General features: G+C 48.1%; 1 protein-coding gene across 1 annotated transcript; it reads left to right on the top strand.

Moving 5' to 3' along the window:
• Positions 1 to 32,811: 32,811 nt before the first annotated feature.
• On the top strand, positions 32,812 to 59,877 carry DUSP10 (dual specificity phosphatase 10). The gene is made up of 4 exons (XM_055725875.1): positions 32,812 to 32,965; positions 34,510 to 35,349; positions 54,127 to 54,504; positions 57,630 to 59,877. Exons 2-4 carry the CDS (start codon positions 34,554 to 34,556, stop codon positions 57,893 to 57,895), a joined length of 1,440 nt encoding a protein of 479 aa, XP_055581850.1. The 5' UTR covers positions 32,812 to 32,965; positions 34,510 to 34,553; the 3' UTR covers positions 57,896 to 59,877.
• Positions 59,878 to 70,595: the final 10,718 nt, after the last annotated feature.

Below are 70,595 nucleotides of genomic sequence, written 5' to 3'. Positions count from 1 at the left end.
TTTCTTCCCTATCTGCTGCAAAAGCAAGAAAAAAAGCTCTGATGGATGCATATGACTATGGGGAAAGACAAAGGAGAAATATCCAGCCTGGTTAAGTGCAAACAAGAAATATCAAACCAGACAGCTAGCTAAGCAGACAGGCAGATCAGAAGGATAGGGATGACCACAGACAGACACTGAGAATTATACTTGTCCCTCCTGAGGATACCTGGATGTGTAAGAAGTGGCATGAGATAATGGATAGAAAGGTACACCTGCGCTCTGTCACCTGTTTTACTTTCCTAGTGAAAATTCAGGGTATAAAGATAACCTTAAAATAAATACTTCTGAGTTTCTTTGTAACAGCAATAAATGGAAGTAATAACAAGTGCCAGAAGAGGAAATGTTGGTTCTTTAAATGGTCAAGCCAGACTCTGGCTGTGATCAGAAGGGACCAGCCAGAAGGGTTGTGAGCGACACTGAATGCTTCCTTTTCCCCACAGACCAGTTACTACAGAGCTGTGCCGTTAGCCCAGGGCAAATAACTCGCCTGCAACCCACCCTGAACCCATGCACAGCCGCACACTGAAACTTGGCGTAGTATGTTGGCACAGACTGAGAAACAACTTGTGAGCCTCCTCAAGTGAAAGCATATTATCCTGTGACACAATTCGTTCTGCTTGAATGAAAAAGACAAAATTCCAGCATTCATCATTTCCACCATTGTAAACTCCAACAAGGCTAGAGATGTTTCAAATTTACATTAATGTAAAAGAGGGAAAGATTCAGACCACGAACCTCACATTTTTGGCTCACAGACTCTAAGTTTGTTAAGAAGGCGCAGATGTAATGACTGATAAAACCAAAACCTACGCTTTCTTGCTTTGCTATGCAGGAGAGGAAGCGGTTTTTCATCTAAAATGCGATACCACAAAGAACTAACTTTTTCCATGTCTGAGTTATACAATGTTCTTTGTAGCTAGATTCTTGGCACTCATCAAAATATGACTAATAAAAAGACTGCGCTTGAAGAGATATGTACAGGATCCAGCTACTAAAATGAAGTCACCTTGATCTTAGTGTGGGCAATCCTTATCAGAGCGCTTCTGGGTTTCTTGATATGAAGTGTTATTCATCCTCTGTACCTGGCTTTTACTGCTGATGGGGTGCAGTAGCAAGATACTGCTACGTAAGGCAGCTGTCAGTACCTTCAGCTGCAATGAGGACCTGAATCCGTGGGGTACCTACCTGCTGCTGTAGGTGTTCATACTTCATTACACCTGTTCACTCCAGCGGAAGGGTTGGTTGTAACTGCTGGTCTGTCTTTTCACGAGCAATCGGGAAGTCTTGAGGGGTTAAGCTCTTGCATTTAAGCAGAAAGTGGATGCTGTACCAGATATTTCTGCTACGATCCTGTACCTGAAGATAGTAGCATACAGAGGAAAGTTTCCCAGGCAGGATGGACTCTGAGATGTGGGGCCAAGGCCTTCTTTCTGCCCTTTGGCTTCAGGAAAGGGTTGGGGGTGCATATGATTTGGGGAAGGAACCACAGAGCAGGGACTGCTCAGGGCTGTCTCCCAGCACCCAGAACTACTGTGTTTCACCTTGACTGCTTTTAGCAAGCCCCAGCTGCTGTGTATTCTTGCTTCTGATCCTCCTTGAGTGATGTCTTCTTGCCATGTACTGTGATAGACTGGAGGAATTGTGCTCTTTCAGCTTCTGGTCTGGCACAACCACTTCGAGGGACTGCAGCTAAGCCATGGGGCAGAGATGCTCTGCAGGTGGCCCATGAACCTAGCTGGAGCATGCTGAAGCTGCTTCTGGCCTACGTGACCGATTTTCTTTCACATACAAACTAGGCTGTTGAGAAAGGGAAGGAGAGAACGTCCTATACACCTGGGCCCCTTCTAGCGTGGAGGTGGGCCATGCATGGTCCTGCCAGCCCCCAGGTCCCACAGTTTAGGTGAGGCCGAAGGGTAGCTAATATTTAAGTCTTTCATTTAGTTTTATTCAGTTACTGAAAACCTGTTAGGCCTAGTTTTAATTGGAGTGAGGCCACGTTGCACTGATCTGAAGGGGTAAAGGTACCTCTTAATGGTATAAATTAGTTTCAATTTTAAAGCACTGCTTTAATTCGTTCTTCAGTGTGAAGAGTGAAGAATAATTGCATTGGCTTCTTGTTATCACTGCTTGATGTATTCAGACCATCTGTGTGCACGCTGGCGTATCTTGGCAATGGCCGGAGAGCATTAATGCATGGGGCAGAGCTGGGGAGCCAACCTGAGGTTTACGGAGGGTACCAGAATTAGGGTTTTGTTTCTGAACATTGTCTAAATTATGTTTTAATTGATGTTTCAAAAGAGAAAGTTTTGAAATACATGAATGGAAACTTCCTAAAAGCAGAAGTTCCTTGTTTCTCAGGTAGTTTCTTGCTCTTACACCAGCCTGCTGAAACAGGGCATTGTAAGAGCTCCCTCCCAGTTTCCCTTGACTATCCCAGCTCTTACAGGGGTCTGGTGATGTTTGGTATTTCAGTGCGCTTTAAGATCCCTCATGAAAGGTGCTGTATAAATGCACCTTTTTACACAGAAATAATACCATCTGCTAGGGTTGTGTGTGTGTATATATATAGAAATCTATCTTATTTCCATGCCCTGGCTGCCCATCTAGGATGTAAAAAGATATTATTTTGCCTCTGTGTCCCTGGGCAAGGCTGGGAGAGTGGGTAGAGTCAAATTGCCACAACTACTTGTATGATGCAAAGAAGAAAAACCCTCTTTACAAACAGCACACAAACGCCCCCCCCTCTTCCAGGTGCAGGTTTTGCGCAAATAGGGACTTCTCATGCTAGCATCAGGTGAAAATGATGGATTGCTGGTGGCTGGATTGAAGCAGTCTGGTACCTGAGCTATTCCTTAACGATGTGCTGCGGTCTCCTTCAGCTTTTTCTTAATGCTGGGGTGACTTTCCACCTTGAGTGGTGTCTCTCTGTGTCACCAGCTGGCACTGTAGCTGGTCTGCCATGTTATCAGGGGGCTCTTCCAGCTGTGCGGAATAAATATGTGGAAGTGCACATCTTCAAGACATACTGATGTACAAGATGTAGCTGAAAACAACTCAATGGAGCAACCGCTGCTGGCCACAGCCTGAGTGTGTGCATTAGCATTGGGCCTTCATGTGTCAGAGAATGGTCTTGAGGTGATGGGGAAAGGCAAAGCAGCAGGGGACAGGTTAATTGTTTGGGTGCCTTTTTCAGGCCTGAGTTTCTACAATCAAGAGACCTAAGGGTTCCTAAATGTCTGCTGGTACTTGGCTCTGAGGAAGTCGGGGTAGTGGGATGCAGAAACCGAGGGCTAGGTTTCTTCCCATTGCTCTAGGGTGAGTGTGACCAGAGCGCCATGGAAAATGCATGCTCCGAGGGCATAAAGGGTGTAAAACACAGCTATTTACATGCAGGAGGTTTCCCATCAGACTGTTCTCTCTGTCCCCCAGATTTCTGCTGACTATGTAGTAGATACGAGTGTAGGAAAGAAGCCATCAGATCTGGGTTATCTTCTTGCAGGGAAAGAGTGAGCACAGATTTAGGAGGCAGACTACACCCTGCACTACGATTAACCACATCAACGAGCAAAAAGTCCACTTGCTTATATTAACAGCTTAGCATCCTACTTGATAAAGCATGTTTCACTAACCATGTTTTCTGTTTCAGTCTTTACAAAGGATGCAGGGCCTTGAACGTGTTGCTAGAGAAGTCCCATCCTGCTGCTGCTGTAGTCCTTTGGCCCTTTCAAACTGGGATGGGAAGCATGGCATGGGTCTGAGTCTCCCAGGAGTGGGTCAGCTGCTGGATCACGGCTTCTCCAAAGTCCCTTGGCTTTGGGTGCTCTGATGATTTTGCTGTTTGCTAATTTTTGTGTCCTCGATCCTAAACCTAACAGCCTTTATAACATCTGGCATGTGTAATGTGCTGTACATAGAATGCAGGAATCATTTGCTTTTCTGCACTGGCAAGCAGCCTTCCCTTAGGATGAAGGGACTGTTATTTAACAGCCCATAGAAATACATACAGCAGCTGGAAAAGGAGTAAATAAGGAAACAGGAAGCAAAGCTTTTTCAAGAAGTGAAGAGGCAGGACTATTATTTAACACTGAGGGATGTTCTCTGTCCTTCAGGATGCTCCCATGGGGTCTTCTGAAACTGGGCTAGCTTTTCTGTTCATTTTAACAAAGGCTGGATGGGCTCCGGTGCAGTAAGTCCCCGAGAGAGCTGACAAAGGCTACCCAGGCTTGTCAAGGAGGACATTGCAAAATGGCATTTTTAGCTGTAGCTCCTGATTTCTTTCAAGCTGGCACCACACCTGTACGATGGAAAGAGAATCAGCCAGCAGCTAAACTTGTACTTCCTTCTGATATATCAATACATTTTGTTAGAAACAATCAGTCATTTATAATCCTTATACGACAGCTGCAGTTTCTCCTCTCAGACTCACATACTGTGCCATTATAAATAGATTGTCATATTCCTTGCAGCACTAAATTGCTTTCTGCATTCCCAGTCCCTGGGCGGACTGATTGACTTGGGAAACCTGCCATTTTGGTAGCCCTCCAGAAAAAGTGATTACTTATTTTTGCATCTGTTGCCAAACCTGTGTAAGTGTGTTACCATTAAAAAGTCAGTATTTAACCACAATTACCATAAAGGGGTATTTGATATGACAGTTCTTTCCTGCTGTGTTATGTTTCTCTGTACACAAAGAGCAAACGGATGGTTTTAATTAGAGAAGGAGGGCCTTCCTAGCAATATCTGCACTGCTTCGAACACACAATGCATTCTTGTTTATTTAACCAATACAGTGATTAAGGATTTAAAAGAGTAGCCCGCAAGAAAGAAAAAAAACCCCAAAAAACAGGGAAGTATACCTGTTGTAGGGAGCCCACAAACACAGAGAAATATCAGGGTGTGTGGAATGACACCTCCTGCAAGTAAATGTTAAGCACCTAAGGGTGATGCTGGAAGAGGAGCAGCCGTGTGGCTGAGGGATACTTCACTGGAAGAATAACAATATTCATAGCATTCACCTGTCCTGTGGCCCAGTACAGTAATGTATGCATGGCAGTGTGCTGGGCACTCCAGAATCGGGGATCTGTCTCTGCACAGAACAGTATCGATTGCCACTATGACCTGATATAACCTTGGTGACTCAGTGGAAAACTCCCCATTGAGTGAATGGCTTTGGATCATACTGTAACCCTTTCAGAACCTTCCAAGACAAGACAAGGTGCCGCAAGCCTAGCCCTGAAACCCAGGGCACTTTGTGCCGTGGGGTTCTTAAGGAGGCAGTATCTGTTGCATGTTAATAGCATCCTCTTAGGCACTGGCCCAGATCAGAGCTCCTTCAGTGGCTTTTTATGCACTTAACACTGAGTGCTTGTCGATTAAAACCCAGTCACAACTTCTGAAGCAGGGACCAGTCCATCCTGACCAGGTCCCAGACTGATGTCCCCTCCACGCTCGTTCTCTCCCTCTTTCTGTCTAATCCCACAAACAATGCATTTTTTACTGCGTGGTGACAGAGCTCCAAGGGGAGAGGTGAAGAACTGCTCTCGTCCCTGTTCCCTTCTTCACCAGCTTTCTTCCTAATCTGGACTGCATACAGCAGTTAAATGCCCCATGAGAAGGTAGGAGAGGGGCTGAAAAAGGGTCTGAACCTCCCCTTCCCAGGCAGCTGCTGTAAAAATGCAGGTAATATACGAAGGCTCAGGGAGGAATTGACATCCCTAAAGTTTTGTTTGTGAGAGATGATGACCATAGAAGAAGGCCTGCTGGCTTCATGCCTTAAGGAGAGCAGAAGATGGAGGAAACATCTAGTTTATAGCTGAGGCTTAGGGTGGATATTATCAGGCACCCCTCGGGCAGCTGTCATCATGCAGACACTTTCTGAGGAACCTGATAAACTTGCAGTTCAACAGGGATCTCACGAACATATATATGTTCCTCCAGGTCTTGGTGGCAGGTAGAGACTCTTTCGGGGGCCATGGCTTTAAACTTGGATGCTTCTCCTCTGCTGAAATGCTTTATTAAAACGAAATCTAAACCCAGAGACCTCAAAGTGCTTTTTGGAAGGGGTAAATATAATTATTTCACAGCTTTGGATGAGGGCAGGATTTCTAAAGATAGCCATATGTCTAGCGTCAGGAAAGGAAGCCTGTGATATTCCCCCCCACCCCTGCTCCCAGTAATTAAATGGGTAGGTGCTTGAGGGTTTCAGTGGAGATTAGCCTGAATCCCATTGAGTATTTATCTGTACCTTGAGGTATCCAAGTAATCTGAAAATACAGCTTTGGGGATTTGCCCAGAGCACAACAGAAGGCAGGTTTTGGATCTGATAACAGAATATGGCTTTCCTGATGTGCTGCTTGCTCCACAAGCACAGACGGGCTTCTGCTCTGCTGCTTCTCTTGTCCGCGCTTTCACGAGGGGTCCTGTTTGACATGTATTTTAGTATTGGATTATAAGCAACAGGCTTATACTTTGGGACTGAAGGTAGAGGAATAAGGGACAGAAATCATTCATAGTAGATACAAAAAGGTGTAGATATACAAAATTCTATTGCTTTGATATAAATAAGAACCTAAAGTTCCTTAATGGGCTGTCTAAGTACCATTTTACACCCGGCCTGTGTAGTGTTCTAGCAGACTCAGTCTATTTAGACTGAGCAGAGACTTACTGCATACTAATCAGAATACTTACTGATTTAGCACATTTAATGTTTTTCATCTAGCTAATAGGAATCTCTTTAGTTGTTCTTTTCCTCCAGAAATACTTTTCCTAACGTCCAGTGCTCTTTTTTAATATGCAGGTCCTCTCTCCTGCATCTGAAGAGCAAGATTAAATAGGATGCTTATGATACTGTGTATAAATAAATAGCTGTACACTATTAAAAGCAGCTGGCTAGTAAGTACTGTAAAATCAGCATCTTTTTGTACTTTCAACCTGAGCATAAATGAGCTTCATGGCTTGGCGTACCATCAAATCCAGGTCTTGGATAATGTAAGTGCACTGATCCTAGAGTTTGCTCCAAACCCAAGGAAAATAAGAGATCACAAACCGTTACATATCTGCTGTATTTTTCCTGCACTACCTTACTGCTGAGCTGCAGTGCCTTATGAGCACTTCCTTCTGTCATTCCCTGTTGCCAGACACCTACAAAATGTCTGCAAAGCCTTCAACATGAAGTAGGAAATACGATGCCTGTCTCCAAGTTCTGAAGATTGTTTACAATCCAAATATTTGAAGATGTTGCTAGTTATATGGTAACTAGAACCTGTGTAACTCAGTGCTTTAATTAAAGGTTTCTGTTGACTGAAGCGTAGATGATAGCTGATTTGAAAGCTATTGCTGCAGCTCGGTTTTATCTATCTCTTAAAGCCAACACCAGAAAACATGTAATTCAGAGTAAATATAAATTTAAAAAAGCTAGTTGCTGGCTGGTTGCTGTGCAAATGCCATCAGCTATTGGTAGACTGGCATGACAGGAGGAATATCTCTGATGGAGAAAACTGCGCCCTCCAAGAAAACGCGCTTCTTGCATTTTCTTACGTTTTCTTTTATTTTGTGACTCTCGATGGTTTTCCCAGGACTCTCTGTCCACGAAAAATGCCATCTGACCAACTTTCTGTGGACTCTTCACAGCTTCTGACCTCCTCTGTGGTTTGGCCAACATTGTTGCTAGTGGCATTGGATTTGGAGACTTGATTATTTATGTTAGTGAGAATCAATGTGGGCAAGCAGGTAATGTAGGACTTGGGTTGGCAGTGCGAGGGAATGAGCTTGAGCCTTGCCGTCTTTCTTGCTCCAAATAAATGTGAGCAGAAATATTCTTTGAGGGGGATTTTACAAAGGCATCAGCTGCTCTGGAGATAATATCCAAACCTCTGGACCTTTTGAGGTTTGCCCATCACTTCTTACAATCAGGAAAGAAATGCATGACTCTGTGAGGAAGGTATTTTAAGCTTATTTTCTTTAATCTTCTGGGTTCTGTGGTTGTGACTCCCCTGAGGTCATACAGATATTTTTAAATGAATTCTCACTGCTTGAATAACAGGGAAATAATGTCTTGGTTTTCAACTTCTGTATTCTTCAGCTTCATAACTTTGGGCACTCCCCAAGTGAAGCTGAAGTCACTGGGCTGTTTCAAGAGTCCTTTTGTATTTACATTAATAACAAACCTTCCCCCTTGAAGAACATTTGCCATACTTCAAATGTTTATTGTTCAGCTGGGCTAGCTAACAGCTGTATTGAGCAAAGCCCCATGTGACAACCAGTGCATTCCTAGGTGATTATAGTATACTGCCAACGACTGTTTAATATGTACGTTGTGGTAGCATCTGCACGGTCTGGAGCACAGCTAAGGGGAAAAAAAAGCGCCCTTGCAATCCGAGTATGAAATTGTCACATAGGGATATAAAAAGCAAGGAAGAGGTTGTTGCACCCCCGGTTAAATGTTTTCTGTCTCTCCTTGCACTGAATTTGTACCTGTTTTCTGACAGGCCAGTGCTCAGCCTGTGCTTGTGTGTACCTTGGCAAGGAGGCTTTGGAGCTGTTTTCCGCAAGAGATAGCTCAGAACTTTTCTCCGAACCACAGTTGCATCAGAAAATGGAGTTTGTCAAAATCGAAACATGTTATGGGAGCACACCAGCACTCAGGGGGGCGGCAGGAGGGGACACGTGGTCACTTTGACATCCTCGTTTTTTTCCAGTCGGTGCCAGACTGCGTTGGTTTGATGAGAGGGAAGCATTTTGTTTCAACCTGCAGCGATCCTATTACTTTTCACTTGGTGTGTTTACATTGAGGGGAATGTTAATATTAAAACTCATCAAAGGCAGCAGCGCTTTATATTGTCATATCGTTGTAGAAAATGGATCCAATTTATAGCCCTTTGTAGAATTTTTGTTGTAAGCCACACAGTGGAGCCCCCACAGAGGGTGCCGGGGCCTGCAAGAAGGAGGGGAGCATTTCCCCAGTACGGCAGAGCAGGAGCCTTCCACAGCCATCCTCATGCCCTGGGTGCTGCTGGCACCCCTGAGCAGCACTGCACAACCACCTGCAGCTGGGGTCTCACTTTGGGCTTTTTAAAAAAATGCTTAGGTTTCTCCATATTTCTGCGTGCCCATTTCCCCTTCTTGCTCTCCCCCAGCGTGCAAGCAGAGGGGTGCAACGGCTGCATCTGAGCCCTGGGGAGGTACAGCCATACCTGGGTGCTTTTTGGACAGGACTGCTCCCACGGCAGGGCAAAGCTGGACAAGCCTAGGGGCTCAGCTGCGATCCCATAGCAGGCAGCAGAGGAGCATCAGCTGGGGTGGAGGAAAGTATGGTTTGTCTCCTCATTTCTTCCTCATTTGCCGCCTCTATCATGAAGATGAAGGCATCGAAGCAGACCAGGGTTTGGCTTTCCTAATAACGGAAATTCTTAAAATCATCCATAGTGGGATGGGATGGCAAGCACTGCCATGAGCGGGGTCTCACTAATGTCATCCTACAGGCAGACAGGGAAGAATGTATAACTGTGACTTGTTAATAAAAATAGTTTTTAGTGCTTGGAATTGTTTCAAACATGTTCCATTTGGATGGATTTTTGTGCTAAGAACAATGCTTCTTCCTTACCCCCAAAATCTTCCAAAATAAAAGAAAGGGCTGCGTAGCTATTGATTGTCTGTTAGCAGTTCCTGAATAAAGAAGGAAATTATATTCAGGCAGGCCTTTTAAATTGATGTGGAAATCTCATCTGGACTTGTCTTGCGTGAGAGCCCTCCGCTTTGCTAGCCCTCTGTGGCACACAAGCTGGCTGTTCTCTTCAGGTAGACAAATAATAATCTCAAACGTGAATTAAACTGACAGTCAGCTGCTTAAAAAAAAAAAAGCTTTTCTAAATCGCTGTGTAAGAATGAACATTTCCAGCAAGTCCGCAGAATGTTACAGGAAAATTGGATGAAATTAGCTCCTTCTGACTAACTTTCATGCAGCGGGCTATCACAGTGCCACCTAGATTCTTCCTGTTAATATGGTTTATTTAAGGGGGAGAATAATGATAGTCTTGCAAAATGCCTGCTTTTGCAAGATTTTCAGTGTAATTTTGATGACTCAGAATGATCAGATACGATTCTTTTTGAATTAAGCATGGTCAGTAACTGCTACCGTATCTTTGAAGGATATTAAAGATTTTAAACATTTTCATGGTAATGTTTTTGTTAGGAAATGGGAAATAAGACTTTTCAGGCTATCACACTGTGCAGAAGTTTGGTGCAGGTTTTGGTTTCCTTTTTCTCTGATGCTGCAAAACCAGAATACTCCTTAAAATAATGTTTTATTCATTTAACATTTTAAAAAGTTTCCATTTGGAGAGAATGATCTCTCCAAGGCCTAGATTACACCCTTCCTCATCAACTCAAAGAACTGTTTTTGTTTGGGGGCAGTTACCTCGGTAGGTTCTTTGGGACTTGTTTTCATGAGATGGAAAAAAATGGGAACCGAGCTCTTAACCACAATGCAGCCCAGCTCCCTGAACCCCAGGGGAAGAAAATAAATTCACTTTTTGTGTACAGTTCTTGGTCTCTGTCTGCTAGTACCTTGCTAAGAAAGGTCTCTGGATTTCTGGTTGCTACCTTGATGTAAGTGGAGGTCTGTTTGATGCCTCTCTACTTTTCTTCTTTACCTGTGGTGACTTTGGAGGACATCTTCTCTGGGACAGCGGAGAATGAGACAGTTTTCTCCTGAATTGCTTTCCTTTTCTGTTACTATCTAGGCTTAATTAGCCCAGCAGGATCAAAGGGAAGGCCATTTGTGTTTCCCAGTCGGGCAGGATGCAGCCCTTAATGGCAGGGACGTGGTTGCTGGTCTCACTGTGTTTCTGATGCAGGGCAGGGAGACAAGAGATGGAAACGGCCGTAAGCTGAAAATTAATGTATGAGCCCATTGAAAGCTTGGAAGAAAGACTTCAGGCCCTTTGCCGGCTGTGGGATGGTTTAGGTATAAGCAAATCCATCAGGCCTTTGGCTGAGTGAGAAAGTGCTGTTATTTGGAGAAAACACTCCATTGCAATGGACCCACGAGACTGTCGACCCTGGGGAAGGGAGCAGGGAGGCCTCTGCGAGTGCCTGATGCCCGCCGGGATGCCCCAGGCATCCTCCCGGAGGCTGCTGCAGGGGAGGCACAGCTGCGGCCAAGTCTCAGCTCGGTGCTGGACCTTGCCCCGCGGCTGCTGCAGCCTGTGTGTATTTTCTGTCTGTAATATTTAGGGGAAAGCGTGCATGCTGATGGAAGTGGCTAAAAATGAGCTGGCTAAATCTGCTTGGACCTGCAGTGTATTTCAACTCTGATCTTTGATAGCTCTTGCTGCCGCTATCTTGTGTCTTCCTTTATCAGAGACTTCCAGTCTCATGTCAATTTTAAGACGTGGGCTGTGGGCCTTGGGCAAATGTTCACTGGAGATTAGGAGGAGACTTTAATGAATGCAGCACAGCAGAAGCACTCGCACAACAGTGGCTTTTCAAAAACCTTTCCCAGGGCAGTTGCAGCAAATCTGGGGCACACCCTGATTTTGTTCACTTGAGATGCCAGCTGCAAGGCATGTTGTTCCATGTGAATTTTCTTTTGCATTTCTACCCGCTCAAAGTGTCTGCTCGGTGGCTGCTGGGGGCTTGAAATGAATTTGGGAAGGCATCCAAAAAATGGTGGGTGGGTGTGTTCTGTGGGTGAAGGCTAGTGGATGGAAATCCTTGTCAAATGAGGGGATACGAAGAAAAGATGATCCCAGAGCATACCCCGCAGGGCAGGGGGAGGGAGGGAGGATTTGTTTCCACGGGGTGCTTCAAGATGCTGACCCAGATTGATGCTGCGGTGGTGGGTGTTACACAGTGCCAACTGTGCATGCAGCAGCTCGGCAGAAAACAGCTTGTTCAGCACGAACGTTTCATCACATCCCTCTCAGGGTGGTGAACAGACTACCTGGAAGTCCCTGCAGCTTGACGGCTGGATTGGGAATTGCTTCCCACCTCTCACCCCTCTGTAATTACTAAAACTCTGTAGAAAAGCTGAGCAGGGGGGTCTGGCTCCAAGGTCAGCTGCATCTTTGAGGCAAGCCCTGCTGTGAGTGGGTGGCTGCACTGGGTAACCCCCAGAGATCCCACCTGAATCACTGAAATCAGGGGGGGTGCAGCGGTGTGAGGGTGGTGTCCGTGTCAGACCCCTGGGGACACACACATTAGTGCAGAGCTGGCTGCAGGTGTCTCCAACTGCCCATAAACTGCCTCCTTCAGAGTTTATCCCTTTTACCTGCATCCTAATCAGTTGCTAAACGACCCATAAATGATCTTAGTGTTTCCCCACCATCAGTCATGTAAAACTATTGATATTATTTCATGCCTGGTACGGTCCTTTAATGGAAATGATGCTGTTCAAGGACCCAGGTGATGCAGAATTTGGTCTGATCAAGAGCTTATTTAATAAAAGATTTGTCTGTCAAGCATTAGCTTCCTCTTTATGCTCAAGTTACAGGACCACAATGTCCTTTCAGTTTCGCATACCTTCAGAGATCCAAGCTCAGACCTGTGGGAAGCGCTGGAGAAAAGAGGAAGGCTGGACTTGGCTGCTAGGGCAAGCCTAAGGGCTAACTCAAGCCTGCTGAGACCCATTTCCACTGTCGTGGGCTTATGTTTCCCAGTTTTGTCCCCTTTTCTCTCTCTAGAAAGTGGGAACAATTGTACTGGCCTATCTTATCAAAGTATTAAATAGCTCAAGGATTTGAGGCTTAGAAGGAGCTTGGAGAGTGGCAAAGTACAAACTGTGACAGCATCCTGTAGTCCTCAAGGAGATTGCATTTGCTGTGTCACACAGCAAGGTCACCGGGAAGGTCACAGCAGTTTGGGTTTTTGCTCAGCTCTCCTCCCCAGGATTTGGGGGGAGACTCCCCGCCTGACCTCAGCAGTCTGCAAGCCCTTGGGTCTGTGGATGTAACTGCATGTGGCCATGAGGCTGCAATTCTTCAGCTATTTCAAGTTTTTTTAGGTTCTATTTCTGATGAGGTAGCACCAGAAGAGCCAGCGGTGTGGCTTCTTGCAGTGGACTGCAGAAGCATCACTGCTCCTCCAGTTTTGGCAAACGAGTCATGACAGATGTTGTCCTAAGTGAAAATTGCTTCTCCTTATGCCCCATTAGGAGCTGTGATGGAAAGCTTCCTGCGGATCCACTTCTGTGGCGACTTGGCCAAGGAGGAGTTGGGTCCCTTATGTGGGACAACTTCAGGCTGGCAGCAGTGACCAGGTTTTTGGCCCCATGCTGCCCCCCCCCCCCCTCCATGCATGAGATCACATCACTTTAACCCTTTGTGAGGGGAGGGGGCAGCTCTCCTCGCTGCTGAAAGCCAACACATTAGTGCTGCGTAATGCCAGCCACGTGGCTGCCCTCAAACAGGCTCGTGGTGGCTGCCAGCATTGATTTCATTGAAGGGAAGCCCTCAGTTTATTGGGCCAAGCTCTTTTTTCTGCCAAGATCTGCTTGGCACAGGGGAGAGGGGCATTTGTCAGGGACTACAGCTATCTCTGAGGTTTGCTGGTAGTTTTTAAAGCTGCCACGGTCTGTGAATGGCCATGGCATTCACTTGGTGGTTGCAGCTACCAGGTCACCCAGGAGGGACTTGGTCACCCCAGGCCCTGGAGGGCAGCTGGGCTGCTCCTTCCAGCCAGCCCAGTGGGACGAGGGCATGATTCTGCCAGCACTGTGTAAGAGAGGCTGCCTCTCCACAGCGGGCACTTAGCGTGGTCCCCGTGGTCAGGATATATCCCCTTTGCCTGGCTCAGGCTGCAGAAGGGCTGGGAGCATGGAGAAGAGCTGCGTCTGATACATCATGCTTGCTGCCTCTTCAGTATGATCTTTCCCCTGCCCCTGGTAGGACAATAAATGCCGACCGAGGCATGTCTAATTCTTCCCTATCTTCATCACCCTGTACTTCTTTCCTTATCTGAGTGACCAGAAATAACCTCTGCCTCCCGTCCTTTCCAAACAGTGTTCATGCAAGACTGGCCTCGCGCTACCCACATAGAGTAAAGCGCACAGCTTGGATTTTGTCCATGGACAAAAGGGATTGAACTGCAGTGAGTGGGGGATTTCCAGAGGCAGGGTTCATCCGCAGCTACTGGGGATTTTCCAAGAAGGATGATCCAAAGCGGAAGCCTTGTGTAGACCTCATGGCATCTATTTGGGTAGGTTGCATTGCATGGCCCATGTATCACAAGGCGTTACAGGAAAAAGTTGGTGTTTTGGATTCAAGAGGGGTTTTTTTTCTTTTTTCTCTTCTTCAGTCGATTTCTTCCTTGTATTGCCTTCTTGTTTTGATGTGCTTCCTCATGTTTGCTAGATGCTGGCATGAAGAGGGTGACTGAAGCAATGGTGTAGAAATGCCCTGTGTGAAAACAGAGACCTTGATATGGATAAATAGAAAGGGGACAGATCCTCACTGGAAGATAAATGGGTGCAGAGCTTCTGCCTACAGATGCAGCCATCCCTGTTTATGGTGCTCTGAAGACCTGACTTGGAGAGAGTCAGCTGAGCTAGGGAGCTAACGTTCTTGCTAGGGAAAAGTGTGATGAGACATGCATTCGCATGTGCCTGCCACCTCCTACTTGCTTTCTTGACTAACTGGGCTGTTCTCCAGGGTGGAGGACATCTGATGGACTCAGACGTTGTTCCCCTCCATAGGTGAACCTTCCCTGAGGTGACTGTTCAGGCCAGGGCGGCTCAGGCACGGGGTGTCCCATGACCATGAGCACATCAGGGAGGTGTTGCAGGAGTGGCAGGGGTTTTACACCAGCCAGGGCTCTGGAATAGAAGGGAGGTGATGTGACAAGAGCCTGTGTGATGCAAGCTCCACAGATCTCCTGCACATCTGGTGTGTGAGGTATGAGGAAGCATGGGGAAAATTCTTGAGCTTTGTAGACAGCTTTATTCATATCTTCCAGATAAGGGTGGACTGTGGTGGTGGTTGCAGGTAAATCTCACTCCTCCAGGTGACTGGGAGTCCTTGTCACACCTTCTGATTCGCATTAGCTGTAGCTGAAAGCTTAGGTGGGACAGAGGTGCCACTTGGACCTTGCACTGGGTCTCTGCACAACAGGGAGTCTGATAAGTCTGCGTTGGCGTGCTGCGTGCAGGAGGTGGGGGGAGAATGTGAAATGAGTATTTGTCCAATTTGAGCTTTAAGCACTCAAGGAAACTTTGCAATTAAAAAAAGAACTAAAGCCTCAGCCCTCCACCCTGTCAGTTTCTGTGCATCCGTATATTTATTGTATATAGAGATCTATTTTAGAAGGCGGTTCAGTCACCTCCCGTCCTCTATCTCATCCATTCAGTTGGGGGGTGCTTCTCCGGGCATACCGGTAAGTGGGAGAATGGTAATGCAGGCCACAGCGTAGGGCTAACAAAAGCGTCACTTGAAAGTCAGGGTTATAGCCAGGCTTTTGACACAGTGATCTCCCAGCATGACACTTAGTAAAATTTTCTTTTTGCCTTGCTCCTGCATGATGTTCAGTTCTTCCATTCAGCTGGAGACCGGTGGAAAATCTGTGGTATCTTCACTAGGGCCAGCATGTTTATTTCACTGCCAGACCTGGAATACAGATTCTTGAATGCTGTGCACCACTAATGCACCATTGAATAATCCTTGTAATTATTTCCCAGGTCGTTTCTTCTCAGGATACACATAACCTGAACGTATATTAATGGCGCACGTAAGCTGGAGGCAATGGTTCTGTAATCAACTTCAGCAGGCAAGCCTGGATCAGCAGCTGGATAGACTGGTGCTGTTGTGCACATCACTGCTGGCTGCAGATCTGCCCCATCCGTGGCAGCTGGAGAGGGGGAAACTCTTCCCTAGGATCAGGGTCACCCGGCAAGCATCAGCACCTTGAGGGTAACAGGAGAGCTGAGCAATATTAGAGCTGGTCACTTGCTTCCCTGAGGCAACAAAATGTTAAATGTTTGGTCCATCAGAATGCTTGAGGCATGTGCTTATGTGGAGCAAAGCCTTCCATCGGTAGGTTGTTACTGCTGGCTCTGGTAGTAATGGCAACATACCTGCCCTTCTTTCGGATTAGTAAAGGGATTTCTTGAAGCTTCCACTATTTCTTTGTAATTAAGGGCATGACCCTCAAGTGGCATAAAAAGGCAAAACTCCGTTGGTGTCATTGGAGTTGTTCTGGCCAACGTGACAGGGACACTGGCCTCATTGTTACCGTTGGCCTCGGTTACTCAGTTTTTCAGGTTTCCACTCAGAATTACTCAGAGCAGTTTTTCAAATGGGATATGTGTGGTGACTAAGCTGGGTTAGATGAGTCTAACATAGTTCATTATATCTTATGCTAACATGAGTTGTTATTTTTAATGTACTGATTTATGAAAAATATATATAGGGGGAGGGTGAGTATTTCACTGTATATGGATATCTCTCCTTGTAATAGCACATCAACTTTCAGGCAACTGATGCTTACTATTTTGCATGCAGTTACATAGAATTTGATTTAGTGCTCTGCAGGGGTATGCAAAATGATGTGCCAAGGGAACTGGGAGGCAAAAAGGCTTTTTAATGCCCTGTAATATTTAGCTCCCAATGTCTGTGCAAAAAGGAGCAGTCTGAGATGTTTGGAAACACTTGCCCCCAGCCGTCCCAAGAAATACCGTCCCTGATCTTCCTCCTGTACGGTGGGTGTGCAGTACTGCATTACTGATGGGTTATTGCGCTCTGACTCTGCAGGACCTGGAATGCCAGTGCCTGGCTTTACACCCTTGGTGTAACTGCTCTCTGGTATCCATTCAATTCTGAGAGCCTGCAAACCTGGAAAAAAAAGTCCATTGGCATTAAAAAAAAGTGTACAAATCCTCTGTTTTTCTGCCAACAAAGAGGTATCTTCAGAGGAAAACAAAAATAAACCGGCTGATATGGTCTCAGATCTGAGCTGAAAAGTTGAGAGACCCGTATCCTGCCAGTGCTTTTATGTTTATGCATAGTGTGCGCTCAGATCCCTTCTCTAAGCAGTGGGCTCAAGGGGTACTGCACTGCACCAGGAAGGTGTTTGGCAGCCCAAGGAGTCTTGTCCTTTTAATGTCGCAAGTCCCAGGGGGGCCGCAGCGTCTGTATGCTATGGCCATGTCCTATAGCACATCCACCTGACTGCTGTTAAACTGTGGTACTGTGAAACCCTTGGGTACACGTTATATCCTCTCTTGGTGGCGGCATTTCAGCAAAACCTCTCTTCTCCCACCCAGCAAGGGTTACGTCCAATTCTCTTGGAAAAGAAAATCCTCCCTCTGCAGCCTGGCAGCGTGTGAGCAGCGTGCAGGTTGGACAGTAGTCACTGAAAGTATTCCCTTCTTTTTTAATATGCTGCACCACCTTTCCAGTGAATTGCCACCCCTGTGGCAGTTTTGATTTCTAAATGGTTAAAGCTCGTGAATCACCTTTTGTTTCCCTTTTCCATAGCTTGATAATGAATGTTTTTCCCTTAAAGTGTTTCCTGTACTGCAAATGTCTGACCGTGACTGATCAGCTCCAGTCATCACCACCCTGAATGACTGCAAATTGTGCAATATAGTCCCTTGATGAAGAAGACGAGTGAGGTCATCGTTTGGACCTCAATGTGACTGTTCTCACAGGCATTTTTTTCATTAGCAAGGGAAATAAAGTCATGGAGGAGTAGGAAGGCTCCAGTACTGGAAAGATCAAACCAAAAGACCAGGGAATGGCTCGCTGAAACCACCTGAGTTTATCACTTTTTCAGTCAGCTAGCTAGCACGTGAACTGGGGAAGTTAGGTCGCCAAATGCTTGTGCTTCTTGCAGTGTGGGAGTGTCCCAGAAAAATTAGGAGACACCAAATGTGTGAGGAGTAATAACACTCTGGTTTATACAAGGCATAATTAACACATGGAAATTCCTTTCAGAGAGAGTCTCAAGGTCAAGAGGTAAACGGGATTAAGAGTGAATGGAACACTTAGAGGGCTAATGAGACTGCTCCTCACAATTCTGTTAGAAGGAATCAAAAGCACTAACGTGTCTTGCCTTCAGGATTTGCCAAGCCTTGGATACTGTAGCTGTTCCTTGGCTGTCCACTGAGGGGTTCATTCAATCTTTTGCTGAATCTTTTTGCTCTGAGAGGTTCAGTTTCAGAGTAGGTGGGTCACTGGCATTGCCTGCAATGCCAATTTGTATAGCACAGAGGGAATCACCAAAAGCATTTTGTGTCTGTGTCTGTGTGTGTAAATATACCTACACACGCTATGTAAATTGCAACTATTTAATATGCATTGTTGTTCAGACCTCACTAATTTTTATGACTGGAAAGTCTGTAGGCATGACATTGTCAAGGAGAAAACCTTCATTTTTCACCTTTTTGCTTGCAGTTTTATATACTGACCTCAGCAAAGGTAGCAAGGAAGACAGCAATATCAAGGAAAAAAATCAAAACAAAGCCTCCCAGCTGCTTACATATGCATGTTCCCAAATCCTGTACTGAGCTAACTTTGAATTTTGCAGAACCTTTTCTTTATAATGGGCTGAACAAGCAATCAGGGTAAAAACCCCTCCTTCTCCCTCCCTCTCCCTGCTCCCTCCCCAAATCTGCACTGTGTAAGATCCTCACACCAAAGTTTGCAGTTTAAACTAAAATTTCTGAGCTCTTCCTGATATCCATGATTCTTTGGAATACCTCAGTGGAATGTGCATGTCCCAGTCCTCTGAGTAGTGGCTCAAGGTCCCTGCCCTGGTGGGCAAGGCTGCAGGACGTTGATTCAGCCCAGATGACAGAATGCTTGGAAGCCCCCGTCACGCTCCTGAGCCCAAGCTGAAGTTCTATTTATGCAGAGTTTGCCAGAAAAAACATTAGTCATGAATGAAATATCCATAAAATCACACAACTGTCCTCCTAAGCTTTTATTTCATCTATTTTGAAAGTATCTGTAATGTTATTATACAACATATAATGCAGTCTTTTAAGAAATGTTGTGGATGAGAAACGACTTATATTTGCAGTGACAAATGGAACAGATGAAGAGACCTGTTGTTTGTTGTCCATAGCGGCAATTGCATACATCCTTCTCCCAAAGAAGCAATTCCTTCTTTGCATGTTGAGTGCTAATTGTCTGTGTTTTCTCTGTGTTTAACAGAAAGGACATCACTTACTCCCGTGGCATTTACAATTAGTGCTAATCGCAGGCAGTGTAGTCAGATGTAGGTGGTATCTAAATCAAAAGCCACAGGGGTGCTGATTTTGTTAAACCTATAGGTGGGAACATCACTTCCTTCCTTCACCAGGAGCAGCGTTTATCCCTGCCACAGGCGCCCTGCACTATCCCAGCCCCTCCTGGAAGTGAGAGTGTGATCCAAGTGTTGGAAGGGGGCCAGTCAGTGGACAGGACAAATAATAGGATGCCTGTGAGCTGTAGGACCCCTCTTCTCTTCTAGTCTTGATGTCCTGATGAGAGAGCAGTGGGAGGACAAGGGCAGAAAAGAAGCAGTGCTCAGGCTGTGCTTGGGATTAGAAATGTGTTCCCTGGCAGGGAAAGCTTTGGTGATTCATTATCAGAGCCTCCATGGGTCTGAAACAATTTTGCTGCACATTTCTCAATCCCTGTTCTGCTCGTCCTGCAGATAACTAGGCAACAGGCAAAGACTCTTCTGAGAAAAAAAAATAATGTTAGAAGTGAAACAGCATCACCGCAGCAGCTGGCAGAGCTGCTGCAGATAAGGGCTTGTGACGATTTCCATTACCCTGTTGTCTGAGTGCTTACGGTTCAGCCATTACAATTAGTTTGGAGCTAAAAACTGACGTTGAGTCGCTCATCTCTAACACTGAACACACACAAGGTATGTTTTATTTAGTGTAGGTTCCCCATTCCTGGCAAAATTTATAGTAAATAGATTTGCCCCCATCTGTTAGCTGCAGGCAGGCTTACACACGCAGTTTGCAGGTACGGGGCACAGAGGTACAGGGGAAATTACCCAGGTGTGGACCCAGAGCTTGTTCTCTGTCCTCAAAATGGGCACGCTTGCCTTATGGCCGGGCGTATAACACACCCCAGAGCTTCTCCATGTATGCCAGTGGCACACAAGCACACTGGCATGCTCAGCTGTGCTTACTGGTGCTTCTGGACAGGCAGCTGAGCTGAGTCGTGACATCTGCTGGCCCCTGTTTGGCTGTGATGCCAGAAAGAATTTTTATTCATTTATTTATTTTTTAAAGACAATGCAAACCGTAAGTTTCAACCCTTTACATTTTTAGTTTTTTAACCTGTTTAGTCAATGATCTGCGTCCTTAAAAAGGGTAATGAAACTCCAGTTCCCGTCCCTTTCTGTCCTCCGACAGCCCCTTGGCAGTGCTGCTGCTGTTAATAGCTGCTGAATGGCGATGTGAGGCTGCCCATGTGGGCAGGGAAGTACATCTTCAGTAATGGAACGGGAAAAGTCCCTTTGGAGTGCTTATTTCTGAAGAGGTCATTCTGCACTGTAGGAAGTAAAGAAATAGAGAAGATAAATCTTCCTGAACGTGTGTTGTGCCTGTAGAGACACGCGGGGATCTGGTAGCCGCTTGTTGTTAACATGTATGTCTACTGCAATGCCTCTGGAAATACCTCTTGGAAAAATTATTCTTCCTTAGTGATTTTCTGTGGTGTTTCTGAAACACCGCGCTTGTCTGATCACTTGCCCTGGCCAAGCAGTGAAGCAGAGTGGGGCTGGGATGTGAAGGGGAACTGGGGTATCTTACACCAGATTCAGGGTGTAAGATACTTCTTTGGGAAGGGGAAGATCCAGAAGGGATCAGGGAGATGGTGGGAGAGAGTTTTCTTTTGCAGGAGTGCAGGGGTGGTAACTGCCCCTTGCTGAACATCGATCCCATCACGGCTGTAGGCTCAGCAGACCCACCTCTGTTGCCCCAGCTGAAGACCATAATCTCCTCACCACTCCCACTGTGTGACTTAACATTCATCAAGAAAGAATCTTTCACTTCATGATATCATCACTTTTTATTTTTACACTCCTTCAATTAAAACTGTGAGTAATTACTCGCACTGTTGACTTCGGCATCTCCTCTTCGATCTCGTGCGATAAGGAGTGGACAGGGGGGTGACTCAGAGCACTGGAGTGATCCGGGGGTGGTGTCTAATTTAAGCAGCAACAGCTGGGTGCCTCATCCGGGTGGTTTGGGTGCCTCGTCTGGATGGCATGGCTGCCTAGAAAGGAAGAGGACTAAAATCCTGAATGAAAGTCCCTTGACAAGATTCAGAGCGGACCCACATGATACCTGGAGTGACAGTGTTTACCACAGTATCGCTGCATCTGACAGGCAAAAAAAGCTGTTATTTATTTTCTTGCTAGCCAGATGGGATTAGTCATATTTGAAAACTACTTCAATCAGAGTAATAGTAAATGCACTCACTAGGACAGGAAAAATCCTTTTAATTTTTGAGGAAATCCACTTGATTTGCCTGGTACAGCACAAATGATGGGCACAGCTCAGAAATATTTGCACAGTACTCTGTCCTGGCCTACAGGTGACTGTTTTACTTGCCTTTGGTACTGAAACCATTCTCTTCTGCTAGCTTACAGCCACTTACACTGGCTTCTGCAGCATTTCAAGGCTGTGTCACCTCATAAATAACATACAAACTCATGCAAGTTTACTGTATCTTTATTATTAGATCTCTGTAATTAATGGCCTTATTTTGGAGAAGAGGGAGAGGAAGCAATGTTCTTTGAGTGTGTTTTAAAAGCAAAATTAGGCAAGGCTTTAGGAAGAACAGAATTTGGAACGAGTGGTGAGAAACACCCAGGCATTGTTTGTGCCATTGACCCATCTTAGTGTGTTGCTGCTGATGCAGGATTCACGTAGAGCTGAAATTCTGATGCGTGTCCTGGCATGCTCTTACTGCTTTTGTCTCAGAGCTGAGAGACGACCCTCGGGGTCTGCTCCTCACCCTTTTACGTCCTACACAGTCTGTTAAGTCACCTGGGATCTCCAAGCCACCAATGACCCCGCTTTGAATGGGATCTTATCTCTCTGGTTACTCTGGAGCCTGTAGGGCCATTTCTGGAGTATGGCACCATCTGACCGGTCCTCTTTTCCTCGTCTCATGTCGGCAGTGTGGAGGACTGGTCAACGTGTTGGCAATGCTCTGAGGACGTACAAGGTCCATTACTATGAGCTCACTCCAAACTGTTCCTCAATGCAGAAGAAGGAGGCTAACCTGGGGCTGGTGCAGTTGTTCTCATGTGGGTGGCGTGGGCAGAACTGACTCAGGTGTGGAGGACTGGCACTACCACCGTTTTCAGCTGTAGTGACTCAAAGGATGACCCATGAGTTACAGAGATCACCTACAAAAGGCCGTCATGCTGAACCCATGGAGCAGTATGCTGTTGCATGCTAATGATGCCTGTAGTAGGGACGGTCTGTCCCACACCTCCCTGAACACCACATGCACCAGGTGCTGCTTTGTGAAAGAGAAAGGGGCTGTGATTAAAGCTTGCCCGTATGGTTCCTAATATCTTCAGTTTGCTGCTGAACAGAGGAACAAGGGCTGAGCTGACCAAAACCACCAGCAGACGCTGAAGTGAAGCTACAGCTGCGCTCCTGCAGGGACGACCATAGGCAGGGCAGAGCTGCATAACCCAAAACTGTGGCATGACTGTCTTACTAAGAGATATCTTTCCAATACTTCGTACCTACTCCAGGGTGAAGTGCTTCAGGGATCTGGAACCAGGGCCACTGCTTGCTGGTAGGGATTTTATAGCCAGCTCAGGAGCAGCCATGTGGCTATCTAGTGAGAACGTGATACTCGTAAAGACGGAAGGAGCTCAATTAGAGGTTAGGAGAACTACAGGAATTGGACTGGAGTAAGAAAAAGGACTGGTCGGCTGTTGGCTGCATGCCGCGTTGCTTTCAGTGGGTGGCAGGGGGAAAAATTATTACTGGTCCAACAGACAAATTAATCTCTCAAAGAGGTATCTAAGTAGATGGTAGGTGTGGTGACAATCCTCAGTGGGCTGGGGAGGCAAGCCCGCAGCGTGTAATCTCCACTGCTGACATCTCTTGTGTGAGTCCCTGCACTGTGGTTTCACAATCCATCAGCTGCAGGATCATCAGCGTGGGAAAACAGAAGTCTTGAGAAATGCCTGGGACATTTATATTAACCCTAAATAAACTTGGGTTTATTTTTTCGTACCTTGCTATGTAAGAGAAGGGCACTGTGATTTCCTATTAGGAGCAGCCAGCCTAACCCGAGCGTGGGTAATCTACCTTCTAAGCAAGAACAGGCATTTTGCACAAGATCTATATTTACAGCCAAATCCCGCTTGCTGTACTCTCATAAGTGGGCACAAGGGAGCCAGCTTCCTCTTTTCTCTTGATTACATCACGTTGTTTTCCTTCTACCAAGAGTGGTAGAAGTCCCTTAGGAAGTCCCTCAATCTCATGAGTCAACTGAGCAGGATTTACCTTAAAATTTGTATCAGTTGCAAGCACTGATGATACTGATGAGCTGATTATACCATCCCACTGCTCTGTTACTGATTTAGGTGGGAAGAGTGTAGTCTGCCAGCTTAAATTAAGGTTGGCCTCAAGCATGAACCGCAGGCTCAGCTGGTAAGAGCCAAACTGATCTGTAGTTTTCTCCTACCATCTTTAACCCTCAGTGCCCTTCCCTCATCTCCTGGCGTCTATAATACATTAACCTCACAAAGGAAGAGGGGATGCCTTAACCATGGCAAGAGAATGTGCTGTTCCCCTTGGAACAACGTCCTCTGCAGAGGCGCAGCAAGGCCAGCACAGCGCGCTAAGCTGAAAGCTGTGGTGACCTCCCAGGGAAAGAACTGGGCACCAGCAACCTGCGAGCTGGTGTCCCCCATTGCCCTGCTCACCTGCAGGGCTTGGCAGGGGCTTGGCCTCCTGCACCCGCTCCGGGAAGTCCCAGCAGCCCCCGGCATCGTGGTCAGGCCGAAATTAAGGGGGATGCCAGGTGTGTTGCGGGACCCAGCTGGCAGCTGTGAAAGCAGAAGGAAGCAAGGAGTGGTTTTCTGGTGGAAGGGGGGCTCTGGAGGCAGGAGATGCTTTTAATTAAACTGTCATCCCTTTCAAAGGCAAAATCTCTTCAGTGAAGGGTACATAAACCCGCATGGGGCTCACTGGCCTTTGGTACAATAGACTGGCAAGAGAAGCACCCTCTGTACTTAAACTGGCTTGTTGTGTTAGTGTAAGGAAGATGGTGAGCGTAATTATTGCTCAGCGCCTCGGGGAAATGGAGGAGGAGGGAGGCAAGCTTGTCCTGTGACCCAGAGCACTTTGGTTGTTTACATGATGAAAATTTGGAGCCCATTAATACAAATTGCGCTTTCCCCGTTGGCTGGCTTTGGCTGCACGGGGGTGACCACTGGTCGCCCGACCGTGGTGGGAGGCATGGGATCAGTGAACCAGGCGGAGGGTGCCCCGGAGCCTCTGCTATACCTGCTCGCCCCGCGCTGGTGGAAAAGCAAGCTGTGGCTTGCGCTGTGGTAATAGTCATAAGTAGAACAAGGTCAACTGCCTATTTCAGTCAACAAGACAGAAATAGAGTTGATCTCAGTAAGATCCCAGCTCTTTCTTCCTGTTAACTTCTCAGTTCCAATTTTAGGATTGCTGTAATCAAGCTGAGGAAGAGGCCATTTATCCCATGGAGGGGAAGTTGCTTGAAGTTCAGGCAGAAGGAGAGGAGCCGCCTGTAAATGTACGTTGAGAGATGAGTCTCTAGCCCACGGGGAGGGTCCGTGTAGTTCAGGAGTTGTTCCCATCCAGTCCTTGTTGTGGCCACACAGAAGGTACATGGGTCAGAGGAGGACCTGTTCTCCTTCCCTTCCGGAGGCAGCTGCACTGAGGGAGGAAGGTAGTTGGGCTGAACCATCTAGTCCGGCCGAGCAAAAGTTTCCAGGTTCACAGGTCTGCACATCCACTGAGCTGTTAAAACTCTGGCTTTGCGCAGAGCCTCCCCTGCCTGCTGCCAAGGAATATTGATGCTCATTTCATTGGAGGCGAGATGCTGACAGCTCTGTCTAATACAGACGGAAATGGGGTGGGGTGGAAGCTGGCACTGAATACTAATCTTAAATGAGCAGCAACTTACAATACAAAGCCTCCACTGTAAACAAATTAGTTAGGATGTTCTCTTAGGACAAGCATTCGGAGTGGTTTTATGATGGTTCAATTAGTTTCCTCCGAAACACCTGCGAATGCCAAAGCGCAGCGCTGCTGATGGCTGACTGATGCACTTCACTTGCAGCCTGTCTGTGCGCATCCTCTGTCCCCTCGTCTCCCCTGGGCTGGAGGGGGGGCTGGGAGCCTGGGGGCCTTCTCCCTGGTTAAGCAGGTGAGTGAGCAGTGTTGTTCATGCCCCTGAGGAAGGCTGGTGCAGGCTCAGGCAGTCTTCGAGTGAAGGAGCGGAGCCGGTGGTTTCCCTGCGTGGATGGTGCTTTGTCAGTGAAGCCCCTCTGCTCTGTGCCCCTGGGCAGGGGCAGGGGTGCCCAGCCCGGTGGCTGTTCACCGCGACCCCTCTGCTGTTTTGGCACAAGTGCTGGTGCAAACTCCAGAACTGATCTGGTGTGAGGAGAGGTGAAGGAAGGGGGATCTGTGCCTCTTCTGCTGGTTCCTATCTGCGTGGGATGAGCTCCCCACGCCACGTGTCGGCGCACGTGCAGGCCAGCACAGAGCAGGCAGCGAGGCAGGAGCAAGCAGCCGGAGGTGACGCAGGCAGGCAATGCTGGGTTAAAAAGTTACTTATAAACCAGGACTGCTAGTGCCAGTTATCTGGGCTGTGATTTGACCCTGGTAGTCTGGTCACTCATGGTAGTGAGTGGGGCTGTAAGAGCTCAGATCTACTGTAGACAGACATCTGCTGTCTAGCAGGGTTCGTCTGGCCGTGCAGGGTTGCACTTTTTCACACCCCTGACCTTCAGAGCTGGGCTGGTGTTTGCAGCCAAGCAGAACCACAACTGCAGTCTCGGTGGAAGGTCTGATGTGGAAGCTTGCTCTGGAAGATGAGAACCTTCTCACGTAAGACGGGAGCTGCCCTTCTTGAAGGCAGGCCGTACGGGGGCTGCTGCTGAAGCAGCTACAGCAGCAGTTGAAACAAGCATCTCTGAAGATGTGTTCTGGTACACTTCCAAGTATGGATAAGCCATAAAGGTCATACTCCCATCCTGCTTCCCCTTTTGTTTATGGGCGTGGAGGCAGAAATACGTAAAGACAGTATTCTCACTCTTGCGGCTCAGGACGGAGCAGCCTCATCAGCTGCGAAAGAAGAACCAGGAGGGAGAGCCCACAAGATCTGCCCCTTCAGGCGGCCAGGCAGCCATCCTCCCGAGCACAAGCAGGAAAGGGCTTGGCCTTACCCAGCTTTGCAGAGGGGCACCAAGGCTCAGGTTTGCCTGGAAGCATGTCTACAGCATCTCAGCTGGGGACCTGGCAGGACCCTCCAAAGGCCCTTGTCCTGTGGTGCCAGTTGCAGCGTGCCCTCGCCTGCCTGGTGCACGTCTGTCTGCAGTTCCCAGCCTGCTAGGACAGGACAATCGGATATTTGCCTCAGGGAAGGAGACCTTGTGCCAGTGCACTGAAAGGCAGCGTTCACTCCTGCTGAATCAATAGGTGGTTTGGGTGCGATGGAGAGCAGTGTTTGGCCCAGCAGCTGTCAATAGCACCGCAGCTTTCTCAGCTCACAGTTATTGTCAGGGCAGCAACTATTCATGCACTTATTTTCCAATGGAGCTGATTTGAATAATTCACCTTCTCTGATCTCTTTTTGAAGCCAGGAGAGACTAACCTTTATGACCCTGAGATGCTGAACAGAGCTGTAGGAGTGACTCCAGCTGGACTTTCTCCAGTCCTCTTGCTCTGCTCCCCATCACCCGTCTTTCTTTCTTTCTTTTTGGCTCTCTGAAGGAGAGACAGAGTGAGGGATCTCACCCAATCTCTAAGAAAAGGAAGTAAGACCATGTCCGGCCTGAATGCAGTTTATAAATAAAGATCTTCAGAAAGCAGTTCCCTTTTTCTTTTCATACTCTCTTACTCCTTCCCTCCCTGGTGCTCATGTCCCCTCCTGTGTGGCACAGATGTGCCGCCGGTCCCTTCCTGTTGCCGTGCTCCTGGCATTGCTTTGAGCTGGTGCTGTGTGGCTCCAGGAGCACCTGAACCCTTCTAGTGACTGGTGTCTGCTCTGCTCCCTATGGTACATGTACCCTGGGGAGGTCAGTAACTGTGTGCTGACCCAAACAGCCACTGCTGATAAAAGGACTGTGAAAAAAATAATCATCTTTGTCTGTCCTGCTGGGGTTCCTGGCCAGGCTGAAGCCAAAGATGGTTGGAGAAGCTTAAAGACAAATGGGCAAATTGGATCCAGGCAAGTTTGAAAAACTAGCTGACTTTACTGAAGCAAACTCCTATTTAATCATTCCTGTGTTGCTTCAAAGGTGGTATATACTGCCGGGCAAGTGGAAATATGTTTGTTTTGAAGCCTTGGGTAAATGTCCTGTAGGGGAATTAAAATGTCAATCTGTAGCTGCATTTGTTTAATGAAATTGTGTAAACAAGGTTGTGAGCACAGATCATCTTCTCACCCGAGCACCAGGTCTTGAAGGTGTTGAACCACTTCCCGCTCCTCCCAGCCCACAGCTGTCCCCACGCTTTACTGGCAGAAGGTTCACAGGGGTGCTCATGGGGCTCCTGGAGGCAAATTTGCCCAGGTTAGCTTGTCCCCTACATTAGCTGCTGTTCAACCTAACCCATCCCACCTGCACCCCACCTCAAGGCGGTTACAGGGTGGTCTCAGGCCGAGATCTGTCACCAAGCTCCAGGGAAGGCGAGGATGTCTGCAAGGGCTGCAGGGCGAGCGTCTGAGCACAGCCCCACAGTGGAGGCCAAAAGCTGAACTGGAGCAAGCATGGAGTTCAGCAGGTATGAGTTGACTTTGCCTGTCTGACCGCTTGCATTGTTGCTTTGTTTAAGCAACGCTGCTCACTCCTGTGCCCTCCTTGCCCAAACACTCCCGTGGCATGCCCTGGGGAAGGGACACGTGGCATCACCCGTGGCTTACCAAACCCATGCAGGCTGCTTACTGTGCAGCATAAGCATCCACGTGGAGTTACAATGCCATAGGTACTGCATTTTAATTTCTCACCTAGGTCATGTTATAGCAGCTTCCACAAGAGGGATAAACCATAAAAAGCAACCCGGAGTACAAGGATATGTCTTTGTGTTTACTACTGGCTCTCATTTTCCTTATAAATTGATTTTGTGCACAGTTTTAAAACCAACCCCTTCCTTGGAAGACAAACTGTTTGAAAAGGGTTATGTTTCGTCTCCTACTAGTTAATAGGGAAGTTTGTGTTTTACTGAGAAAGGTGCTTTTAAACAGACTTAAAAAACAACCAATCAATGAAACCTAAAAAGAAAGAGGGGGTATCCTTTTCTTGCAAAAGGCTAACAAAAACTAAATCAAGTGGTTTCTTAGCTTTGCCTGTGTGATGAACTGACATTTCTAATGAGGACAGACAAAGGCGATGCCACGGGGTACAATAAAACCCATCAAGAATCCAAGAGTGCTTAAAAAGTCAAATGGGCAAACTTAAGTAGTGAACAGATAGAAGTTCGGTCTGGCCCCAGGGGGATCTGCTTTTAGCAGTTCATGTGATACCCCTGAAGTGCAAGATCCTGGTTTGCAATTTAAATACTGCGCTGGTTAGCACCTTTGCTTTCCCCAGGTTACCCAGTTTTCTGCTCCACAGTGTAAGCTGTTGTGTAGCTTTGGGCAAGTCATTCAGCCTCTTGCTTGCCATTTCTGCTGGTAAAATTGGCAACTTTCTCTGCTCTGTTTAAATCCTAGTCTCGGGAGGGACAGACAACTGTCCTCTATTGTCTTTACACAGCCTGTTGTCGTGAACACCTAACTTTGGTTGTTACTCTCTTCCTAAAACTGACGTAATGCTACTACTGAGAGGGCAGCGCTGACAGCAGCGGGCACAGGGGTGCCCAGTCCTGCAGTCGTACGGACCGTGGAGTGTGCAGTGGTCGTGGCAAAGGCACGCACCGTCTCGTACATCAGGTCAAATCCTTTCTTCACACATCGCTTTGGAGGAGATTTGAATGTTCAGGGGGGGTCAGAACAGCAGACTTGTCTCCCTGCTTGGACAGCAGGGTGGGTGCTGTACATGGCTGTGTTGGCAAAGGTAATTGTATATATTTTTTAAATCCTAAACAAAAGAGAAAAGGTCCCTGATTGTAGAGTGGAAGATAAAAAAGGTTGATGTGGAAGAAATCTTTCAACAGCAAGGGACTCTTTAGTTTGAGAGCTCTTAAGGGATGCCTGTGTTATTGGTGAGAATCTTGATGGCTTCTTTTTCATATCTGTTAAATATTCAGTGTGTGTTTTTAGCAATCTTTACCCTTTTTGTGTGGTTGAACAGGTTTGATAGGATTTTATGCAGTTAGTATACTGTGAGAGTTTGTGAGGACTTGCTTCAATTCTGAAATGATTTCTCTTCGTCTGCTTGTGGTTTTCTACAAATATCTGAGCAAGTGCACTATGATGGCAAAAGCATTTGAGGAAAATTAATGTCAAAATCCCATGTGCTGCTACTGCTGGAAGTGGGAATTTAACTAAGATCTGCCAGCTTTCATAGTAAGGATTCTTGTGTGCTTTTCAGAAAATAGAAGTTTAGTTATTAGGGGGTAGATAAGTTGTGTCTCTTAAGGGCGTTAAATTACAGAAAGCAAAAGCATTTAGAAAGCTGTTCATTGAATACGCTCAGAAAAAAAGTCAGAGTGGGTTGTGGTTGCTGAGAGCCGGAAAAGGGCCAATCTTATGTCATGGGCTAATAAAAAGTATTAAGAGTGAAGTCAGTAAAAGTTCTGTAGGAAATCCTTCTAAAACTGGGAAGCATAGGAACTTATAGTCAGCATTCTTAGAAAAATACAAATTTAAGTCAAATATGAGACAAAATTACATTTGGCCTCCCTTTGTATTGTAAGAAAACTTGGCAAAGGCTGAGTATTGTTCAGAAGGGAGCACTGCTTGCCGTGGGTAAGCTCCGCATGGCTCTTCTGCGAGGTGAGCTCCTCCACAAACAAGTCACGAAGCATTTCCTTGGCGCACGTTGTTGGTACTGAGAAATTTGGTCAGAAAGTAAAAGATAGCTAAATCAATGATTCCAAGTGTTTTCCAGCAAATGTTTGCTTTAGGACACGACTAGCTTTGGGAGGACGCCCAAGCACAGAAACAGGGTTTCCAGCTCCCCTGGGTGGAAGGACCATTTCAGGCAGTGAATTGAACATAAGCCCGTGGAGAGCTCCTTCTCCAAGCCCCAGTGTGGCTTGAGAGGGCAGTTTTGAGGGAAGCATGAGCTAACCCTCCTCTCTGCAGCGAGCCCAGTGCCAACCTCAGTGAGCCACGGACAAAGAGGAATAGAGAGCTTGAAAACACTACAGTGGTGTCTCACACTGGCACCTCCGGGGAACTGAACCATGTTTGTGGAGAGAGTCCAAGACCGGTGCATTTCTCCATTCATCTGTTTGCTGTCTTGCTGGGGAGGGCGACTGTTAACGCAGCAATTGCATGCCGCTGTTAGAAGCCTGATTTGCCTTTGTGCTGGGCATCATAGTGACTTACAGTTTGTAAGCCTTCAGAAGGCACTGCCTCCAGAGTGTGGTCTTTGCCGGTGTGAAGATGAAGCCACTCCATGACTTCCTTGCTCAAAGTCTTTGCCCCCACGTTTGCTCTCAGTGGGAGCAGATCGCTGGAGCTGAAGCTGTTGCATGCGGGAGCCATCCCCTGGCTCCCCTTTCCTCTCCGGCGCGCAGGAGAGCTGGTGCCCACTGTGGCATCACAACACTGGAAGCCCAAAGCCTGAATTTGTGTTGGATGAGTCACTGTCCTGTGAGAAACATTTAGGGGAAAGCTGATTAAAGGATGGTTATGAGGAGAACTCGACTTGCTGTTTAGGTTAGAACTATTCATTAAAAAAAAGTAATTCAGTGCTGCTGAAATCTTGCTGCCTGTTTTCATGAGATTTTTTTTACTCTGAATTGCTGAATGCTGATATTGCAGCATTTGACACTATTTTTTGTAACAGTCCCAGTTGGATTGGTAGTCACAGCTTGAAAATCCCAGTCAAAAAATGGATTCACCACGTATACTCCAGAACCAAAATCTTTGGGGGCTGATTTAGATGCAATGTTATTGTACTGATGACATCGTATCTGCTCTAACTTCTCCCTTCCTCCTCCAGCTCCAAAGTTTGCATTCCTGGCTGTAGATGAAACGCTCCAGCACTCCCACCATCAGGGAGGACATGGTGGGGTGCGTTGTTCTGGCAATGCCACTTTCCCTGTCTCTGACTGGGTGGATTGATAGGTGATGAGGTGGGGCTGCTGAACGAGGAAATGCTACGGTGGGGAAGCAAGGGGTGCAAACATCTCGTGCTGCTGCCAGGTACCCTCCTGGTGTTTGATAAGCTGACCCATATGGCTCAAAAATCAGTTTGCACCTTTTTGCCTCGTAGCACACCCATAGCAAGGGTGAAAGCTCATTATTTCACCCATGTCGAGGCCTGACAGAAAGGGTGAAAGGGATTTACACTTGCCCTCTTCACTGGTCCCTAAAACCTTGTCCTCACACCTGTATTGTTTTCCTTTTCACACTGGGAGAGTCCAGGCTAATCCGAACGCTGACGATCTTTGCCGGACAAGGATGGACGGGCAGTATGCCAGAAGCTGGATTTGATCTCAATTTGCATAACGCCGAGCAACTGGATCCATCTTTAACATGGAGCTCAGGCAGGCGGAGACCCACTGAGCCTGGCCAGCCCCGAGCAGCATGCAGGGGGACATCTGCCCTCCCCGTGACTGATAGCTGCTGTGCACGGAAGTTACGGGTTTTCTACTCAAAGTATTATACTACTAAGTGGGCTTACTTTTGTTAGAGGAGGGTTGCTGGGAAAAGCAGCTGAAAAGCAGCCTTCCGTGTTTCGATGCTGCTTGGACATCATCAAACGGCTTGTGGCAGGGGCTGGGGAGGACACGCAGGACTGCCCCGCTGCCTCCCCGGGAGTGGGGGGCTTTGCTCCTCGGTGGCCTCACCGGCCCTTTCCCGTGGGCTGTACAAACAGCCCTGCACGTGGAAGTGATGTGCGGGGCTACGGGCGCCAGTGCTCGCTGTCAGCTTGCTTTGGCAGGCAGTCTGGGGGTGCTGCTGGCGGGGGGCGGCGCGGCCCCCCGGCGTGCAGCTCCCTGGCGCGGTGCTGTGGCCCCGGAGGCGGCGGGCCCGGGGCCACCGGGACGTGTGTGGCTTTGTCCGAGGAAGGGGCTGCTCTGGGGACGTTTAGCACGTTTTGTCGGGTTTGGGGTTTTTCTGTGTGTGCGGCTTTCCTCCGCGGGTGCGCAGGTGGGCAGCAGCGGCCAGCCCAGCCCCTGGCCCCGCAGGTGCACACCCCGTCCTGCAGGGGGCGCTGCCGTGGGGGGCGCGCGGCCCGGCCGCCTCCGCCTGTCAACGGGGAGCAGCTGCTGCCCCGGGGCGCGGGCCGGCGCCGCGCCCTCCCCATTGGCTGCCGATGACATCACCGCCCCGGCGCCCGGCGGGCCGACCCCGCCTTCGGCCCCGCCCCGCCGCCGGCCGCCGCGCGGTCATTGGCCAACGGGGCCGCCCGTCACCGCCTGCCCCGCCCCCGGCGAGCCGTACATTTACGCGGTAGCAAAAGAGAAAGTAACGAGGATGGTGCGGACGGCGCGCGGAGCGCGGGGCTGGTGGCGCGCGGGGCAGCGGGCGCGAGGCGCGACGGCGGCCGCCACCAGCAGCAGCACCAACAGGGGCAGCAACACCAACAGCGGCAGCAACAGCACGCACCGCGGGGCACCGGGCCGGAGCGCACCGCGCCGGTGAGTGCGGGGAAGTGGGACGCGGCGGCTGCGGGAGCCCGGGCACGGCTGCCGCGGCGGGGAGCACCGGCCCGGCCCGCTGCGCGGGGGGCGGCCGTCCCGGGTCCCCGCGCTCCGGGGCGCAGCTGGAGGTTCCGCTTCTCCTGCGCTTCGCTCCGTGTCCCCGCCGCAGCCCGGGGCAGCCGGCCGCGCTCCCCCGTTATTCAATGGATTTTAGGCGCGTTGGGCGAAGGCGCACGGGGCTCGTTTGTCCTTTTCCCGAGCAGCGGGGAGGGGTGGGGGGGTGGCGCTTGGGAGGGCGAGGACAGCTGGGACGCCCCCCCGTCCCCCCTCGCCGGCCGGGACCTCCGCCTGCACCGGTGCGCTGCACTCCGCCGCTGCCCGCGGGTTTGCTCCGTGCAGCAGCGGCTGCCGGGTGCTGGCAGCGCCTCCCGGGCGGGGGTCTGCGCTCCTCGGGCTGGGGCATCCCCGCACCCCTTCCCGACGGGCCCGGTGCGGGGCTGGGTGGGGAGGCGAGCCGGTGGCACGGGCAGCCGCCCGCCCCGGGGCAGCCGCTGGAGTTGGTGAAGTCGCTGCTGGGATGCGCTCCCCGGCGAGAGCCGAGCCGCCCCCCGAGAGGCGGGGGAGGGGGCGGCGTGGCCGGGCTGCCTCCGGCCGCTTCGCTCTCGGTGGCTCCTTCCCCCGCTAGTGGAGCGGGGGGTCGCGGATCCCGTGCGCTGCCCCTTCGCCAGCGGCAGGGCCAGGGCTGGGCGGGCACTGACCTTGGCTGGGGCGAGGGGCCCCCCCTTTCTAGAAGCTGTGAAGTGTGCTGGGCAGGGGGGAGCCCGCTGCCTCCGGGACTGCGGGGGGACAGCAGCCCTCCCGGGGCTGGGGCTGGAGTCACCTCCCTAACCGGGTGATGGAAGTGCAGGGTGCGTGCTTGCTTTTCGTGAAGTTCTCCAGAACCTCATTTTCCTGTTTTCTCCCAGGTTTTTTGTTTGTTTTTTTTTAATTTAGCTTTTTGTGTTCAAGTTTGTAACCTCTCAGAGAATTTACTCACAAGCTAATTTTGTTCCAGCTTGCTGGAAAAGTTGCACATCACCACTGACACATTCAGCTCTTGTACATTCCTCCCAGTAGTAGAGTCAGCCCGGTAGTTGCTTCCCTTGCAGTAAGTGATGGGAACAAGAGAACGTGCCTCTCTGTCATTATCAGTTGCGTGCCTTGCAGCCTGGGGTTTCAGAATAGCTCAGCACCATCTGCATGTAGACAAATGCCTCCTCCTGGGTGTAGCTGCACAGTCCAGGCTAGTCGTGTGTATTCTGCGTGCCATGTGCACACGTGCAGATAGCTGAAGTATTTGCTGTGGGATTGGAAAAGGTTTTTTGGCAGCTACTGTCAGAAGGGGTTGTTGGGTTGTTACCCGTGGGTACTGGATGTTGGCAAAGTAAGTTGCTCTTTCTACGAGCTTATGTGATTTCATGATCTGTTCTCATCATCTTTTTCTTCTTCCCGTTCCCCCCCCCTTTTTGTTTTTTTGTTTGTTTGTTGTTGTTTTTTTGCAGGGTGATCTTGAGTTCTTCTTAACTTGCTAGTGCTCAGCCTCCTCATGCCTCCATCTCCTTTAGACGACAGGGTAGTAGTGGCACTTTCAAGGCCAGTGAGACCTCAGGATCTCAACCTTTGTTTAGACTCTAGCTATCTTGAATCTGCCTCTTCTGCCGGTGAGAGCCACTCCAGTCTGCTCGGCACAGCTGTCGTGTCCCTAAAGACTGCTAATCTCACGTATATGCCCTCATCTAACGGCTCTGCACGCTCCCTGAGTTGTGGATGCAGCAGTGCCAGTTGCTGCACTGTGGCAACGTACGACAAAGACACTCAGGCCCAAACTCAAGCGAGCACCAGCGGCGCCGGAGCCTCCACCACCTGCCCTGCCAACCAAATGGTCAACAGCAATGAGAACGCTGGCAGCTTGAGCCCACTGGGTGGGGTGGGGAGCCCAGTCTCGGGCACCACCAAGCAACTCACTAGCATCAAAATCATTTACCCCAATGATCTGGCGAAGAAGATGACCAAATGCAGCAAGAGCCACCAACAGAACCAAGGGCCTGTCATCATTGACTGCAGGCCGTTCATGGAGTATAATAAGAGCCACATTCAAGGGGCTGTCCACATTAACTGTTCTGACAAGATCAGCCGGAGAAGGCTCCAGCAGGGCAAGATCACAGTCTTGGACTTGATCTCCTGTCGGGAAGGCAAGGACTCCTTCAAGAGGATCTTTTCCAAAGAAATCATAGTTTATGATGAGAATACCAATGAGCCAAGCAGAGTAATGCCTTCCCAGCCACTCCACATAGTGCTGGAGTCACTCAAGCGAGAGGGCAAGGAACCCCTAGTCCTAAAAGGTAATTCTCCTCTCTGCCCACGCCTAGTCTCATGGTTTGCTTTGCCGCGCGAGTACTCTGGTGTCAGCCTTGCTGATGGTTGAACTGTGAAAGTGTCTGCTTATCTCTGGGAAGGCCTGTGTGCTTCGAGTGACCGGTGGCAAAGCACATGCCTTCCATGGACAAGTCATGGAGCTGGTAGCAGGGAGATGCTTGCTTTTCTCTGACTGTTGTCCTTGAGTAGCAGAGGGGGTGGGAACTGGAAGGAGGAGAAAACGTGCTTCCTGGTGTCTGTCTGTGCAGACAAAGAATTTCCCCCAGTGCTTGCTCTGTGTATTTATAACCCAAGGGGCGGAGGTCCAGGAGGGTGTACTTCTCTCTTAGCTTGTTAGACTGACCTTTACTTAGCAGCCTTATTTTAGTCTGTATAGAACTGAACTCATGGGTGCTGGAGATGAGCAGTGGGTGAGTAGAAGGGAGGAAGAAAGACGAGGGAGGCCGCTTGGCCTGAAGCGTTGCATCATGGACCAGTGAGCAGACCCTGAGGAGCGATCAAGCCTTGTTATGGTGGTATGGGGTCAGAATAATGGACAGAGGGAGCTACTTTGTCTAAAAAGTGATCTGAAATTTGTTGTGTTTACATGTATGCATGCTTGTATATATATATATGGTTTTCTGTTAAAGGCTCCTGGTTTAATGTGGTGTTTGGCCTATCCCTTAATGCTTAGGGGTAGACGAGCCCCACCAATTAAGGCAGCATCCAAGGTCACTTCCCTTTCTTCACTTTATTCTGCACCTCCTATTTATAACAATGCTGCCCTCTAGATTGAGTCTCCTTTCCCCTGGGTGTTCACGCCAGTCAGAGGCATGGCTGGCAGAGACTGGCTGTGGCCCTGGGGAGCTGTGGAAGGATTTGTTGCTTAGCTTATACTTACTGTATGTCTATAATTCACTTAATTTTTCTGTACAGCTTACTACTTCCAGCCTGCACAATGTGGACTGGGCAGCTAGTTTATCCCCTTCTGTTAGTTTCATAGCTTTAGAGGAGTTAAGGGTCCTGTGAGATACTCCTCTGTGGGTATATCATGTGGAAGCTTAAAATTGCACTGAACTTTCTCCTTGCTCCCAGCAAGTGTATGGTCATTTTGGGCTTGCTTTGATACTTGCTGCAGGTTTCCAGTATGCTTTTATTGAGTCTCTCTGGTCATGATGGTGCTCTTCATCTGTAAAAGAGGGAGAGGAGGTGCTTGGCAGAGTGAGGTTACTACTTAAGTCCTGCTTTTCTGGTGGTAATCATACTGTTGTACAGCCTTTGCAATGAGATACATGGTTGTAGTCTGCAAATCTTCGTATCCTTGGGAAAGTGGGATGCTGAAGGCGGTTTTCCACTGTGTTACTCTGAAAACATTGAAGCTCCTCTGGGCCTCAAACTGGCAGTTTTTCAGTACCTGTAGCAGGATCCTGGCTGGGACAGAGCTGCAGAGCCATAGTTGGGCAGCAGTGAGCTGTCGGGCCCCGTGGGCAGTACCTGTTCTCATCTTCCAATGCTGGTAGCTGCCCCTGGGCACGGTGCTGGGTTTAACAGAGTGCTTGTGGGATTGCTTGGGCTGTTTTTTGTTTTCAACTACTGACAAATATCAGCATCTGCCTGGAAGACCTGCTTAGCAGAAATCCCCTCCCCAGACTGTTCTTCCAACATACCTGGAAGCATGCTAGAAGACATCCTTTGCTTTTGGGGCTTTTGGGAAATGTGTAGCAAAGAGCATCCCCCGTCATCTTAACTCTCCTCCCCCCTCTTTGAAGTGGAGCTCAAACTGGGGCCGATTGGAGTCAAGCATAGGATAAAGCAGCGTTTAGGAAGGCTGTGGTTAAGTTTCCCGGCCGGAGGAGTGGTGCTGGAAGGGCTCGTTATTTAGTTCCACTTGTCAGATAGTGGTTTTTCCATCATGCTTCAGCAGCCCTGGAGCTGGCCTGTGTGCATCCCTGGGTTCAGGCACTGAAATGAAATGGGGGTTAGCTGGGGAGCCCTCTTTGCCTCCATCTATTTCCAGTAATTTCTTTTGCTCACTGCAATCCGGTCCTAATTTATTGCCAGCCCATCTGATCCCCGGTGTTGTGTTTGCAAACACTGGTTGCTAGCCTGGCTGTCCAAGTTCATGTCCCCCTGATCCGGTGCCACCTTCTCCATGTTTGGTGCTGCCTGTCAGCCGGCAGCCCCGTTGCCATTTTCGTGGCGTGGTGTCGCGTTGTGGGGCGAATCCGATCGGCAGCGCTGAGGGTTGAGTTACAGCTCTGGCTTACAGTGTGCTGGGGTAGCAACGTGGCCCTGCCTGCATTTTGGTTTTAGGTGCCCGAGTCTTTTTAAGCAGCAGAGAAACTCTGCTGTTTCCAAAGGCCAGGCCATGCTCTGTTGGATAAATGTATGTATGGGGCACCTTTTTAGGCTCAAGTTAAAAAGAGGTGGTCTGATTTATTTTTAATGTAGCAGACCAATATATAAACTAGCACTGTGGCGAGGGTGTTGGGGTCTTATGTATGCCGTGGTATGGGGGGATTTGAAGACCGCTGTTCCTATCCAAGCCTCTCTTTGCTGCTTCCTTTAACACAGCCTTCCTTTTTGTCATAAATAGAACATTTGCATAATTTTGATTTAAGCTCTTTAGAAGCAAAGATTTGCTTATTTCTTTGTTCGCAAGGCGCAACAGCAATTGAGACAGGCATAAACCCTGTATTTAAAAAAAATAAAATAAAAATCATGTACTTCACAGTGCTGCTACATGGGCTCTAGGCAGCCGAAGCTGTCAGGGCTGAAGCTGCTGCTTGGTCTGTTTTGTATACAAAATAGGAAGAAGTCACGTTTTCCCCTGCACCCACACACCTTTGTACTAGACCATGGTATTGCATGCTTACTGAAACCTAAAGGCCTTTCTTTTTGTGTGTGTTTGTTTTTTTTTTTCCTTTTGCTTAGCAATGGGAAGGAGAGGAGGAAAACCCAGTGTCAGTTCTGCTTGAGGCCAATGGCAAAGCTTTTGCTGAATTTGGGGAGGAAGAGCGTGGTTAGTGTGGCCCCATGCTGGCTCGGTAGCTGCAGTCTTCCTTGGCAGGGTTGTGCCCCTTTCTACCCTGCAAACCCAACGGTGAGGCATCTCTGCCTTCCCTGAGCACCTCCGCTCATAGCAAAAGTGACCTGGAGCCTTGGGGGGTTTGTGTGCTTGAGTTTGCTACTGGGACCTAAAATTAGGAAGTGGGAAATTCATTTGCATTCAGATGGAAAGTATTATTTTACACAGAATGAAATGTTTTAAGTTTGCAGTTGAGCGTCTCTTCTTCCAAGTTAAATTAAATCTATACATGAAAAATTGAAATATTTGTGCCAACACATTTCAACAGCTTTTAGCGTAAGAGGAGCTGCCTCTGTCTCCCTGGCTGGTGCCTGGTAGAATTGTCTTCATCCTGCCCTTCCTTCTCTGCCTTTGAGCCTCAATAGCAGGAGTTTTGTGAACCTGCTGAAGTCTTGTGTTCCGTTTTTTTTTAAAAGGCTTCTGTGTTTGACTGCAGGTAAACACCAAACTCGAAAGCAGAGGTGAAAAATTTGGCAAATAATCAGGGTTTTTTTTTTCCCCCATGTGCTATGAACTGGTGGCTGGACTGCAGCAAGGAGGATGGGGAGGAACCGGCTGGTGGTGATAACAGCTGGTTGCTTCTCTGTTCTTGTTCCTGGTCTGAGGAGCTTATTTATGCTCTGGCTTTCAGTCGTCTTGTTGCTCATCTAACAGGGAAATAAATGAAGTGACTTGCTGTCATTGTAGTGGGGAGTGTAAGACCTGCCAGCAAACCACTTCGTGCTTTCTGCCACAGTCTAAGAATAGCTTCGGTTCTCTTGCCACGCTGAAGTCACTGATCAGCAAAGTTGAAACAACTACAGAGGATAGAGACACCTATAAAGGGAATAAGTACCTGTTTTATGCTGTCCCATGTTCATGTAAAGCACTATGATCAGCTGCCTTTGGAATACTTGACCTGGTCATAATCTGTTGCAAATACATTATTTATTATTATTAATAGCATAATTTAACAGTGTTGGTGTTACTTTAAACCCTAATTGGATTACACTGCACAAGTGTGAGAGTAAAACTTGACGTGATCTTCAACAACTCCAGCTGACCGACAAAACACGTGCCTGGCACTCACTTCCACCAGAGATCTGCACTGAATAATTATTAAGTCATGGTTGTAATAGGGAAATGTGTATTTTTAAGTGTGAAGTACTGTGTGTGAAGTGTCCAGTGTGTTTAAAACTGAAAGCATGTTCCTGCTGCGCTGCTGAGGAAATCTGACCCTATCAGTCACGCGGGGGGGAAAACTTCGGCTGGCTCTGGTGGGGCTGAGATTTCACCTTCAGTTTTCAGACTGATTGCTGGAGCTTAAAAGCATCTCCTCCTCCACTGGAATGAATAATCTTACTGGCCACAACACCTGAAAACTGGTTGTGTGTGTCTATACCTTTTGCATATAGATAATAGGGGCAATAGTGTGGTTGGAGGCCAGTCTTTTCTGGACTTTGAGGAGATGCAGCTGCAGGAGTGTGCCTCTAAATTTTGATTGTCCAGCAGTGATGGAAAGTGTAGCACCCCCTCCCAGACGATGGCATCTGAGAGTTCCAAGTGTTGGCTCGCACAGTGCCTGTCACATTTTAACTGGCCTTGAAGGGGAAGAGGGCAGCGACACTGCCTTGGAAAGAGGGGAACAAGAAGGGGATTTTTTTTTTCCTGTTTGTGTTTTTTTTTTAAGCTCTCCAGCTTTGCTTCTTGACTCTTGGTTTGGCTTCCAAGGGTATGCAAACTGTTACATTAGGCAAATGCCTCTGCTTGTAAAGAAGAATGTGGCTCCAGTTCTCTTTAAACTGGGGGCGACATCCCTTGCAGCGTTGCTGGTAGGCAGGAGGCACTGGGTTATAATTAGCTGAGTGCCTCGTGTGCTGCCCTTACCCTGCTGGAGGTGAGACATGACTAGTAGAACCTTTATAGAGTTCCTTGCTGGTGTCTTCTGGCTTCTCATCCTTAAGGTGAGCACAGCCTTTTTGAGAGGTGGAAGAGTAGCTCTCTTTGAGGTTTCAGTGGTCTTAACTGATAAAGGTGGACCTTCTGGGGTTTTGGGTTTGTGTGTGTTTTTTGGTTGTTTTTCTTCTTCAAAGCTATACGTGGGTTGTTTGCCTTCCAAAGCAGCAGCCAATGTTTTTCCTAGGCTTAGGAGCACAAAAGTTTTCAGTGAGATCACCTTGTCTTTACAAAACATCTGAAGTGGGGGATCAGCCGCTTGTCTTGAGGCTATGATTCTTTCTTTACTTGGTAAAAAGCCATATTATAATTAATTCTTTTTATTTATGAAAGTAACTCTGAAGTGAAGAAATGCCATAAATAGGAGCAGCAGGCACACAGTCTTAACATTTGTCTGTTTTGCATGTTTACTGGCCAACCAGGAGGGAAGTGTTATTTTTCAAATATTCAGCATGGGCTTGCAGGGCTATAGAATTCATGCAGTTTAAAGAAATAACTTATGGTAATCTGTGAAGATGACCTAATGCGTTATCCTTTTGCACAAAAGATAAGAATATGTGTGGTGCTTTGGCTTTGTCTGGGAAGTCTGTGGTGGGCTTGGGAGAGTCCTGGCTACAGGAATTGCAAGGCTGACCTGAATTACCACAAGCTGTTTTCTACCCGGAGCTCTGTTTCTAGGCAGTCACCTGAATCTGTCTTCAGCAGTTTTTAAACACCTCTGCTGTAAAAGTTAAACTTTTTTGAGGTTCTTGGTACCATGAAGGTGTTTGGTAAACTGGGGCTTGAAGAAGAGCAGTTGATGTCATGGATGTCACCTTTCCCCACCTTACCTGAAAGTCAGAGCTGGAAGAGTCCCATTGAGAGGAGGCTGGATAAGGTGCTGTCCTGGGCGCTGCGCTTGCTGTGGCTGGCTGGCCTCTCCTCTGGCCTTGGTCCCGTGGATGCTGACGGCTGTGGTGGTGAAGCTCACATGTGCACCAGTGCCTTCGGGTTTGGCCAGCAGTCCTGGCTGTGCCCCTCAGCGGGGGGGGGTGGGTGGTGGGGGTGGTCAGCGGGGTTATTTCTGCAGCTGGGAAGTCCTGGGGTGCTTGTGGTCTCTGTGCAGGGTGGCTGATCAATGCCCCACGCTTTAGTGAAGCTGTGGGGGCTTGTTGCGGTTTGGTTTTTTTAATGCTCTGTGAGGTTTTTAGTACAGGAAACTCTTTGCTTCAGTTACTGTCTCTGATTAAGGCAGCCTCATGTCCCGAAACAACCGGAGGTTGGATGTGGTGTGTCCTCACCATCTCTGAAAGGTGCTGGTTCCCCAGGAGCACGTGTCCCTCCAGAAGGTGGTCTCTGACCTGCTTCTGGAACTGTTAAGCAGCATTTTGGGGCTTGAAGGAGGCGAGGGGAGATGGGAGAAGTAAGCCTCTCTCCCGTGGGCTGCAGGAGGGGAGTAACCTGGCCAGAGGTATCTGTACCGTGCCTAGGTAGCAGGGCAGTCTCGGGGCCTGGGAGCTCTGGCTAAGGCTGTGCAATAGTTATTCTCTTGCTCTGTGACTAAGCACACACAGCAGACTCGCTGCGAGGCCTTGGATAAGTCATTTTAATCTGCCTGGGTTTTCTTTTTCTATCCTTTGCGCGGTTTCTAACACTAGGCTCCTCTCGCTGCCGTCAGTGCCAAGCATGGCCGACCCAGGTTCATCCACCGTCACGGCGGTGCCCTGGGACAACGCAGCTGCCTGCTGCAGAAAGTGGGAGACAGACTTGGCAGCACCCCCTTCCCCTCTTCCCTTAACAGCGCGTTTTAGCTGAAGTGATAAACTGTAGGCTCTGATTTGCCTCTAGGTGGTTTTTGTTCTTTTAGAAATTCAAGGTTTGTTTTCATGTCTTTCTCAGCTTGGCTGAGCAGGTTACCTCCTTTGGAAAGGAAAGGTCCATTCCCAGTGAAGAGACCAAGGTCCAGGGGGGGTGCAAGCTTCTGATCTCCTGGCACTTTATTATTTTTTTTTTAGTGGTGCCCCTAAGAACATGTCTCTGCACACACACCCCTGGGACACCTGAACCAGCAAGTCTGCGCGGAGCAACTGGGACCCTGTAGGTCTGGGTGCCACCAAGTCCCTCTTGTCCTGAAGGAATGAGCCTCCAATTCCCGCTGCCTGGGGCAACGCTAGCCTTGTCTAGCTCCCTTGGCTGGGGTCCAGCCAGCCCATGTGTCCCCCGCCTGGGGCTGTCCCCACTGGAGGGCTCTGGGGTTAGTGCAGTCCGAGTGGCTGTAAATCTGTCATCACCTGCTGCGGGGGACACACAGCATGAATGCGGTCAGTGGGTGGGAGGGCTTGGGAGCCGCTGCTCCCACTACGGTTAGATGCTGCTTTGCACATATGCATCACTCTGTTTCCAAGATAATGGCTTTGAAGGAGGAAATTGGAAAAAATAAATTAAGAGAATAGTAATAATACAGTGATTTGAACACATTAGTTCCAACTCTTTTACTATGCTCTAGTTTTAAAAAGTCTACGGCACGCCTGGGTTAATTCCCACTAGATTTGCTGCAACAGAGAAGAACTGCTTCTAATTAAAGGTAATAAAAAAAAAAGAACAAATGTTATTCCTTGTCCACACATGAATTACCATATTTATTTTTTTACAATGGCTGAAAGAGATTTGGAAAATAGAAGATAACTTGCAGGCTTCTGTCATCAGCTGAATTGGTTGTCTCCAGTTTATTACGCCAAAGCATGATATTAAGCCTTACATAAGTGCTATGCCAGTAGTGTTTTACATATAGTGTTACATATGCCAATAGTCTTTTAAAGCAAAAGATGTTGTTAGAGCAGTTGGCCTGTACCCTGTCAGTGGTAGGCTCTAATTCTTCTTGGTCTCTGCTAATATAATGGGAGTCTGTTCAGCTGATGGAAAGAGTAAACATTTTGCTGCTGCTTAGAACTTGCAGGCCTATTTTAGGTGCAAACCCACTTAATGTGATGGTTTATCTTAGGTTCATAGGTGTTTGTGTTAGTCCTGCAAGGCAGCATGACATCTCTGTTAATGGGATAACACAATACTTATGATTCCTGGGAAACGTTAGTGTTAACTCACCTGTGGAGACAAGGAGACACAGGTTAGTTTTGACCTGGCTGAAGAGATTTCTTGTTTGATTGCTATTTAGCTCTGGATTCTGTAAATATGCCTCTCCCCCACCTTTTTTTTTTTCCCCCTTCCCCTTGACTGTGGAGTATGTAGATGCAAACTGGGTCAATTTTCTCTCGCCTTTTGGGGTTTTTTAGGGACCAGCCTTGCCTCCCTGATCATGAGGAATGGGATTTAAGTGCTGCCAGGGCTGGCCCTGAAGTTCGTGTCAGAGTGGAGGCTGGCTTGCACCCTGATAGTTTCAGTAATTTGTTGCTTTTATTTTTGGACAGTGTGGGACTAGGATATGTTGAGACAGCACCCTTTATTTTCTCTGGGTTTTCTTCATGTGCTTTGAAATAACTTGCTGGAAAGCGTCAAATCAGAGCCAGATGTTGCTATTATTTCTAGCCAAAAACTCTAGAACTCTGAGTTTAGATCCAACAGGAACGGATGGCACTCCCAGATGCTGGCGTGGTGTATCAGCACCCTGTTTTCATTGCATATTAATGCAAATAGTGCTGCTGTTCGTGATGGGGAGGAACAGTAGCTTGGGCTGGAAAAGAGCGCCTGTGTTCATCCTCAGGAGAAAGAAAGCAGCCTGTTCTGTCGTTGGAAAGAAGCTGTCCTGAAGAGGTTGCCCTTAAAAGGGTAAAGTGAATAAATGGATGGCTGAACCATGAAAATGTCAGTGTTCTCTAAAACATGCAAATTAAACAGAAACGTCCACTCCTATGCATCCAGGATTACAGATGTCCGACACAGTGTCGGGACCCCTCTCCCTTTTCAGATACACTGAGTCAAAGCCCCTCTTCATTGTGCTCGTGTGCTATCACACCGGCCGCTGGCCATCTCCTGGGCAAACGGGCCACTTGCTTGAGGGATGCATGTGGTGATTGATGGGCAGGGGGAGAATTGGTGGTAGGTTAGAAACCAAAACAAAATAAACCTAGTGGTTTGGACAAATCTGGTCTTTTCTACCTCTGTCTGTGAAAACAAACTCCTAGCTTTTTGTCAATATAAAACCATTTGTGGTATCTTTACTGCATTAAAATAGTTTCTGTTCCCTCCCCCCTCGCTTCCCCTGCCTCCTTTGTACATAGCTTCAGCGTTTCTTGATGACCTTTTTGTTAATACGATTTCCAGTGGGAGCATTTCACAGTAGAAGTATGTATTCCTTCAGGGTTTATGCCGACATTTCCAGTGATTATTTAATTGGACTTTATGTTAGCCTGCATCCCCATGGGAATGCATACTTTTGCTATGAGAAGTTGTAATGTGTCTAATTTTGAGTTTCTGCTATAAATGCTTGCCCTCCAGGGAGGGTAAGTCCAATCTTTGTGGCTGCGGAATCGTCACCATAGTCTGTTTGGGACGTAGGGTTTCTTGTCTTGTTCCTATTTACATTCTTGTATAGCTTAATCCTTGTACCAGTCACTTTCCTGACTGCTCCCCAAGGATGATGCAGCGCTTTGAAGGATGCTGTCCTGTGAATGCTCCTTCCCTTGCCCCTCGGTCTCCCCCTTTCTTTGAAAGGGGCAGATGCGGTACTCGCTCAGCAAAGGGAGATTTCCAGTTACAAGCTGGAACCGGTGTCTTGAAATGAGAGATGTGGTACAGAGGTATTCACAGCAGCTTCTGGACAGGCTGCTGAGGAGTCCAGAAGTTAATGGCATCTCTTGGAAAAGCTGGTGAGTTGGGTAGGGAAGGGACATGTGGGATTTGTGTGGGTGTCCTGGGCCAAAAACTTAGGGTCCAAGGAAAAACAAAGTTGAAGGAAGAGAAAATTTAAAAAAAAATCTCAAACTGAAATACCCAGAAAGTTTCCCTAGTGTGGCAGGTTAAAAAACAAATAATAAGTTATTGATTGTTTCTAATCGGAACTAATTTGGATGACGTAGTGGTCCTCAGAAGAAGAAAAGCGAAGGCGTGAGAGTTGATGGTGACAAGCAGCAAGGCGTGTGTTAAGTGTGGCAGTGTGGCTGAGAGCAGGTGGTGGTGGGACAGGAGGAGCTGGGAGTGGAGCTGGGCAGAGCCGGCATCGCTGGCACAGCGCGGAAGGGGCTTTCCAAGACCTCTCCCTGCTTCCCTGGATGTGTCCCTCGGACAGAGCCGGCTGTGCTGTGCCTGGTGTCAAAGTACAAAATAAAAGCAGATGAGGCCGGGGACCGCAAAGGCCAGCAGGAGAGGATGTGCCGTGGCAAGGGGTGTGAGCTGTAGTGAGATGGAATTAGAAGGAATGTGTAAACGTGCGCACATGTGCCTTGGTGCTGAGACCTTTCCTCCTTATCCAGCATCACGCTCGTGACTTCTAAAGGGACCTCAAAGCAGTTGTCAAGGATGTGCTTGTAACTCTTCTAGGCCAGAATCTGTGTACAAACTGACCTCTCAGGGTAGTTCCCACATGGAAAAAACCTGACCTTGCAAGTTATCCGGAATGCAGGAGGTTGTTTTGGTTTTTTTTTTAAGTGCTGTTGGCAGCTTGATTAGAGGGAGTGACTAGATTAGACTGAGTGTATCTAGGTGGAAGCTGTTCTTTTGTGAATTATGTTTACTTTTACTTTTTATGTTTGCTTAAAGCTTAATCTTTTGCAGCAAGGCTGATGCTCTGTGGACAACAGGGAAAGAAACCCTATGATGGGTCTTCTGAACCTCCTGCAGACAGGTGAGAAATACACTCGCAGGACCGGGAAGTTAGACCTATTCTGCTTGCTGGTAGCAAGAGAAATAGAAAAACTTTCAGTTATGCCTTTGATTTTGGAAGCCAAGGCAGCATGGGTTGTTGAGGACAATATGGATACTTACATTGTAAAAAGGATGGAATTTTAATTTTTTTAAAATTTCTCCTCCCCTTTCTTTAACAGCTGGAATGGTAATGTGTAAAGCAGTCCTGGTGTCACTGTGGTCTCCTTGTACTGCAGGAGGATGGGCTGTGCTCTGTTGGGGGCTTGACCTCACATAAATCTCCTTCCAGTGTTATAGACACAACCAACCAACCCCCCTGCCCAATTTCCTTGAAATCAAAGGAGCAACTCCTACCATCACCTGGGTGAGTGTGGTCTGATCAGTCCCCACCCCTTTTGACAGAAGGGAGTTGCCCTTCTCATCTCAGCTTCCCACGGTATGGTCAAGTACAGTATTTTCAACCACGTTGAGCTTTCTGCAGTGGTAAGGGCAAGCCCTGAGCATTGCTCAGCAGCAGCAGCTGTGGTGAGAAGGACATCTGTCTTGGAGAGTAGGAGTGCTCCTACAATGACCTGCTTGGATTAGCCCTCTTACTCTAGAAGAGGTGTGGGAAGGACAGTTCTTCACCACAGTGAGTGGAGCCCTGCTTGGACAAGGAGAGTGGCTGTCTTGTGTTCAGGAAATTTGAGCATCCCTTCTTTGTGGTCCCCAGTATTCACCACAAACCATCTTTGCTATGGTTAAAACGGTGCCAGCAAACAGCTGTGGGACAGTGTGGTGGCTAGCTCTTCCGCTGCAAGGTGGGCTTAGCTCTCGTGCTCTGGGGGTGCAGCCGCAGTGCCTCCACGCCCTCCCTGCTGGTGCCTTTGGTTTGCAGTAGACCTACCCCTTCTCAAGGCTAAGGGAGTGCTGCAGAAGAAATATGGAGAGTTAGGTGCTTTTCTCCTGCTTTTACTCTTTCCATGTCATCTGGTGGTATTGGAGATAAGGTAGTGAGCCTTTGGTTTGGTTATGGCCCAGATATAAGATCCTTTGTGTACAGCCATAAACTTCTGCAGACGTGGCTGTGTTGGTTGGTGGTATGAAGAGGTGGCCTGGGCAGTTGTCCACATCCTGGGAGTGGATTTGGCTTATACTGGCTGAATTCTGCTTCAGACTGTACAGTTCTTTTTTTCCTTGGTGGAAGGAAGCAAGCTGTAGTGGATTTGCTACTAAAAACGTACCTGTGTCGGAGGGGAGCGATGTCGCATGGGGTGTCCCTGCGCTGCTGGCTCACGTGGCGTGGGAAGGCACTTCTACCAGAGACGTGTGATCTGGGGACAAGAGGTTGCCTCCAAGTGAGCTCCGCCAGCCTCAGCCCTCTGTAAACCTGTCATGTGAAGGTCAGCACAAGGAAAGCAAAACTACCTGCTGAAGCCTGAGCCAAAGGTGAGGAATATGTGACAGTAAGGAAAAAACAAAACCAGAAGCATAGTGCTCAAAGGTGAGTGCATCTCACTCAAGTATGGTGCTACAGTCCATAGTTTCCTGCCCGTGCTATGGGACCAGCCGGAATGCTGGCACTAAAGTGGGGGTGGCTTAGCACCAGTGTGCCACCCTGCAGCAGGACCTCTGGGCACTGACGGGGCCTGGAGCCTCCTGCCAAGCTGAGGAAAGGCGCAGCACCAGGTGTGGAAGTGGCTGGGTAGTACCTGGCCTCTGTTTTTACATGCTGGAGTCATGTTTGCTTAACCTTGAGGCATCCTGCACTTTGAATCAACTTGACACAAAGTCATCTGTTCATTAATAACACAGGAGCAGTTTAATTGTTGTCTTAGTGGAAAAATACATGAGACTGTCATCAGCTGTTGCTTCTGGCAGTGCTTTTCTGCAGTAATGTAAATAAATGAGGTCACAGGTTTAAAGGAACAGGCTGTACTTGCACAAATTCAAAGCGTCATCTTAAACAGATATGCACCAATTGTCTGAATATCTGTCTCAAACGCTGGCTGTAACACTGACCTTAAACACACTCAAACGCAGCTGCAGGGGCTCAGTGTGGTGTGTCGGTCCTGATGGGGCACATGCTGAGTGTGGGTGTTCTAAAACTTGGAGTTGTTCCTGAGGGAGTGAAGCCTTTGGTGGCCAGAACCCCAGTATTGTGGAATTCTTTGCTGCTCCCCCTGCAAAAGCCCAGCAGTTCGAGGGGAGGGGAAGTTACAGACCAAATGTATTTTCTGCTGATACTTCACAGCATCCTGGGATCTGTGTTCTTATTGCGTGTGTGTTGGTTTTATTTTATTTTTTTTTTTTTGAGATGGCTTTGTGGTATTGTAATCGAGGATGAGCAGATCCAGAAATTTGCCTGGACAGCTTTGAAAGCTGTATAAAAGGTCTATTTGTCTCCCAGGACCACGTGTTCTGTCTAAATGCGGATCCTGCATGGGCAGTCTGTCATGTATAAAAATGTTCCTGTTTGTAATTGTAGTGGGAACACCCAGTACCTGCCATGCTCAGAACAAAGTATGGCCACGCCAGTGAGGTAATGCAAGGTATGGCTTTATGGCGAGGGTATTTCATGGTAACTGCCTCTCTGTAAGCCCTCACTGGAGGGAACAAGGTCACTTCACTCCCTTTACTGTGGGGTAAGAGCCTGTTTCCAGATCGGAAACATATTGCAAATCAACCAAAACGTATTGTAAACCCACATCCTAGTTTGCATATAGTCACACAGCACAGAGCAGCAGCGATGGTTGAAAGAGGTGCCAAAGAAGACACAGAAAAGGAGGGCAGGTGTTGCTGTACTCCTTGTGCTTTAATTTTCAATCTTAAAAAAAAAAAAAAATAATAAAAAAAAACCCACACACCAAAAAACCAACCACAACAACAAAGCAGTTGTATGAAACGTGTGCCGGTAAGGTCTGGTTTTGTCCTTGCTTGCTTTGAAGATGGTCACTTCTAGTGCAAGGTCACGGTCTCTTGTATGGCAGGCACTGAGCAACCTGCTTTTACCTTTGTGCCTGCCTTGCCTTCTATTTGCCATCTTCTGGTGGCACATGACAGACACCATGATTGGCACGATTCTTATGAAAGCACCATGCTGCTTGTGGGTGGTGTTGGTTGTGTTTTTTTTTTTATTATTTGTTCAGAGGTGCTTTGGCTCCCATCCAGCTGCTCACCTGGCCTCATAGTGCTGGTGCAAGCCCTGGGCTCCTGGGGGGCTTCTGTGCTGGGCAATCTGGGTGCAGCTGCTGCCTGGGGCCTGCTTGGTGGGGGACTTTGAGCAGCATTGAGATATTTACGGTTAGATGGCTCCAAAGAACTTGAGCAAACAAATGTGAATAGCTGGAGCATGTTACAGTGCTGACTTGAAACTTCCTAAAAGTTTTGAGGTCTTGGACAATCCAAAGTCTGTTGTGTCTCAGTAATTGTTACGGCAGGGCAGGACGCTGGAAGATGTGATGCAGTAATAAGTGCAAAAATATCTGGCTCTTGCATCAATGGCAGGCAAGAGCCCTTGGTCTTTTACCCTGTTCCACTAGATAGCAGGCAAGGCCATCTGCCACAAAGCGTCCTGCTTTATTGATTCTTTTCCTTATGGAAGAAATACCTTGGGCTCCCCAGTGTGCTGGGCATCCTTCATGTCCATCTCCGTGTAGACTCGGGTAGGTTCAGCCCCTGTGAAAGCTTGCCTGGCCGCCATTTCGGAGCACTGTGTGCACAAAAGCGCTTGGCATGTTCTCTGCATCCACGTGTGGGCAGCGTCAGACTGGCTGGGTGGTTCAGGCTTTTCTGCTGTACTTCGGTTATTAAAGCAATGTGTTAATGTTTAAAGCAAGAAGAGACAGGTTACAGGCATGACATTCTGGGGAAGTGAAGATCGAAGATTTGCTTATCAGGCTGCTGGTGTCTTGGTGTGTCACCAAAGGTGGCTGCACAGCTGAGTCTAGGCTCCGTGGCTGTTCAAACAGCACTGCTGTGCGTGCTGGTGGTCTTTCCTGGGGGCTATATTATATTGCCTCTCTGCTTAGGCTGCCTGTAAACAGCGAATGTATGTATGTATACAATGACTATGCTTTTTGCATATTGCAAATAGCAGCTGAAAAACTGCTTTTAAAATGCATCTTACTTTTGTGCTAGGGAGAGGCTTCGGCCAGGTTATGCTGCTCTTCCATACTCCCTGTTTCTGCCCTCTGTCACACTTCCTTCGTGCCCCAGGTTTGGGAAGGCTTGATCAGCTTCTGTTACACCATGAGTGGAGTCTGCATCCATGCCTTGAGCTTTCTTGTGGGCTGGTGTTGCTGTTAGTAGCAGTGATACATCTTGGTCCTTGTGGAATTTTGTGATCAACTCTTAGATGACCAGGCTTGTAGTAGCTATGTGTTGGCCCCTTCTCTGGGTATGGCCTCTTCTCTCCCACCTCCTCTCCCACTGCATGAAGGCTTTAAATCAGGGGTCCTCAAACTATGGCCTGTGGGCCAGATACGCGCCCTCCCCCCCCGCCCCCCCCCCGGGTCCTCAGTCCAGCCCCTGGTATTTACAGACACACACACACCCTGCCGGGGGTTGGGGAGGGAAACCAAGCAGCCGCAGATGACCTCCTGCCACTTCATCTGCGTGCCGGCCCCCTGGTTAAAAAGTTTGAGGACCCCTGCTTTAAGTGCTGAAATAGCAGTTGCTTGACAAAGGGATACAGATGTAAATACAATGCACAGGGTGTTCAAGCACCTTCATGTGGAAAGTCTGTCCCTCTGATTCTTTCTGTTCGTAATGAATGGCTGGACCTTTTTTGGGAAGTAGTCTCAAAATTTCAGAAAAACCTGAGCGTTGTGCATGCATGAGCTCCATTTAAATTACACTAGTGCCTCATAAATCAGCTAGGAGCAAGGATTGTGTGTGGTGAGCATGCTGAGACTGGATTAAGGGAACAGCACTCATGAGGTGTCTGGATCCTGTTCTGGGACCTGCATGACTCGTATGGCAGTGCAGATCCAAGTGAAGCTCCTGCAGTTGGCTTTAGAGTTCAGTTTCCTTCTGTGACTGCATCGTGCTGCATTCTTTCTGGGTACCTGTCCAGTCCCCCCCTTGCTCACATGTCTCGGCCAGTTCAGGTTAGTAATCCTCTCCCCAGGAACGTGTTGTTTCGGGGATGTTTGCTCTGAGAGTTGCTTGGGGTATGGTACTTTAAACATTGCTTGAACTGACATTTTAACTCCCTCCTCATATGAGGGAGAACAAGGCGGGGGGGATGTGGGCTGACATTAGGAAAGGTGACATCTTCACTGGCAGACGTCAGGAGAAAAATTGTTGGTGGAGTTATTGTGTGTTTGGCTGCTCCGCTCGTTCAGCATCTTCCACGTGGCACACCTGGGGTTGCCTTCCCATCCTTTAGCGTGATGCTCCTGCTGGAGTGGTGGTGATTGCCCTGTACCTCTTGATGTCTCCTGGGTACAGTAATAACACTGAGCTCTGCACAGTGTTATGGTCTCTTGTCCTCTCCTCCCTGTTCTCATCTGCTGGACTAAAGCTCACGCTGAGGAGGAGTTGGTAGCAGGAGTAATAGTGTCTCTTGGCTAGCAGGGCAGGCAGAGGCCCCAAAAGGAGAACACAGGTGGTGAAAAATCTTGCTTCTAGACTCTCTAGCTGTATCTTACAAGGTGGCTGGTGATGCAGGATGGTGTCTGACACACCATCTATGTGTCCACACCTGAGTGACGAAGCAATGGGATCCTACCTCTGCCTATGGCCACTTACTCCCAGAAGGCTGCGGGAGAGATGGAAAATGAGTGTGAGATCTGGAGTCACTGAAGCCACTTATTTTTCAGGGCTTTTCCTGAAAATCCCAGCATGCTCTGGTTATTGTTTAAACAGCAATATTTAAGCTGAAAGGATTGCTTGCCTATGCAGAAGGACAGGAACGTGGATTAGGGCATTAGCCTTTAACCCAGACTCCAGGCTGGGGCTGTTGCTTTGGATGAGACTTCATATGTCTTTGGCTTGGGGACCATAGTCTTGTTTGCTTTTCTTGAGCAAACTGAGAAGACTTTTCGACCCCATCAAGGCCGGGTGGTGTGGTTGGCACTTGAGCTCAGATTTTTGTCCTTGCTCTTCCTTCTATCCTGGTCCTCTGTTGTAACAGCTTTGCGAGTACAGATCTTTAAGGCAGATCTGTTTGCGCTGTGTCCTGTGAACAGCAGGAGCAGCTGAAGACAAGCATGCTGTTGAGGCAGGGGGAATACTCTGTGTTTTGTGGGCAATTCAAGGATTCCTGGGAAAATGAGTTCCTAGCAGCATGTGAAGGACAAAAGCCTGGACAATAAAAAGCGCACTTGTATTAGAGGGGCTTGGGTGGCTGTACCTAGGCTGGGTGCCTCATGTGCATAGAGTACTGCGTGGGGCACAGAGGTGGTCCCTGGGTGGGTGCTGCACTGTGGGCACCCACGTGGACATCTGGGGTTGCAGCGCTCCACGTAGCATTGAAACCCTTTGGTGTGCCTGATCCAGAGCCCGTGTGACAGCGTGTTTTGCTCTGTTTTAAAGTCTTTCTGTACTAGGTCACTGTGAAAGAGCATGGAAAAGACAAATAACCTTTCTCACTTTTTTTTTTTAAAATAACATTATCGGGATGATGACATTCAGCATTTATTTTGGCTAGTGTAGCTCTTTCTAGTAATTTCAGCGTAGTTCTCCCCCCTCCTGTTTTTGGTTTGGTTTTTTGGGGTTTGTTTTTTTTTGGCTTGCATTTAACCAAGTGCAATTGAGTCTGAGCACTTGGCCTGTCTCAACGTGGTGCATGACTCCAAGTATCCTAGTACAACATCAACGTGTGCTTTTGCAGGCGAGGTGGGGGGGATATATCGTTGCATTTCTCCTCTTTCCGCCTTTTTCTTGTGGAGGAGCCACCTGTTAGCATTACATCAGTGGCTCCCAGGAACGCAGCCTCCTACCAAAGGCCTTACACAAAGTAGTTCTTCTTGTATTGTTTGTGCTCAAAGAGCTGATGTCATGCCAGCTGATGTCATTGTGTGCTTTGTGTAATCGCTATGGAAACCGGGCAGGTGGGGAGCCTGGGGCTGATGTAATTGCCGAATGAGGTGTAGAAAGAAGGTCTGCTTTTCTTGCTCCAGTTCTGTGGAGCCACCCTCCTGAAGGAGGAAAAAAAAAAAAAAAAAAAAGACAGCGCCGGGGGGGGGGGGGGGGAATGCTGCTTGAAAAAGCCAACAAGATGTGCAATAGAGCCAGGGGACGCACGAGCCAAAAAAGTGACTTTTCCCTCCCTCCTCGGATCCATTTCCCAATCCATATTAATGTCCTAAAAATAACTCTTGGTAGATATTTTCAGGCAACTGGGGCAGAAAAAGGAGAGCTGTTTGCCACATGTTAAGCAAGCCCCTCAGTCGCTGTTAGGTTTTCCTTTGTTTGACTGCACAAATGCCTAGGTCCAGTTCCGTTCCCTGCAGCGATGCTGGTGGGAGCTGTACCCACCCCTCCCTGGGGGTGTTGGATGGGGGGGTTGCTCCTGGCAGGCAAATCTGCTGTGGACAGGTAAAGCTAAAGGACTGTTCCAGCTGCTCTGCTTTGGTGTGCTGCTAGCCCATTTGCTCGTAGTTTTCTTCCTGGAAAAATGCCTTTTGTCCCATCCCGTCCTTCCCCTCCCCCCGTTTTTGCCTTTTCTCAGGGGCTCATAGGTGAGGCAGCCCCAACACACTGGTGTCGCACAGAGGCGTGTTTGTGAGCATGTTCCTTGGCAGTCGGCCTCGTGGAAGGGAGGACAATGTGTGCCGCTGATTCATGCCACCGTGCTGTTGATGGCCTTGCCCAGCATCAGTCACCATGACAGTGGTGGGGACATTAGAGCTAGCTCCAGTCCTGGTGGCCCCAGTGTGTTCTCTTGAGAAAGGTGGGTCCAAAGCATCGCCGACTTCTGGGTGTCTAACCAAAATACCTGCTTGGTCTCTTTTCCCAGGAGGACTCAGCGGTTTCAAGCAGAACCACGAAAACCTCTGCGATAACTCCCTCCAGCTGCAAGAATGCCCGGAGGGGGGAGGAGGGGGCGGTGCGTCTGCCGTGCCCCCCACGCTACCTCAGTCAATCCCCACCACACCAGACATCGAGAACGCTGAGCTCACCCCCATCCTGCCCTTCCTCTTCCTCGGAAATGAGCACGATGCTCAGGACTTGGAGAAAATGCAGAGGATGAACATAGGCTACGTAATCAACGTGACCACCCACCTGCCCCTGTACCATTACGAGAAAGGCATGTTCAACTACAAGCGGCTCCCGGCCACTGACAGCAACAAGCAGAATCTCAGGCAGTATTTTGAAGAGGCTTTTGAGTTCATTGGTAATTACCCTTGACTGGAAATACGCCTGTTTTCTGGTTGTCTGGGTCTTTTTTTTTTTTTTTTTTTAACTTTCTTACCTGTTACAAGAATCTAGAATGAATTTTACACTTCACTAACTACCCTGAAGGCTGCAAAAGGCCGTATTTACTTTGGTTTAGCTTGTCAGAAATGCTGAGCACCTCTTGTTTCTGCTCATTCTCATCTCTGGCATACCCAGTTAAGTAGCCCGGGGATACAGTTTTTATCCAGCGATAGTGATGCCTGCTTCCAAATTCAGGAAACCCCAGAAAACCTGAGACATTTTTCATCCCCTCTTCTTGATTCCTTTGCATTCCTAGTTTCCACAGTGGCTTCCAGCTGATTTTTTTCATAGTAACTATTCTTAATGATGGCTGAGTCTTTCCTAACTTAATGTCAGAGAAAGCTAACAAACTTTCACACTTCACTTGTTCCACCCTTAGATTTGTAACTTCAGAGTGTGCGTGTGGATGGGTGGATTGCGATGAGAGCTTGTATTAATGAGCCTCTAAACCCTGTAGGCTGGGTGAGAGCTTGCACCGCAGGCATGCAGCTGGTTGGGGAGGTTGCAGAAGAAATGACCCAGCAACGTTACCCACGTTGCTCTGACCCTGGCTATGATCCACAACCCGAAGCCAAGTTCAGGGCTGTGTTCGGCTCTGGCTGGTCGTCTAGGCTAAGGCCAGATGGCCTCTTTAAGCGAGGCTGGTCAGTGAGGACATCAGCACATGATACTGGAAGCTTTTGAGGATCTTCCCTTCCTTGGCCTTTTCTATATGTTTGTGGGCCCAGGTTTTGCAGTACAGTGAATGTCCCCTCGTGCTTCCCCTGTCCTGAGAGATTTTTTGAAATACGCTGGGGGAACCACTGACATAATTATATTTTCTTGTGCTGAGGCTGGGCTAATCTCTTCACCAACATCTTTTGATCGCTCCGAAGTCTCTTCAGGCTTGATGGTGGAGGGCTAGACAAAGGAAGCGTGCTTCTGTGCTGTGGCACAGCTCAGGGCCTTAGCTGACGCTGTGATGAAGGGGGTGCAGAGCCATCTTCCCCCAGACCATCACTGTTCATGGCCCTTGAGTCAGGGTGTGGGTACCCAGCTCCTGAAACTCAAGCCTGCTTGTGCTGGCTCTGTGGAGGTGCCCTCTGGCTCAGCAGGGATCGGGCCTCCCCTTGTGCGACTGGGTCCCAGGGCACAACGTCCGAGCTTGGCATGTTCTTCTGAGCCCACCTGCTCCTGCCGGGGGGCAGGGTCTGGCTGCTCTGGAGCAGACGGCTGGTCGGCCCAGCCTGGCTGTGGCAGTTGGCAGGGGGTCCTTGTGCGCTGGTGCGTGCGGTCTGTGCCCATGCTGCTGCAGTGACGGGGAACGGGTAGGGCACTGCTTATGCTGTGGTTCAGATGGAGGGTACGTTAAGGTTTGAGTCTTACCTCTGGGAGCTTCTACCCAGAGCCCCTGAGCTTGTCCTCTACGCTGTAGAGCACCAAAGGATCTATAATTAAAACAAAATTTTCTGTAGTGTGCCTAACCCATCCTCTGGCTTTACCAGCAGTGCTGTCAGCTCCCCAAACCGCTGATTCTTTTGTGCGCGGGAAGGTGAGTGCCCCTTTCTGGGTGAAGGGAAGGGAACCTTGCTTTGATCCTTTGGGAAGAAAAGCTGCGTCAAGAAATCCAGTAAAACCTTAAACTTTACTGAGATGGGGAGGTGCAATAGTTTTAGCTTACGTAAAGAAACGGCAAAGCTCCGTCGAGGCCCTTTGGGGGTGGGAGGGAGATTTCTGCACCCAGCACCCCTGTGAGATGCAGGATCAGGGCTCCCAAAGGTGGTGTTTGGCTTCTGACTGTACCAAGGGCAGAGGAAGCAGTCTTGCTCTGAAAAGGTTTAGAAAGGGTTTCCAACCCCATTTTACTTTCCTTTGTAATAATTATGGCTTGAGGGTCTGTCTTTGTTTTTAATAAACAAACTCTCAATGGAGAAATACTTTTCTCCATAGCAAACCCAGCCAGCTGGGGAGGTAACAAGTCAAAGCTTTCCCTTCCTCAGGGTAAGCTTTAAATTGCATTTGAGAAGATTTGGAAATGTTTAAACAGCAGATCATTGGCCTATGTTTCTTTAAATATGTCTTGAAAAAAACACAACTGAACCCAGGGTTAGCTAAGACTAAAGCCATAGGAAGTGAAATCATCAAAAACTCTTTGGGAAAGTGTGTCAAAATGCGTTAGAGCGTTTCAGCTTTCTGAAATATTAACTGGCAAAAATGTCTAGAGGGAAGTTGGCTTCGTTTGTGCTTTCACAATACAGGTTGAACATGTGGGGTAGGATTGGTGGATTCATGCCAAAACTCGCAAACTAAATTTGTGCTCCTCCTGTGGATTGAAACAAAAGAAATAGGTTGAAGTGTCGCATCTTGGAAGTTTAACCTCCTGTTATAAAAGCGTGCTGTGGGAGAAGAGGATGATATAGTAGTGACTCTTCTCTTTCTCGTGTCCTGTTAGTATGTGGCTGGAGGGGCTCTGTCCTCCCTAAATCCTGCCCAGGTGCATCTTGGTGGAGAGCGTGTGTGCGTGTCACCCAGCTCCTGCAGTTGCAGACACGCAGCAGAGTGCCCCATTGAAGCTCGTTTCAAGAGTAGCTTTGCAAAAGCCTCAAAGCATCGGGCTTTGAAACAGACGTATTGTTATGGATTGAATCTGAAAATACCTGTTTTTTGAAAAGGTGGTGCCCTGCTTTGAAAAACAGGGAGGTCGAGATGCCAAGGTAACACAGCGGTGTTGCGACAGAGGTGGAGATGGAGTCTGAGCTGCCTTGTCACGGGCCTTGACCTCTAAATAACTGCTGCCTGGCAGCACGCATGGGCAGCATGGCAGGGGGTCTCAGAGAAAGGTGAATGGGAGGGTTTTTGGTGTTACCGCCCTGCGTGTTTCACATTCAGTTACTCTGAAACCCCGAAGGAAGTCAGGCTGGAGGGGAGGGGGAGAAAACGCTGCTGTGCTTGTAATCAGATACAGGGACTTCTCACATACAGTTTTACTCTTAATTGCACTGAGCTTTTTCTTATTTACAAACTGGCAAAACCCTTACTTTCTTCTGCCTTTCTCGTTTCCAGAAGAAGCTCATCAGTGTGGAAAAGGTCTCCTCATCCACTGCCAGGCTGGTGTCTCCCGATCTGCCACCATAGTTATTGCATACTTAATGAAGCACACGCGCATGACCATGACGGATGCCTATAAATTTGTAAAAGGCAAACGACCAATCATTTCCCCTAACCTTAACTTTATGGGGCAGTTACTGGAGTTTGAAGAAGATCTAAACAACGGTGTTACACCACGAATCCTCACACCAAAGTTGATCGGCGTAGAGACCGTCGTGTGACGGCGAAGCTGTGAGGAGGCGGTCAATGAAGGGGTTAACCTATTCTTCCTCTGATTTGGGGCAGTGATGGGTGGGTTGTGGGTTTTTCTTTTTAGCTTTCAAGGGGGGGGTTTTGTGGCAAACTTTTTGTGAGTAAAAACCTTTTTTGTAAGGAAAGGTTTTTAAAAGATCCAAGAACTTCGCCGTGTTTGGGATGCTGTTGTGATTTCTTCCCAGATGCCGGCAGAGCAGGGAGGCTTCGGAGCAAAAGGAGTAGTTTTTAAAATCAAAACAAGAAGAAATATTGGGCTTTTCTTTTTATTTTTCCCCCCTCTCCAGCTACTTGTAGAGTTTATGGCTAAGTAGTCTGTGCAGGTTCATAGACTGAAGAAACCTAAGTTGAAGACAAAACACAAACAGCCAACACAAAGCAGAAAAAAACCTCCCCTAAACCTATGGGCCTTCGTTTTGCAAAGGCTTTGCTAAAGATAACCTAGCAAAATGCTCACTGATGCAAAGGAAATCGGAGCAGCTAAAAAATTCTGCAAGGCACTTTTCACACTCCTGACTCAAACTAAAGAAGAAGGAAAAAAAAAGTTTATTTGGCGTGTTTCATGTTCCAGTTCTATTTTTCTATTTCAGGATGTAAGGTTTTAACAGTAAGGGACTTTGATCATTCTATGCCATATGCCTTCACTGGCTTCTTGTGCAATAATAATATGGGGTTTGTTTTGAGTGTTCAAACCAATTAGAGTTGGCTGCCCACTAATAAGAAGTTAATTTTTAAAGTCTAATAGTGTAACGGCAGCCGGCTTGGTTCAGAAAGGATAAATGAGAGCAATTATTTTGTTCCTTTATATGATTTTGATCCTGGTTACAGTGCCATAAACCTTGTTACATATGTATATCAGAATGTACAAAAATTGAGAACGAGCAAAGTTTATTTAAAAATATTTTTCGCACAAAATTATTGGTGTGCTTCAGTTGTCTGTAAAAAAAAAAAATTGATTATAAAACAAAAATCTTTTGGAAAATGTGCGTCCTTTTATTTCTTTAACAATTTTCATTTTCTTTCTCTGGGATGGGTTTTTGTTCTGTTCTTCCTGTTTTGCTTTTTGTTGCAATGTACATCTCCCTCTGATAAAACTGATATCTCTTGTTTGGCATCTCCTCTTCAGTGTTTCGTTCCTGTCCTCTGCTGGTGGAATGTGTTTTCTTTATTTTTCTACTGTATTCTTGCATCCTTCAGTTTCTGTAACTGGATTATTTTTTTCCTGTCCTGGAAGTGCATCAGTTTTGGAACTGTTCAGCTGAATTGGCACTACTGGTGAGGGCTCTTTTGGACAGACCTGCTACTTCTACCGCTCAGTAGCCATTTGGAAAAATAAGAAATAAACATTCTCCACTGATTCCTTTTCATCTTCCTGCAATTAGCTTATCTTCTATGTTGCAAAATTGTCCAGTTTCTAGAAATATGTTGGTCTTGTGTGTGCTTTTCCCTAGCCTCCCTATAGCCCCCTCCTTTAGCAGTTTCACAGTTCCTGGGATTTTCCTCTCTCTTGTCCATCTCTCCTTCATCCCTCTCCTTTCCCAGCTGTGTCAGTGTTAAGTGTGGTGCGTATTCTAGGGCTGATGTCCCTTAGGCGGCTGACTCTTGCTTGCTTTGTTTGTATTTACTTTTTTTTTTTAATGATATAACCTGATCTCTTCTGGACTGTTACACTCTTAAGTTTATTTGTATGAGCCTAAAATGAGTTAGAAAACATTTCCCGTATGATTCTGTTGTGCAAACTGATATATCCCAGGATGTCTGATAGCAGTGAAGGATTTTCCTAGCTGAAAACCTAGATGGACTGAACCAAGTTTAAAACAGGACCTGTCAGAAAACTTCTGTATAATCACATTAGACGTGTATATTTTTGTGGACATTTTACTTAAAATGTTGTTACTATACAGATATTTCTTGAAACTTATCCCTTTATTAAATTATTTTTCTACCGGAATTGATTTTTTTAAATTTTTTTTTCTTTTCTATGATGAATATTGGTCCTTCTGCTGAGACGCCCTTGGCAGCAAGCACTGGCCGGGCCGCATAAACATCTTGGGCTGTGACCACTCCTGGGGCTATGGAGAGAGTGGCTGGATGGGAAAGGTATTGTTTGCTGGTTGGGAGCTCTCATGCTCCAGGAGGAAGGGGGTCCCTTCGCAAAGGTGCTCTCCCCCTCCCTGCCCTTGCCCCCTTGCCTTGCGTTTGAGCCCAACCCCTTCTAGGTGTTCTCTATGAGGTGCAGGTCATTTGGTAGCAGGGAGGAGGTTAGGAGACCTCTGTTTCTTGCCGGAGAAGCTAAAGCTGCTGCAGCAGGGCTGAGGGCTGGCTGGAAGGTTGGTCCTGGCAGCCTGTGCTCGTGCCCACAAGCGCTGCGTAATAGTGCTGATGCTCTGCCGGGGGGAGTGTGCGAGAGACCTGCCTGGGAACAGCTCTCCTGGGTGTGATGGGAAGGAGAACTTGGTTTGAAATTGGTTTTCCTTGTTACTACCGGTTCCTCGTTCCCATGTTGAATGGCCTGATGCAAACATCTCCAGTGTGAGGAAGGGCCCTGCCATGCCAATGTGACTCACGGCATCCTCTGGTTCAGCCTCAGCCACCACACGCTGCCTTGGATCAGGATCAGGTTTGCCACCAGGTAAGTGCTTGTGCTTTGGTTCTTATTTAAGCCAAAGAATGGCCCTTGCAGCCTTGGGTAAGTTACTGGCTGAGGAGGATCCGATGGATTTGCCGTAGTAAGGCTGAGCAGCGGTGCTGCTGCGTGCAGGAACGGACATGTGGAGGGCTTGCTGCCTGCTGCAGGAACCCCGTCAGCCTCTGCTCCTCATGGTGGGAAGTGGTGCCTGATTCTGCTTTCCAATGCGATGAACTTGGACGTGGTGGGGCAGGGCAGTGAGGTTGTAAGTGAGCAGTTTGCTGTGGCTCTGTTGGTAGCAGATGGGCTGGATCAAACCCTTTGTGCAGACCTGTTCCCTTGGAAGGGACGGGAGCTGGGCCGGAGGAGAGGAGCTCGGGAGGGTGATGTCCCACTGAAGGCAATGCTGGGAAATGCCACCCTGGGGATCACTTCACTGGGGGACAGGCTGGGGAGGAATGCTGATTGTTTGGGGGCAGAATTTATTGAAGCTAGTGAATGATCGCTTGACATCTTTGTGCCTAAGGGCAGCAGAAATTCGGTTAAGGTTTCTACGGGTGTCAGACCACCTGGGAGCCCTGTCTGAGTGCACAGGTGTTGGAGATGCCTCGTTTTGTGGCACCTGATACAATGCACTGCAAATACATGCCTGAGTATCAGTAGTAAGCCCCTGTCTTCTGAGCATCACATGCTACTAGCCAGAAAGAAAAAAAAAAACTAAAAATCCCTCATTTCTAGGAGGAAGGAAGGCTGCAGGGCTGGGGGCCCCATTTGTGAAGGAGTTTGAGCAGGTATTGGTGTTGCTTTGCCACAGAACCTCCAGAAAGGTTATTTCTGACTTTAAGGTCAGAACTGGCTGCAACACACTCCCCGCCTTTCTGAGATGAGGTTTGGTTAAAACACAAATCAGGACAACCATTCAGTAGCCTTTGATGTGCGTGTGGTCGTCAGCGAGGACGGGAGCTGCTTTTCCCCACTCAGCATCAGTGTTGTGTGCTTGCGTGCGAGGTATGCTAAAATAGGTACGGTCCTGGAAAACTGGTTACCTCATAACTTATTTTCCATTTCTGCCCTTTGTGAGTTTGGGGTGGACCTGAGGGCTTGTTTCTGAGACCGTTACCCTCGAGGCCGGGTCTCGTGGGCAGACCCCTGAGACCCAACCTGTGAAGCAAGGCAGGGTGTTCGGCCGTGAGTTTACTTGCTCTTTACAAGCTGGGAGCCCTACTGAATGGTGAACTGTCATGTCTGTGAGTGTTAGGACCTGCTGTAAATCCCTGTTAAAGCTAAAACTGTTCGATTCCTAATCTTGCAAGCTGTCCTTAACTGTAAGGTTAGACTTGCAGAGCTAAAAGATTGTTTAACTTTCCATATCTCATAAGCTTTGTTCTTCTGGGTCACACCAGGGGCTGAACCAAATCCCACTTTTTGTCTTGGCAGTCGATTTTTGGAGGCTTCCTATGACTTTACCTCTCACAAATGTGCTGACGTCCTTTGGGGAAAGAGGAATCAAAGGTCCCTCTCCTACCCACTTGACAGATACAGGCTGGGAGCGTTTCAAGATGAAGCAATCGTGTAGGAAGCGCGTTGTTACCTTATGGTCACAAGATCTGCCAACCACTCCTTGCAGGGAGGTGTGTTCATGCAGGAGCTGAGGAGATGGAGACAGGAGTTACAAGGGGTGTGGGAAAGTGCCGAGCAGACTGGGAGCGTTTCGGCCTCCGGTCCCGCTCGGTCGCGGTGGAGCTGGCTTCCGCGTGTGGGCTACCAGCAGCAGGAAAGCCTCTGGGAACTGAGGATGCTGACTCAGGAGGCAGGACAAAAAGCCTCTGGGAACAGAAGATGCTGATTCAGTAGGGAGGACAAAAATAAAGCGTGCTATCTCTTGACTGAGTCAAGAAGGTAATCAAAGAGAGATAACAAGTGGTTGATGACTGTCTCATTAGCAGGTATCTGCTTTCCCGAGGCATGCTTGCCTGCTGCTCCTGTAGGTACCACGGGGGAGGTTACTGGTGAGCAGGTTCCAAATGGTTTGGGCACAGCCTGACATCAGTAGAGGATAATTAGAGCCGTTGGTTTTGCCCGGAGCATGCTGCTGCTGGCAGCAAAGGGGGGTGGTTCAGGCCATGCTGTGTCCCCTGGAGCAGTCCTGGGTGCTGCCAGCCCCCGACATCCTCCCACTGCTGGGTGCAATGTTAATCTTTCTGCTTAATCGGGTGCTCCTTTTGCTGAGGGGTTTATTTCGTCTGCTGTCTCCACTCCCTCTGTTGGACTCTAGCCCCAGTGGAGTGTGAGATGGAGGAGCTGGCTCACTTCTTGTCTTGCTTTAGCTGCCTCCTGCATCTTTTCCAACCCTATCGTTCCCCAGACTAGATGAAAGAAATTTAAAGCCAAGCTGTGCTGCAATGGGATTAATGCTTTCAGTGACCATATAGGCTCCTGGTTTGATTTGCTTATCCAGGCAGCATCTCTCCTAGGGAGGCCAGAGCCCGCAGACTCCACCTGCAGCAATTCCTGTTCGCAGGCTTTGCAGCCACCTCATTACTAGAAACAAGAGGCACGCTTGGGATGACAAAATTGCATGTTGCCATCACCTGCTGAATAGCACATGGGTCTGTAGCTGGTGCTGCCCAGGGTGGGGAGGTCTGTTGGGGTGCAATGTGCTGTAGCAGGACTTACCCAGTGCGCAGCCAGAAATCCTGCTGGTGACTGGATGACTGACCTGCTCTTTGCATCTTTATGGAGCCAGAATCCTGGAGTATGTAGAGATACGGTCCCTTGCCTCAGAACCTGTCTGAGCTCCTGTTGAATTTGGCCCGATCCAGTCTGGCTTAAATCCTGCACTGTGAGATGCCCATCTGTTCAGCGTGTTCCTGGACTGTGACGTGATTTTGTCAGGGTGAGCACGGAGCCTGTGAGCTGCTGCCTCAGGGCTGGCTTCATCTCAGTGATGAGCAAAAATAACCTAAAGGCTTAGTCCTGGGGATAAGAATTGCTGTATCTAGGAGGGGGAGATTTCAGCGCAGTACAGAAACACTTAAAAAAACCTGAACATGAGTCAGGGAGTAAAGTTAAAACACATAAAAAACCTATTTCTGATAGATAAAAGCACTCAACCAGAGGTTAAATGTAATTTGACTCATATGCCTTGTCTTCACACTTCTGTACCTTAGCTTCTTTGATTGTCTATATTTAAGAGGTGACATTGGAGAGCATGGATTTATCACGAAGATTTATTTGTCATGGAGAGATGAAGGAGCTATCTGGCACTTGGGGATTTTGTATCAAGTTGCGCTTCTGGCAGACACCAGTGGAGTGTTTAAAGAAGATCACATTGTAGAGCAGAGTAGTAAGTTGCTATAAGGATGGACAAAGGCTTGTCTGTGGTCTGTGATGCAGGGACTCTGACTAGAGAGCCCCTGGACTTGTAAGATGTCTCTCTGGTCCAGGATGCATGCAAATACAAAATGTGTAGCCAGAGGCACAGGCAGTGGCTTCCCCAAAGGCCCATTCTAGTCATTTGTCAAAATCCATTGGGGTGATGGAAGAGGTTGCCGGTGTGAAGAACTGTGAGATACTGGCAGCTGAGGAGCTTGCCTGGAGCCATTTATGTTTTCAGAGGTCTGAACAAGGTCTGAGAGTCCTGAACCAAGCTTTGCCCCACCAGCATCTATTTGAAAGCCCTTTTCAAGGCATCCAGTTTTCGATGATGTGCTGTTTGTGCTCCTTCTCCAAACCCTCCTCAGCTTTCAGCTGTGCTCCTGGAGTGGCGTGGTCTGCGGTGGCCATCGGATCATGGCATGCATTCCAGCTGTGTTTCAGCTGTCGGCCTGCTGGAGTGTGACCCATGGAGAAACTCCTCTGGGCCTGGATCTTCTGGCCTGGGGTCTGTGATGGTGCCTGAAAGGGTAACTCAAGTGCGCTGGGAGGGCTGCTGCTGCCAGCTGGCTCAGCTGAGCTCATGCCCATGTAGCATCAGTAAAAATCTCAGAAAGCTTGAAATGAGAGCCCAGTTCCTACCCTGACTTTTTTTTATGTATTGGGGATTTGGTGCACAGTCATGAATACATAACCTTTGTGAGGGAATCCAGGAGGTAAGATGTTTACAGCTTTATAGGATCTGTATGAAATACAGTATGTTGGCAATAAGACAGGATTGGGTTTCTTGGGGAGCCCTCTCTGTCCCTTTGTCACCCATGCTTGTAAATAACACTTTGAAGCAGGAGGCAAGACTTCATCCTTGGATGGGTGTTGTCCCCCCCATTTTGCAGCTGGGGCAGAGGAGAGGGGTGCCTGTGGTCGCAGGGCAGAGTGAGGAACAGAGCCTGGGAGCTAGAAACTCATCTGTCTTTTCTAATGTCACAGCACCATCCCTTAAAACTTGAGCTGATGGCTGGTAAGTGTGGTGATTAGCTACAGCTTCAGATACTGAAGATACTCCTTGAAATGGGAACAAATTAGGTCCTCGTTGTGTCCAGCTGTCCTATAGGCACCGAAAATGCCAGAGCAATTTTAGCTTCCCCGAAGTGACACTGAAGTTTTATTAGTGCCATTCACTGAACCCCTTTCTGCTGCTGTATAAGCGTTAGCAAAAGGTCCCCTGCACCTCAGCTCTAACTGACGAGCAATGCGTACATATGGCACTTCTCCATCCTATATTTAACAAAGCCACAATTACATGGAGATATAGAGGCAGATAAGCCATTTGAGTGCTCTGCAGAGAAATGGCACCAAAATAGTTGTAGTGTTGTTTCTAATTGCAACGGACGAGCAGCCTGGCTCATTAATCCTCCCTATCAGCAGCACATAGCCTGTCTGCACCAGAATAGCCCTGATCTCAGCAAACCTGCATCCAGCCCTGGCCTTCTGTTTTCAACGTATTTGGAAAAGACAAGCTTCCAGCACAGTCCCAAAGGGACTTCCACTTGGCTGGGCTGCCTTTCCACAGCAGAGATGACCCAGGGCATGAGGGGCTTTGCAGCATTTCAGGGGGCTACCAGGGTACTTGCAGATGTCCATGCAACCCCAACTTTAGGCTGAGCAAGAGCTCCAGTTGGGCAGGTCCTGCACTGTGGGTGGTTGTGCTGGTGAGCAGTGAACCACCACACCAGCATCTCCTGTTGCTCAGGGGGTGGTGGGGCTGCTGCCCATTACCTGGCGACCACCAGCCGTGCAGCACAAGCAGCTGTGTGGTGGGAATGGTGCTCCCTTGCCCCACCAGCCCTGGCCATGGCTGCCGTGGCTTTGCACTGCTGCAGCCTTGGCTTTAAGGCCAGAGGATGTAATTCAGACAGCGCTGCTGAGCAGAGGGCCCGTGCTGTTGTGCTTCTCCCTTCTCTTTTCCCCCCTTTCTTCTTGGACACCTGCATGAATCTGTTCCAGGGGCTATAATGAGCGCTGTTAACAAACCTAGTCTGTGTTTTCTTGCCGTCCTCGGTGACTTCGGTCTAAGCTGTGTTTGCAGAAATTTTCTCTCAAGAGATGGTAAAAGCTACTCTTCAAAACTAAACCTGAGCCTTTAAGAGCACTCAGTGCTGTTGCAATCATCCTGGAATCCTCATGGTAGGAGCCTGAAGTCAGGGACTACGTGGACAAGGAAGCCAAAGCTGGGGTCTGACGGTGGCTGGGTTCCTGCTTAGGGCAGAGGCTGCGCAGTGCATGTGTGAGGTGTGGAGTGCTGCCTGCCTGGCGTTACGGGGTGGAGGAAGGTCATGCAGAGGCAGGGACCGTAGTGACAGGGCAAGCAGGGGTGCAATGGTATCACTCTTTCGGCTGCTAAATGGTGGTTTAGTCCGCTGCACCCACGTGGTATGCAGGTCATCAAGTATTGTGCAGGCAGGAGATTTGGGTTTGGGACGGGCTAATGCGTGTTGAAAGCTAGGAATGTTTTCCATCTATTTTCTTCATTTTAATTGTGCGTATCCTCTCTTTGAAGACCAAATGGCTAGACAGCAGCATCTTATAGCACACTCCGACGTGGTGGGAATGTCAGCTGAATCCTAGCAGCCAGCTGCAGCTGCTTGGTCGATACCAGCCTGGTTCAAGGCTGGCTTCTGCAGAGCTGAGCCCTTTCCCACTCACCACCTTGCGAAGAGCTGCTTCATGCAAGCTGTTGGATCCAGGGCATGCTGTGGACTTAATGTCCCTCCCAGCTGAACTCCTGGGATGACTGGGATGGATATAGCTAGATACACCACTTGGGAATTCAGTACATAAAGTTCTGCTCCCTTTGCCTTGCTTTCACTGGGATGAGGGCACATTGTACATGAGGAAGTGGAGGAACCATAACTTGGTGCAATCTGTCGGAGTAAGGGTCATGTATGGAGAAACTGGGCAAAAGGACTTCTGGATCATCCTAAGATCCCAAGGAAATATACTACACTGTTTTTGCTTCTTTAACCTCTTCTTTTCTATGTTTTTGTCTGCCAAATGCCTTCAGTAGCACTCCAGACACATGATCTGCACCCACAGAATAATGATGTTTTGCCTATTAAAATTCTCTTTTCCATTTCAGCTAAAGATGGCATTTCTCTTTGCTTCCTTTTTTCACCTTTAAGGTGAAAAAAAATCAGGCTTTTAATGATTGAAGGGTGAAAAAGGCATAACCAACTTGCTGAAAAGTACCACGTGTGGGAGATGCTAAGAAGCAGAGGATGGCGCACACAGGGGAAACTGGGCACAGAAGCAAGAGTCCCTCCTCACCTGGGTTTGAGGGACAAGGCCAGATCTCTGCTGAGTGGTGGGGAATCAGGAACACCACCCCTGGCAGTCGGTAGCTGGACCTCTTGAGATAAGCTGCTGCCCAGGGAAAGAAATGGGACCTGGCTGGAGCAAAACAGTAGTTCACGTATTCCTTTATGATACTGTTGGGTTGGTTCAGAGAGATGGAAACGGTGACCCAGATAGCAAGGGAGTTTCTACATGGCTAAAAGTCCACCTTAGACCCCGCTCTGGGCGGCGAGGAGAGCTGGGTTGAGATAGGATACCTGCAGAAGGTAATGGAGACTGTGTACCTGTCCAAGGGTGTGAGATCCTCCTGGAGTCCACAGCTTCCCAGGGAGTGTCTGGGGCTGGCTGCGTCCTGCTGACTGAAAGCTGGTTGGGTCCAACTGGCATCCTGAAGCTGGGAGGCAAGGCTGGACATCCAGCCGTGGGCAGCTCTGCTCACCTGAGAACCGTCTTCGCTTCCCTGCAACCCTTTCACCGTGAAGGTAAAATTCTGTTGCCTTATGGAGGGGACTTGCTATCACCCTGCTGGCTCTCTGTCCCATTGCAAAGGCTCAGGTTTCGGTGCCTTACAACTTTGCTGAACTTGAGCTACTTGGGGCTAAAATTTTCCATGCTGTCTGGGTGTCAAGTCTAAGCACCCCTTTGCACTCTCCTGAAGCTGATTTACTCTATTTCCATTGTGTTCTTAGGTAGTTCTCTTTTAAGTTGAACTAAAGAGAATTTTTGGAATGATGTTTTGTTTTTATTCATTAGGACAATGAAAATAATTTAATTTTCATCAGGAAAATGATTAATTCCATTAACAGCAAGGCATTGCATGGAATGCGTGAGTCTAATAAGGTTTTTGTTTAGAAAATAATTGGAAAGAAATCTTTTTGATAAGGACAGAAGTGTGTCACTTCAACCTTTTTAGCAATGAAACTGTTCTATTGCTCACCCCCCCCCCCCAAAAAAAAGACTTAATCTTCTGAATGTGTGTCTAAAATGAAATAAAGTTGCTATTGGAAAGAAGTGCTTTGACTTCTGTCAAAACTTTCAGGCCATCTGTAAATGAACAGTTTTTTAAATGTCTCGGTGCAGGCAGTTTCTGAAATGATAGTGTTCCTTCCAATAGGGAATGTCAATATTTCCCAGTGGATAATAACCCCAAATAGTAAATGTGAGCAGAGAGAGGAGCTTTGCCTGCCTCCTCTGACAGACTTTGAAGCACCTTGAGCAGCTTTCTGCTCCTCTTTCTGGGCAGGCAGACATTCAGGTGCTGAAATGTGAGCTTGATGCTCATCCTCAGCGTTCTTGCTTGTAAAACGAGGGGAGGGAATTGCTTACAAGACATAAGGCTCAGTGCTCCTAGCAGAAAGTGTGGCTGGAAGAAGTTAGGTTGGAGGTGCTCCAAGAGGAGCCATGGCTTAATGAGGAAATGCCGGTGTGCTTCTCTGGATTCACCCTGAAAGCACTTAAAGAGCCCTTGATGTTGTCCATGGTAATGGGATAGGAATGCTTATTAACGAGAGCACGAACGTTGCTTTGTTTGTGAAATAATATTATGCAACTGAAGTCAATATAGTGCTTTGAATTGCCAAAGCGCAGTTCAAGGCGTTGGGGAGTATCAAAGTTCGTGGGCTTGAAAGCCATGGGCTCGCGTTGCTCCGCCATGCCCAGTGCCGCGCTGGTTCTGAGCTTCAGTGAGAGCATATTTCTCCTATGGCAAGGTGCTGGGAAGAAATCAAGGTATGCCTGAATACCAGGCTAGAGATGAAGGCAACACGTGGCTTTTATAATTTACAGGACTTAATTCATCTTGAGGAAAAACGTTCCTGTTGTCTTTTCAGCTCTATGACACCCCCCCACCCCATGTCTTTGTGGATAATTATCCTGGGTCGTTCAGAGATGCGGCAAAAGGCTTTAGGTATTCACTAGGGATGATTAGTGTTAAATTAAAGGAAGCTTGGTGTATTAGTGTAGTCAAGAAAGTCTTGAAAGGAAGAAAGCAACATGTTGAAGCTGGTTTCTGTGCGATAAAAGTGAACAAGCAGTAAAAACCAGTACAAACACTGAAAATCAGCTGAAAAGGTGCTGAAAAGGACAAAACAGTTCATAATTATGATGAAACCAGTCCTGTGGAGAAGCTGCCATCTAAGGTTGAGTTAGAAGCAAGCAAAGTATGCCAAAAAGGGATTTTAATATCTTGATAATTCAGATATATATTCTTTAGTTAGTAATTCACCTCTTCCTTATAAAGCATCTGCTTGTTGTTTGCAGGACAGCTGCCAGGGACATTTCTTTCATTTCCTACAGATAACTCCACTGACAAGGTAAAAGGTATCATTTAAAGTAATTTTCCAGCAACATTTCTTTATTAAAATGTAAATTTCAGAATTTCATGTCTCGGTTGCACAGTTTTTGTTTTGTGGGGATGAAACTAGGATCGCCTCTTCTGAATTATTTTATAGAAGTTTACATCATTTTTTGGAAAGTCGACAGCAAAATCTTTATAGACCTGAGATCACAGCTTTAGCAATCTAATTTCCTCAAAAGTAACCTTGCAATTAGCAGCTGGAGTAAATTTTTAAGAAAGTGAGACTGACGCAGTGTTTGTGCCACAGCACTTTCTGCATGCCAGCATTGAGCAGTGGCCTCAGGAAAGATGTGTGTGGTTTCTTGGAAGAACCCAGCCAGAAACTGTCCAAACAGCCAGCGTGGCATAGCCGCAGAAACCAGGAAAACGGAGGCTACGGCTGAGGTGACCCAGCGAAGGGAGCACGGGCACCCTCAGCTCTCCAGCAGAGGTGGTTTCTCACCCTGGTGAGACTCCGCGGTGGGAAGCGGTGTAGCTAGAGATGGTCTGTGCTTCTGCGCTTACAGCTCCGTGCCCTCTCCCAAAGTCCAGCTCACTGATGAGTTTGTAAACCTCCTTTTAAGGATCTTATTCTCTATTTACCACTGAGGTCCCTGAAGCGTCTAAGCTTTTGCAAACCGAAACCCTCCCAAACCACTGATGGTAAAAGCACTGCGAACACTCCCTGAAGCTGCAGCTCTCGGGGGTCAGAGGCTTTGATGCTTGTTCCACACACCTGGTCCCTGTTGCTTCTCTCCCCAGGTTCTGGTTGTGTTCTGTAAATGGAAACGTACAGGGAATTGTTAAAGAAAAATATCTTTTTTTTTTCCAGATCACCCTCCCCCTTCTTCCTACATTTTAACCACTCGATTACCCTGTTCCAGACAGAATGCAATATTTCTCGGAAAAGGTGGTTCTTTTTTCTTCCTTATCAGCCCCACTTTAACCCAGAAAATAAATCAGTGAAAGTTCAAATTCC

Source organism: Falco cherrug, chromosome 13, assembly GCF_023634085.1.
Source record: "Falco cherrug isolate bFalChe1 chromosome 13, bFalChe1.pri, whole genome shotgun sequence".
In the NCBI taxonomy this organism is placed as follows: domain Eukaryota; kingdom Metazoa; phylum Chordata; class Aves; order Falconiformes; family Falconidae; genus Falco; species Falco cherrug.
The sequence above is the reverse complement of the archived record's forward strand: the minus strand, read 5'-3'. Positions and strand labels throughout refer to the sequence as shown.

Excerpts from the sequence above, each read along its gene's own strand:
- DUSP10 (XM_055725875.1), top strand. The coding sequence starts at position 34,554 with ATGCCTCCATCTCCTTTAGACGACAGGGTAGTAGTGGCACTTTCAAGG. Across the intron at positions 35,350-54,126 it reads GGAACCCCTAGTCCTAAAAG|GAGGACTCAGCGGTTTCAAG; the intron begins GTAATTCTCCTC and ends CTCTTTTCCCAG. Across the intron at positions 54,505-57,629 it reads AGAGGCTTTTGAGTTCATTG|AAGAAGCTCATCAGTGTGGA; the intron begins GTAATTACCCTT and ends TCTCGTTTCCAG.